Source organism: Melospiza melodia (genome assembly GCF_035770615.1).
Source record: "Melospiza melodia melodia isolate bMelMel2 chromosome 7 unlocalized genomic scaffold, bMelMel2.pri SUPER_7_unloc_4, whole genome shotgun sequence".
Lineage (NCBI taxonomy): Eukaryota > Metazoa > Chordata > Aves > Passeriformes > Passerellidae > Melospiza > Melospiza melodia.
Genome location: NW_026948500.1, coordinates 141,752 through 206,611, shown reverse-complemented (window position 1 = coordinate 206,611; position 64,860 = coordinate 141,752). Strand labels below are relative to the sequence as shown.

Below are 64,860 nucleotides of genomic sequence, written 5' to 3'. Positions count from 1 at the left end.
TGGGTCTGTGGGTGTCCCCGGGGGGTTTTGGGGGGATAATTTGGGGTCTGTGGGGATTTTTGGGGGTCTTTGGGTGTCCCCGGGGGGATTTTTGGGATTATTTGGGAATTTTTGGGGACCCTCGGGAGGGGCTCCTGTCACCTCTGGGGGCCTTGGGGGGACAGGGCCACCCCCGAGGGGACAATGGGACCCCTGGAAGGGGGGGACAGGGACCCCTGGAGGGGACAGGGCCACCCCCAGAGGGGACAGAGCCACCCCCAGAGGGGACAGAGCCACCACCAGAGGGGACAGAGCCACCTCCAGAAGGGACAGGGCCACCCCCAGAGGGGACAGAGCCACCTCCAGAGGGGACAGAGCCACCACCAGGGGGGACAGGGCCACCCCCAGAGGGGACAGGGACCCTTGGAGGGGACAACAGGACCCCAAGAGGGGACCTGAGGGGGACAGGGCCACCCCTGGGGGACAAAGTGACCCCCCAGAAGGACAGGGCAACCCCCGAGAGGGGACAGCGCCACCCCAGTGGGGACAAAGCCACCCCAGAGGGGACAAAGTGACCCCTGGAAGGGACAGGGCCACTCCCGGAGGGACAGGGCCACCCCCGGTTGGGACAAGGCCACCCCTGTGGGGACAAAGCGGCCCCCAGAGGGGACACAGGGCCACCCCTGTGGGGACAGAGTGGCCCCCTCAGGACACAGGGCCACCCCCGGGGTGACACCAGAGGGACATTTCCAGGCGGAGGTGACACCGCCCCACGCCCCACGCCAGGGACAGCGCCACCCCCGTGTCCCCAAGGCCACCCCCGTGTCCCCAAGGCCACCCAGGTGTCCCCCCCCCCCCCAGTGACGGGGCCATTCCCGAGCCCCCTCCTGGGGTCGGGGACACCCCGGGGACACCTTGGGGCCACCTTGAGGCCACTTCAAGGCCACCTCAGGGTCATCCTGGGGCCATCTCAAGGGCCACTTCGGGGTCACCTCAAGGCCACCCCGGGGTCACCTCAGGGGCCACTTCAAGGCCACCCCAGGGTCACTTCAGGGCACCCCAGGGGCCACTTTGGGGCCACCTTAAGGTCACCTCAGGGGCCACCTCAAGGCCACCCTGGGGTCACCTCAGGGTCACCCCGGGGCCACCTCAGGGGCCACCCCAGGGCTACCTCAAGGCCACTTTGGGGCCACCTTGGGGTCACTTTGGGGCCACTTCAGGGTCACCTCAGGGCCACCTAGAGGCCACTTTGGGGTCACCTCAGGGCCACCTCAGGGCTACCCTGGTGTCACCTCAGGACCACCTCAGGGTCACCCCGGGGCCACCTCGGGGTCAGCCCGGCCGGGCCGTGTCCCCGCGCGGCGCGGTGGCCGCGGCGGCCCTGATGTCCCCTCCCGTGTCTCTCTTGTCACAGCTGTCCGTCAGGTAGCGCGGCCCGGCCCCGCCAGTGGCACCGGACCCTCGGCCACCGGTGACACCCCAGGTGGGTCCTTGTCCCCTCCCTGTCACCCCCCGGGCCGCACAGGGGGACCCTTGGGGACACGGATCCCACATGTCCCCAAGGCCCTCCTGTGTCCCTAAGGGACATTGGGGACCCTTGGGGACATGGATCTGGAATGTCCCCAAGCGCTCTGCTGGCCCCAAGGGACACTGGGGACACTTCACGGGTGTCCCCATGTCCTTCCCATGTCCCCGTGTCCCTCCCATGTCCTTCAGGAACATTGGGGACATGGATCCAGGTGACCCAAGGGACATTGGGGACCCTTGGGGACATGGATCTGGAATGTCCCCATGTCCCTCCATGTCCCCATGTCCCTCAGGCTCATTGGGCACCAGTGGGGACATGGATCCAGGTGACCCAAGGGACATTGGGGACCACTGGGGACACAGATCCAAGTGTCCCCAAGACCCTTTTCTGTCCCCAGGGGACATTGGGGACACGGATCCAGGTGTCCCCATGTCCCTCCCATGTCCCCGTGTCCCTCCCATGTCCTTCAGGAACATTGGGGACATGGATCCAGGTGTCCCCAAGGGACATTGGGGACCACTGGGGACACAGATCTGAGATGTCCCCAAGACCCTTTTCTGTCCCCAGGGGACATTTGAGACCCTTGGGGACATGGATCTGGAATGTCCCCATGTCCCTCCATGTCCCCATGTCCCTCAGGCTCATTGGGGACCACTGGGGACACAGATCCAGGTGTCCCCAAGACCCTTTTCTGTCCCCAAGGGACACTGGGGACACAGATCTGGGTGTCCCCATGTCCCTCCCGTGTCCCCGTGTCCTTCATGGGCATTGGGGACTTTTTGGGGACACGGATCCAGGTGTCCCCAAGACCCTTTTCTGTCCCCAAGGGACATTTGAGACCCTTGGGGACATGGATCTGGAGTGTCCCCATGTCCCTCCATGTCCCCGTGTCCCTCCCATGTCCCTCAGGCTCATTGGGGACCAGTGGGGACACGGATCCAGGTGTCCCCAAGGGACGTTGGGGAGCACTGGGGACACAGATCCAGGTGTCCCCAAGACCCTTTTCTGTCCCCAAGGGACATTTGAGACCCTTGGGGACATGGATCTGGAGTGTCCCCATGTCCCTCATGGGCACTGGGGACTCCTTGGGGACACGGATCCAGGTGTCCCCAAGGGATGTTGGGGACCACCGGGGACACAGATCTGAGTGTCCCCATGTCCCTTCCACCTCCCTCAGGAACACTGGGGACACGGATCCAGATGTCCCCATGTCCCCATGGACCCCTTGGGGACACAGATCTGGGTGTCCCCATGTCCCTCCTGTGTCCCCGTGTCCTTCATGGGCATTGGGGACTTTTTGGGGACACGGATCCAGGTGTCCCCAAGGGACGTTGGGGACCACTGGGGACACGGATCCAGGTGTCCCCAAGACCCTTTTCTGTCCCCAAGGGACATTTGAGACCCTTGGGGACATGGATCTGGAGTGTCCCCATGTCCCTCCCATGTCCCTCATGGGCACTGGGGACTCCTTGGGGACACGGATCTGGGTGTCCCCATGTCTGTCCCGTGTCCCCATGTCCCTCATGGGCACTGGAGACTCCTTGGGGACACGGATCTGGGTGTCCCCATGTCCTTCCCGTGTCCCCATGTCCCTCAGCCACATTGGGGAGCACTGGGGACACGGATCCAGGTGTCCCCAAGACCCTTTTCTGTCCCCAAGGGACATTTGAGACCCTTGGGGACATGGATCTGGAGTGTCCCCATGTCCCTCATGGGCACTGGGGACTCCTTGGGGACACGGATCCAGGTGTCCCCAAGGGATGTTGGGGACCACCGGGGACACGGATCTGAGTGTCCCCATGTCCCTTCCGCCTCCCTCAGGAACACTGGGGACACAGATCCAGATGTCCCCATGTCCCCATGGACCCCTTGGGGACACAGATCTGGGTGTCCCCATGTCCCCATGGACCCCTTGGGGACACAGATCTGGGTGTCCCCATGTCCCCATGGACCCCTTGGGGACACAGATCTGGGTGTCCCCATGTCCCTCCTGTGTCCCCGTGTCCTTCATGGGCATTGGGGACTCTTTGGGGGCACGGATCCAGGTGTCCCCAAGGGACGTTGGGGACCAGTGGGGACACGGATCCAGGTGTCCCCAAACCCTTTTCTGTCCCCAAGGGACATTGGGGACACTTGGGGACATGGATCTGGAGTGTCCCCATGTCCCTCCCATGTCCCTCATGGGCAGTGGGGACTCCTTGGGGACACGGATCTGGGTGTCCCCATGTCCCTCCCGTGTCCCCATGTCCCTCATGGGCACTGGGGACTCCTTGGGGACACGGATCTGGGTGTCCCCATGTCCTTCCCGTGTCCCCATGTCCCTCAGCCACATTGGGGAGCACTGGGGACACGGATCCAGGTGTCCCCAAGACCCTTTTCTGTCCCCAAGGGACATTGGGGACACTTGGGGACATGGATCTGGAGTGTCCCCATGTCCCTCCCATGTCCCTCATGGGCACTGGGGACTCCTTGGGGACACGGATCCAGGTGTCCCCATGGACCCCTTGGGGACACGGATCCAGGTGTCCCCATGGACCCCTTGGGGACACGGATCTGGGTGTCCCCATGTCCCTCCTGTGTCCCCATGTCCCTCCCATGTCCCTGAAGGACATTGGGGACCCTTGGGGACACACATCCAGGTGTCCCCAAGACCCTTTTCTGTCCCCAAAGGACATTGGGACCCCTTGGGGACATTGATCCAGGTGTCCCCAAGATGCTCATTGTCCCCATGTCCCTCCCATGTCCTTCAGGGGCACTGGGGACACTTGGGGACATGGATCCAAGATGTCCCCGTGTCCCTCCTGTGTCCCCATGTCCTGCAGGGACACAAGGGACCCCTTGGGGACACAGATCAGGGTGTCCCCGTGTCCCTCCTGTGTCCCCATGTCCCTTGGGGACATGGATTCAGGTGTCCCCACATCCCTCCTGCTGTCCCCATGTCCCTCCTTGTGTCCCCATGTCCCCCGGGGACATGGACCGAGGTGTCCTGATGTCCCTCCTGGTGTCCTCCTGTCCCTGCCGTGTCCCTCGCGTGTCACCTGGGCACACGGATCCAGGTGTCCCCTTGTCCCTTCTGTGTCCCCATGTCCTTTAGAGACATGGGGAACCCCTTGGGGACACTGTCCCAGGTGTCCCCATGTCCTTCCTGGTGTCCCCTTGTCCTTCCTGGTGTCCCCATGTCCTTTGTGGACACTGGGGACCCTTTGGGGACGTCACCTCAGGTGTCCCCATGTCCTTCCTGGTGTCCCCATGTCCCTTAGGGACACTGAGGACCACTTGGGGACACTGAGGACCACTTGGGGACACCACACCAGGTGTCCCCATTTCCCTCCTGGTGTCCCCATGTCCCTTGTGGACACCGAGGACCCTTTGGGGACACCACACCAGGTGTCCCCATGTCCCTTAGGGACACTGGGGACCCCTTGGGGACACCACCCCCAGTGTCCTCATGTCCCTTCTGGTGTCCCCATGTCCCTCCAGGTGTCCCCATGTCCTTGAGGACACTGGGGACCCTTTGGGGCACTGGGGACCCTCTGGAGACACCACACCAGGTGTCCCCATTTCCCTCCTGGTGTCCCCATGTCCCTTGTGGACACCGAGGACCCTTTGGGGACACCACACCAGGTGTCCCCATGTCCCTTAGGGACACTGGGGACCCCTTGGGGACACCACCCCTAGTGTCCTCATGTCCCTTCTGGTGTCCCCATGTCCCTCCAGGTGTCCCCATGTCCTTGAGGACACTGGGGACCCTTTGGGGACACTGGGGACCCTTTGGGGACACCACCCCAGGTGTCCCCATGCCCCTCCAGGTGTCCCCATGTCCTTGAGGACACTGGGGACCCTTTGGGGACACTGGGGACCCTCTGGAGACACCACCCCAGGTGTCCCCATGTCCCTTAGGGACACTGGGCACCCCTTGGGGACACCACCCCAGGTGTCCCCATGTCCCTTCTGGTGTCCCCATGTCCCTTAGGGACACTGGGCACCCCTTGGGGACACCACCCCAGGTGTCCCCATGTCCCTTCTGGTGTCCCCATGTCCCCTGTGGACACTGGGGACCCTCTGGAGACACCACCCCAGGTGTCCCCATGTCCCCTCAGGTGCCACCACCGGCCCTGTCCCCACCCCCTGGAGGTGCCACCATTGTCCCCATTGGTGGGGGGTGGGGGGCGGGGTTTGGGGTGGGGTTGTCACCAAATGTCCCCCAGCGCTGGCGCCGCGTCACCGTCACCATCCTCGTGTCTTGTGTCTGTCCCCATCTCACCGGGGGGGAGGTGACACCCGTGTCCGTGTGCCATGTCCTGTCACCAGGGTGGGTGGGGACAGTTTGGGGGGGGGGGGTGGGGACAGTTCGGGGGGGTTGGGGACATTTTGGGGGGGGTTGGGGACATTTTGGGGGGGGTTGGGGACAATTTGGGGGGGGGGTTGGAGACATTTAAGGGGGTTGGGGACAGTTCAGAGGGGGCTGGGGACATTTCAGGGGGTTGGGGACAACTGAGGCAGCACTAGGACAATTTTGGGGGTGGGGGGACAATTTTGGGTAGGGGTGGGGACAATTTTGGGGGTCAATCTCCTCCATTTTGGGAAGGCGTGGGGACAAACCGAGGGCGTCCCGCCTTCAATTTTTGGGGTTAATTTTGGGGTGAAACTTTGAGGGTCGGGGTTGATTTGAGGGGTTCGGGGTTAAGTTTAAGGGTTCGGGGTTAATTTTAGTGTTAATTTTAGGGGTTCAGGGTTAATTTCAGGGGTTCAGGGTTAACTTTAGGGTTAATTTTAGGGGTTCAGGGTTAATTTTAGGGTTAATTTTAAGGGTTCAGGGTTAACTTTAGGGTTAATTTTAGGGGTTCAGCCTTAACTTTAGGGTTAATTTTAGGGGTTCAGGGTTAACTTTAGGGTTAATTTTAAGGGGTCAGGGTTAATTTTAGGGGGTCGGGGTTGATTTTAGGGTTAATTTGAGGGGTCAGGGTTAATTTTCGGGGTTCAGGGTTAATTTTAGGGCGTCCGGATTAATTTTGGGGTTAATTTTAGGGATTCAGGATTGATTTTACGGGTCCGGGGTTAATTTGAGAGGTTCAGGGTTAATTTGTGGGGTTCAGGATTAATTTTAGGGTTAATTTTAGGGAATTGAGGTTTATTTGAGGGGTTCGGGGTTAATTTTAAGGGGTCAGGGTTAATTTTAGGGTTAACTTGAGGGGTTCAGGGTTAATTTTCAGGGGTTCAGTGTTATCTTTAGGGGTTCAGTGTTATCTTTAGGGGTTCAGGGTTAACTTTAGAGAGTCAGGGGTAATTTTAGGGGTTCAGGGTTAATTTTCGGGGGTCAGGGTTAATTTTAGGGGGTCGGGGTTAACTTTAGGGGTTCAGGGTTAATTTTAGAGTTTAGGGTTATTTTTAGGAGATTGGGGTTAATTTTAAGGGGTCGGGGTTATTTTAGGGGGTCGGGGTTAATTTGAGGGGTTCAGAGTTAATTTTGGGGTTAATTTTAGGGGGTCAGGGTTATTTTGAGGGTTAGGGTTAATTTTAGGAGTTCAGGGTTAATTTTAGAGTTAATTTTAGGGGGTCAGGGTTAACTTTAGGGTTAATTTTAGGGGGTCAGGGTTAATTTTAAGGGGTTTGGGTTGATTTTAGGGGGTCAGGGTTAATTTGAGGGGTTCAGTGTTAATTTTAGGGTTAATTTTAGGGGGTCAGGGTTAATTTTAGGGTTAATTTTAGGGGGTCAGGGTTAACTTTAGGGTTAGTTTTAGGGGTTCAGGGTTAATTTGAGGGGTTCAGGGTTAATTTTAGGGTTAATTTTAGGGGTTCAGGGTTAACTTTAGGGGTTCAAAGTTAATTTTAGGGGTTCAGGGTAATTTTAGGGTTAATTTTAGGGGGTCAGGGTTAATTTTAGGGGTTCAGTGTTCATTTTAGGGGTTCAGGGTTAATTTTAGGGTTAACTTTAGGGGTTCAGGGTTAATTTTAGGGGTTCAGGGTTAATTTTAGGGTTGATTTTAAGGGTTCAGGGTTAATTTTAGGGGTTCAAGGTTAATTTTAGGGTGAATTTTAGGGGTTCAGGGTTAACTTTAGGGGTTCAGGGTTAATTTTAGGGTTGATTTTAGGGGTTCAGGGTTAATTTTAGGGGTTCAAGGTTAATTTTAGGGGTTCAGGGTTAATTCTAGGGGTTCAGGGTTAATTTTAGCGTTAATTTTAGGGGGTCAGGATTAACTTTAGGGGTTCAGGGTTAATTTGAGGGGGTCAGGGTTAATTTTAGGGGCTCAGAGTTAATTTTAGGGTTAACTTTAGGGGTTCAGGGTTAATTTTAGGGGTTCGGGTTAACTCCGGGGCGGGTCAGGGATGGTTTTTGGGTGGATTCGCGTTGATTTGGGGCCGCCCCGAGGGCCCCGCGCCGGTGCCGCAGGTGAGTGAGCCCCGCCCGGGGTGGGGCGGGGGACGCTCGGGGACACTCGGGGACACTGAGGGGACACTCGGGGGACACTGAGGGGACAATCAGGGGACACTCGGGGGACACTGAGGGCGGCGCTGGCCGGGGCGGGGGGGTGAATGAGCCCCCTCGGTGCCTTGCAGGAGAGGCAGCTTTCCGCCGTGGGTGCAGCAGACCCGGGTGTGATTTGGGGGGCCGGGGGGGTCCCCGGGCGGCCCCCGCCTCCGCCCCCGCCACCCCCGATCACGGCCAACGGCTGCGAGCGGCGCGGCCCCGCTGCTGAGCACTGACCCCCGCCCCGGGGGTCGCCGGGACCCCCCCCCTCGAACCAAACCGCACCCGCACCCCCCCTTGAGTCCCCCCGAAACCCCCCCAGCCCTGGGGGAGAAAAGGGGGAAAGGGGAGGGCGGGGGGGAGGGGGGAACACCCGGAGACCCCCGGGGTGAGGAGGAGGAGGAGGAGGAGGAGGAGGAGGAGGAGGAGGAGGCGAGGGGGGCTCGCGTTTGGGGGGGGGTCTCTGTCACGCGAGGAATTCGGGGGGGTTTGCGCGAGGAATTTTTCGGGGGGGGTCCTCGTGCAGCAGATCCTCGTGCAAAGGGCTCCTCGCGTGGGGAAACGGGGGGGGCGGGACAGGAATTGGGGGTCCCCGTGCGACAATTTGGGGTCCCCGTGTGAGAATTTTGGGGTCCCCGTGTGAGAATTTTGGGGTCCCCGTGTGAGAATTTTGGGGTCCTCGTTCCAGGAATTGGGGTCCCCGTGTGACAATTTGGGGTCCCCGTGTGAGAATTTTGGGGTCCCCTTGCGGATTTTGGGGTCCCCGTTCCAGGAATTGGGGTCCCCGTGTGACGATTTGGGGGTCCCCATGTCAGGAATTTGGGGTCCCCGTGCGAGAATTTTGGGGTCCCCGTTCCAGGAATTGGGGTCCCCGTGTGACAATTTGGGGGTCCCCATGTCAGGAATTTGGGGTCCCCGTGCGAGAATTTGGGGTCCCCTTGCGGATTTTGGGGTCCCCGTTCCAGGAATTGGGGTCCCCGTGTGACGATTTGGGGGTCCCCATGTCAGGAATTTGGGGTCCCCGTTCCAGGAATTGGGGTCTCCGTGTGACGATTTGGGGGTCCCCATGTCAGGAATTTGGGGTCCCCGTTTGAGAATTTGGGGTTCCCGTGTGAGAATTTGAGGTCCCCATGTCAGGAATTTGGGGTCCCCATGCAACAATCTGGGGTCCCCGTTCCAAGAATTGGGGTCTCCGTGTGGAATTTGGGGTCCCCGTTTGAGAATTTTGGGGTCCCCGTGCGACGATTTCGGGGTCCCCGTTCCAGGAATTTGGGGTCCCCATCTGAGAATTTTGGGGTCCCTGCGCGACAATTTCGGGGTCCCCGTTCCAGGAATTGGGGGTCCCCGTGTGAGAATTTGGGGTCCCCGTGTGAGAATTTGGGGTCCCCGAGCGAGAGTTTTGGGGTCCCCCTGCAAGGGCCCCTCGTGCCACCATCACCTCATGTCACCAAGAGGAATTTGGGGGTCCTCGTGTGCCAGAGCCCCCCGAGTGTCACCAGCTCCTCACCGAGGGCTCCGAGTGTCACCCTGAGGAATTTGGGGGGCTCCGAGTGCCACCAGCTCCTGGTGTCACCAAGAGCCCCCCGAGTGCCACCACGTCCTCGTGTCACCAAGAGGAATCTGGGGGGGGTCCTCGTGTGCCAGAGCCCCCCGAGTGTCACCAAGAGGAATTTGGGGGGCTCCGAGTGGCCACCAGCTCCTCTTGTCACCAAGAGCCCCCCGAGTGCCACCACGTCCTTCTGTCACCAAGAGGAACGGGGGGGGGGGGTCCTCGTGCAAGAGCCCCCCAAGAGTGCCACCAGCTCCTGGTGTCACCAAGAGCTCCTTGGGTGCCACCAGTTCCTCAAGTGCCACCAGCTGCTCGTGTCACCAAGAGCCCCTTGGGTGCCACCAGCTCTTCACGTCACCAAGAGCTCCTCAAGTGCCACCATGTCCTCGTGTCACCAAGAGCCCCCCGAGTGCCACCAGCTCCTCGTGTCACCAGGACCTCCTGCAGGAGAAATTGGGGGGGGGGGGTCTTTGTGCCACCAAGGAGCCCCCCGAGTGTCACCAGGCCTGGCCCAGCGGGTCCCCGGTGTCACCGGGGTCTCTCTGCCCTCGGGCACCCACCGGGACCCCCCCGAGCACCGGGACCCCCGAATTTCACCGTCCTCGTGCACCGGGACCCCCCCTCAGGACCCAGCAGGACCCTCGAGTTTCCCTTCCCCCATCAATCAGCGCCGCCACCGAGCACCGGACCCCCCCCTCGAGCATTGACCCCCACATTGTGCACCGGGACCACCGGAAACCCCCCCCGAATCACCGAGACCACCGGACCCCCCCTCAAACATCGCCAGCCTCGGGCACCGGAACCGCCGGAGACCCCCCCCTAAATCACCGAACACCGGGACCCCCCCTCCGTGCACCGGGACCACCAGAGACCCCCCCCCCGAATCACCGAGCACCGGAGACCCCCCCGAATCACCGTGCACCGCCCCCCCCTCGTGCACCAGCACCGGGACTGGACCCTCCTCGAGCACCGGGACCCCCCCCCGTGCATTGACCCCCCCTCACCGAGCACCGGGACTGGGACTGGACCCCCCCTTGAAACCCGGGACCCCCCCGGGCACCGGGACCCCCCGGGCAGCGCCACCCCCGAGCACCGGGACTGGGACCGGACCCCCCCTCGTTGTACCGACCCCTCCCCGAGCACCGGGCCCGGACCCCCCTTTGTGCCCCCCCCCACCCATCACGGGGGTTCCGCCCCCTCCCCTTTGACCCCCCCGGGAACAGCACCGGGACTGGGGGGGGCCCAGGAGCGGGACCGGGGGGCTCCGAGCGCTGGGGGGGCACAGGGGGGTCCCCAACACCGGGGGGTCCCTTGGGGCTCAATCCTGTGACCCCCCCCCCCCCGTTATCACCAGGGACCCCTCCCAATTTACCGGGACCCCCCCCCCCCCATTCACTGCCTCCCCCCTTCACCGACACCCCCAAAACGCTGGGACGCCCCCAGTCCATGAGACCCCCCCCCAGTGCGCCAGGACCCCCCCACTCACCGCCCCTGCACCATCCATGGGACCCCCACCTCACCGCCCCCCACTCACCAGGACCCCCCCAATCCATGGGACCCCCCCACACTCACCAGAACCCCCACACTCACCAGGACCCCCCAATCCATGGGACCCCCCCCACACTCACCAGACCCCTCCCCCCACTTCGGCACCCCCCGGGCCTCCCCCCCATTGGTTGAACCCCCCCCGAAACGACCCCAGCCCCTCCCCTCTCGGCCCCCCCGAGCCCCCGGCCCGCGTTGGGCCCCGCCGGGGCCGGGCTGGCTCCACCCCCCGGGGCCCCCCCGAGCCCCCCCGGGCCCCCCAGGACCCCCCGAGCCCCCCCGGTGGGGCCGGGCTGGCTCCACCCCCCGGGGCCGCCGCTGAGCGGAGCCTTTCAATAAACGCCGATCGGTCTTGTAGCCACGCCCACAGCAGGGCGGGGCCGCGCGGGGTGGCCAATGGGGAGCGGGTGAGCGGGAGGGTTAGATACGATTATGAATGGGAGCGTGGGAAAAGGGGCGCGGCTCCGGGAGCACCGGCCAATGGAGAGCGGAGGGGGCGTGGCCTGGGACTGGGCGGGAAGGGGCCGGCAAGGAGTGGGGGCGTGGAAAGGGGGCGGGGCCCCGGGGAGCGGCGGCCAATGGAGAGCGGAGGGTGCGTGGGCTGAGTTTGGGCGGGAAGGGGCCGGCAAGCAATGGGGGTGAAATTACCCCGAAATTACCCCCAAAAAAACCCAAATCCCCCCAAACTCCGGTCAAGGACCACGAAATACTCCAAAAATACCCCAAGATTGCCCCCCACCCAAAAAAAAAAAATCGAAACTCCAGTCAGGGACCATATAATGACCCCAAATCCCCCCGAAATTGACCCAAATCCAGTCAGGGAGGCTCAAATCCCTGTAGGACCGCCCAGATTTACTCGGGATGCCCAACATCCAGTCGGGACCCCCAAAATCTCCTCAGGACCCCTTAAAATCCCCCCCCAGATTCCTGCAGGGCCCCCTCCAGATCCCCTCAGGACCACCCAAAATCCCCCTCAAATCCTCTCACAACCCCAATTCTCCATAGCGACCCCCCAAAATCTCCACAAACCCCTCCAGGGCCCTCAATTCTCCCTCAGAAGGCCCCCAAATCCACTCCAAAGCCCCTCGGGAACCCCAGTTCTCCCTCAGGACCCCCCAAATCCCCTCATATCCCCTCAGCACCCCCAAACCCCCACACAAGCCCCCTAAACTCCTTCGGGAACCCCGGTTCTCCCTCAGTGACCCCAAAACCCCTCAGGATCCCCCACATCTCCTCATGACCCCTCACAGCCACTCAGGACCCCCCATTTCCCCACAGAACCCTCCAAAACCCCCCAAATCCCCTCAGATGCCTCCCAAATCTCCTCCTGACCCCTCACATCCACTCAGGACCTCCAGATCCCCTCAGGACCCCCCAGATCCCCTCAGGACTCCCAGTTTCTCCTCAGGAACCCAAATTCTCCCTCAGGACCCCCCAGTCCGCCTCAGAATCCCCCAGATCCCCTCAGGACCCCCGGTTTTCCCTCAGGAGCCCACAAACCACCTCATATCGCCCCAAATCCCCTCAGGACCCCCAAAATCTCCCTCAGGAACCCACAAACCCCCTCAAGACCCCCCAAATCCCCTCAGAACCTCTCACATCCCCTCAGGAATCCCCCAGTCCCTCTCAGATACCCCCAAATGCCCTCACGACCCCGGATTCTCCCTCCGGACCCTGCTCAAATCCTCTCAGGACCCCCCAAATCCCCTCACTTCCCCTCACAACCCCACCAAACCCCCTCAGGACCCCCCAGATCCCCTCACATCTCCTCAGCCCTCCCCATTCCCCTCATAATCCTCCCAACCCCCTCCTCACCGCCCCCCCCCCCCCCGCTCCCGGTGCTGACCGCGGTCGCTGTCGCCCATCCCGCGCTGCCGTGGGGGGGGGTCCGGGGCTCCCTCGGCGCCCCCAAATTCCCGCCCGGCCCCCGCGGCCTCAGCCCCGCTCCGCCTCCGCTGGGCCCCACCGGGACCACAATGCCCACAATGCAGCGCGGCTCTGACGACAGCGGCCGCCCCGGGCCGCCGCCTGGGGGGGACTTCTGACTACTGCCAGGCACAGCTTCTGATTGGTCCGCGCGGCTTTTGGCGCTTCTCGCCACAGGTCTCGCGAGAGAATCAGGACGCCAATTTGAGTGACGGCAACTCTGTGGGCTCCTAAATGCGGCCGGTAACGGCGGAGTCCGTCTGGAAATGGCGAGATGGAGCCTAAATCCCCTGGGGATGGAGCCTAAACCCCCTGGGATCGAGCTGAAGCAGCCACCCATGCATTGGAGCGGTACCACAAGGGGCGGGCGGTGACCTCGCCTGGCCCCGCCCCGGCCCTTTGGCGCTCCCCGCGCGATTGATCCGCCATTACCAGAGGCACCGCCAGCGGGGCCGGTTCTGTGCCTGGACCGGCGCCTGTCCCGGGACTCGTTCGCCACCCGAGTGTCCCCAAGGTGTCCCCAGTGACGATGGAGCTCCAAGAGGTGCGACAGGAAAGGGGAGAGGTGACACGGAGGGGATAGCGGGGACGGGGTGGGGCGGGGACCCGGCCGGTAGCGGGGGCGATGGGGCAGAAGGAACAGTGGGGCATGGGGAGGACACGGGAGGTGGCGGGAGGGGACAGGGGGGCGCAAAGGGGACAGGCGGGAGTGGCAGGAAGGGGGGAGGTGACAGAGGGGTGGAAGGGGGGTACAACAGGGGATGGTGAAAGGGGACAGTGGGGAACGGTGGGGGTGGCAAAGGGGGGACAAAGAGGGGACAAGGGGGTGACAAAGGGACAGAGGGGACAGCAGAGCCCTCCAGGGAGAGGACAAAGGGGACCCTGGGAGGGCACAGGGGCTACCGTAGGAGGCTGCAAGTGCCACCAGGTCCGTGACACCTCCCCTGTCCCCTGCCCAGCGGTTCCAGGCCCTGCTGCAGCCACGGGTCACCATGCCGTCCATCACGGGGCTGGACACCCTGTTCTACCTAGAGAAGGAGACGCTGTTGCGCAGATTAGAGAGAGAGTGGAAGTCGAGCTCCACCAGTGAGCTTCAGAAGCACCTGGTGTACATTGCTGCCACTTGGGGGCACCGCACTGCCGCCTTCGATGGTGATAACCTTGTCGCCTTCCTGAGCGTCTACAAGAGCAACCCATGGACCTGGCACAGGCGTACGACAATGGAACTGGAGGAACTGTTCATGTCTCGACTTCTGTACAGGTGGGTCCAGCTGGCCAGGAAGGCCATCAAGCTCTGCAAAGCCTGCAGGGAGACGGCCACTGAGGTGGCTGCCAGCGAGGCAACAAGGGCCACCATGGAGAGACAGCGGGTGGAGGCGGCCCTGGGGCTGCTGGAGCGCTTGGTGGCCGCGTGTGACGAAGCCACCGCGTTCCCCCGCAAGCTGCAGCGCCTGCTCAGGGACACCAAGACCACTTTTGGGGGTAAAAATAAGTCATCCCGCAAAGTGCGCAATGTCTTGGTGGCCAAGGTGGCCGTGGCCGAGCAGCTGTGGGGGGCTAGTGGCCACCTAGTCAAGGATTTCCTGGAGAGAGCGGTTGACAACATCATTGAGTTCTCTTTCACCATTTGTCCCGACAGCTCCCTTGCCTATGATGAGGCTGACTGGTGCCTAAGAGCCGTTGAGGACATCCCAAGGCCCCTCCGATCGCCGGAGCGTTCCCAGAGCAACCCCCAGGTGTCCCCAGTGAGCGGGGAGCCCCAAGAGGTGCGATGGGTGGGGGTGGGGACAGGGGGACAGAGGGGACACTGAGGGGGAGGAGGCCATTACTGGGGATGGAGGAAACACGGGGGTGGCAGGAGGGGACAGGAGGTTGCATGGGGGACAGGAGGGAGTGGCTGGAAGGGGGGAGGTGATAGAGAGGGGAAGGGACATGAGGGAGGAGGGTGCAGTGGGGAATGGGGGGGACACGGCAGGGAGGGGACACTGGGATGGTGGTGGTGGCAGAGGGGACAGCAGTGGGAGCAGGGGGGTGGCAGAGTGGACAGCAGGAGGGCAGGGGCTGGGAGAGGTTACGAGGGGAGGGGCAGGGGGTGGCAGAGGGAACAAGAGGCTGACTAAGGAATGGAGGGGACAAAGGGGATCCCTCAGTGGCAGGGGTCACCACAGGGAGCCGTAAGTGCCACCAGGTCCCTGACACCTCCCCTGTCCCCTCCCCAGCTGTCCCCGGCCCTGCTGCTGCCGCAGGTCACCATGGTGGCCATCCTGGGCAAGCAGGCGGACATCCTGCCCAGGCGGGACACAAAGCGGCTCAAGTCCCTAGAGTACCTGTACTCGAAGCTGGTGGACTTCTGCATGAAGCTGGGGGCCACCATGAAGTCCATTCAAGACCCATGGTGGCGCCGCAATGTCACCTCCAACGATAAAGCCCGTCCCGCCTCCCTGAGCATGGCTCTGGCTGCCTACCAGCACACCCCATGGACCAACTGGCGCCATGTGGTAGCGGAGGCCTGGCACTGGCTGGGGTCGCTGAATGGGCAATTGGAGAACAGCGCCGAGGTGGCCAGGGCAGCCCCCGAGCTCCTCAGCATCTGCAGGGAATTGGCCGCCGAGGCGGCCACTGAGGAGGCCACCGCCCGGGCCAGGGAGCAGCAGGCACGGGCTGCCCGTTATGGGGCAGCTCGGGAACGCATGGTGGCGCTGGGCAAGGATGAGAGGGCCAGGCGGAAAACCCGGGTGAAGAGAGAGGCCAAGGTGGCTGCCAGCAAGGCAAGAAGGGCCACCATGATGAGACAGCGGGTGGAGGCGGCCCTGGAGCTGCTGGAGCGCTTGGTGACCGTATCTAAGGAAGCCACCGCGTTGCCCCGCGAGCTGCAGCGCAGGGTTGGGGACATTGCGGATGCCCTGGAGAGCATGAACGACGAGCCCCCCAATGTCCCTGAGGACTTGGTGGCCAAGGTGGGCAAAGCCGAGTGGCTGTGGGAGGCCAATGCCCACCTGGCCAAGGGTCACCTGGTGGGGGCAATTGACAACATCACCAAGTTCTTGTCCAATGGTGGTCGTGCCAGCCCCAGTGTCAGTGAGGTGGCCGAGCAGTGCCGAAGAGCCACTGAAGGCATCCCAAGGCTCCTTCAACCCCCGGAGCATCCTCAGAGCATCCCTGAGATGTCCCCAGTGAGCACGGAGCCGCAAGAGGTGCGATGAGGGGTTTGTGGGGGTAGAGAGGGGGACGCGGGGCAGGGGAAGGGGCAATAGGGGATGGAGGGGACACGGGGGGTGGCAGGAGGGGACAGGGGATCTCAAAGGGGACAGGAGGGAGTGGCGGGAAGGGGGAGGTGACAGAGGAGTGGAGGGGAAATGGCGGGGGGGCAGTGGGGGATGGGGGGGACAGTGGAGAGGAGGGGACACGGGGGCTGGTGGGGAGCGGCAGACGGGACAGTGAGGGGTGGCAGAGAGGACAGCAGTGGCCGCAGAGGGGACAAAACGCCGACAAAGGGACAGAGGGGACAAAGGGGAACCCGGGAGGACACAGGGGCCACTCCAGGAGGCCACAAGTGCCACCACGTCCCTGACACCTCCCCTGTCTCTTCGCCAGCTGAACGTGGCCCTGCTGAAGCACAACACTGATGACTCCATCTGTCTCAACTCCGATCTTGCTGACGCTTCCACCTCCCTGTGCCCGGCCCCGGCCGCCTACGAGAACACCGCGTTGACCACCTGGGGTGAGAAGGGACCAGGTGACAGTGGTGGCCAGCGAGTGGCACAGGTCGGTGTCCACGTTGGAGGACAGCTGGACCCAGCTGACCAGAGGGGCCATCAAGCATAACAGTGTTCTCCCGTGCCGCCATTTCCGCACTGCTGTGGCAGCCAAGGTGACCAGGGCTGAGTGGCTGTGGGTGGCCAGCCGCCTCCTGGCCAGGGACCACTTGGTGGGGGCACTTGGGGACATCCACACCATCTTCAGGTGTGGTGACCCCAATGGCTCCATCGCCCGCGCGGTAGCTGAGCTGTGCCAAAGAGCTGCTGAGGACATCCCAAATCTGCTGCAGGGACAGTGATGTCCCCAATGTGACATCATCAGGGCAGTGACATCATCAGGGACATGGCTGTCCTTTTTTCTGCCTTGCCATGTAGGATTTGAAACAAATGTAGGGAATTTTCTGGGAATTTTCACTGAAATTGACCCAAATCCGGGGACACTCAGGGACATTCTGGGGACACTCAGGGACAGGGGTGAATGAGTCCCATCAAGATCTTCCAGCTTTTCACTGTGCCTGCAGCAGAGATGGGTTATAAATGACACTAACTGGCTTCTGCATTTCTGTATTGGCTTTTCCGCATTGTTATCAATCACCAGCAATTTGATTATGGAGGGACTTTGACAGCTGGCCTGCAAGCAAAGCTGAGTTAAGAGAAGAAGTAACAATTGATGGTTACTAAATGTATCCATAGCAAGGGAGATGACAAGGCCGTCAGCATGGAAACGGATTGGAAAAGATAGATGAAAATTTTTGTTAGCTAGACTATGTGCCTAAGTACATGTATACGTGCCTTATTAAATTTCTGTAAAACTTTTGCCACTTATATTGACACTAATTGCTTTGCATCAATTTATATCAAGCTTTGTTAAGAGTATATAAACTGGAGAACATGCAGAATAAAAAACTTTATCTTCTTGGACCCCGATTACATGTGTGTGACATACACATCCAACCTAATGGTGACATTTGATACTGATACTGATTATCGATGATTCCTTGTAGCTGCTGGTTGGTGCAATATAATCTGTCAGTTCCTGTGTGCACCGTACAGTCTATTAATTATTAATTAATACCATCTATAAAGACTAGACTGGGCTGATCTGTGCTCTGTGTCAGACACATCACTGACCCCATTGAGAGACGAGTGGTCAATAAATCCATCCCAATGTTCCTTGAGGGGAGCACAGCCAGGGAGCTGCTTCAAGGCGCTGTCACTGAGATATTTCCCTTTGAAAACCCTGGGTGGGAGGGAAACACACCCGAGCAGATGGCAAAATTAAAATGATATCAAAGCCTTGTGGAATGTGGGTTAAAACATGGGGTTTCTAAAGCTGTAAATTTGGCAAAGCTTCACCAAGTGAGGCAAAATGATGAATCACACACTGATTTTTTAAACAGGTGAAGAGAAACTGCCATCAAATATACGGATCTGGATCCTGAGTCAGTTGATGGCAAAGCACATCTGGTTTTGTTTACTGTGGGTCAGGCTTCAAATGATATAAGAAGAAAGACAAAGGGAGTTGAAGACATGGATAAACTGCTGGAGGTCGCCTGGAAAGTGTTTTGAGACGGGGGCCCAACTGAAAGAGTTAATCCCAACCTAGCAAGAAGGCAACTTGGGAAAAGTCACCCAAGAAAGCTTCCCCTGTGGAGAAGGCCCAGAGTGCATCCTGTAAGAAATGGGGACATTGGAAAAAGGACTGTCCAGTGCTGAAAGAAAAATCATCAGTCCCTGTCGTAGCATCGGTGCCCAGCGGGGAATAATGAGCATTGACTCCATGATTGCAGCAGGCTGATCAATCCCTTTGTTATACCATCCTTTACTACTAAGAACAACCCATGGCCCTTGCCAGACAGTCACAACACACACGTGGATCCAATTGGCCAATCAAGCCAAACAACAATCGCCAGTGGCCAATTGTTCTGGTTTGAAAGCAAAAGCTGTGAGAGACTCCAAGTCAGAAATACTATTTATTAGGAAAAGGGAGCAAACCCAAAATACATGAAATACAAAAGAAAAAGGTGTATAAATATATAATGTACATATTAATACATAATGTATATACGTATCTGAAAGATATATATATGTACAGAGATATAGATAAATCTAAAATACATAATGAAACTTTACACTCAGTTCTCACTTAAAATTAGTTCTTCTTGTGGTACACAAGGGGTTTTCCCATCCTTCTGCATTATCCACCCAGTGTAACCAGGTCCTTGAGCAAAAACCTTCCTGCTCCAATTTGGGTGCCAAAATTATGTACTAGTTTGAATGCAAAACCACTGAGTGACTCCAGGTCAAAAATACTATTGATTTGGAAAAGGGAAAAAATTCCCAAAATACATGAAATACAAAAGAAAAAGATATAGAAATGTATAATATACATAATAATGTATAGAAAAGATATATAGATGAAAATATATATAGATATAGATATATATAAAATAGAGAATGAGACTTTACAGACAATCCTAACTTAAATTTAGGTCTCCTTGTGGTAGATAAGGGGTTTCCCCGTCCTTCTGCATTACCCACCAAGCAGAATCAGGTCCTTGAGCAAAAACCTTGCTGCCCACGTTTGGCGCCAAAATTATGTTCTGGTTTGAAAGCAAAACCAGTGTGACACTCCAAGGCAGAGATGCAATTTATTAGGAAAAGGGAAAAAAACCCAAACCACATCCAATAGTGCAAAATGAAACCACTGACAGAGTCAGAACACAACCTGACACCCTGCTAGTTAGCGTGGTGGCAGCAGTCCAGATGAAATGGTCTTGTTGAAGTGGTGATCCCATAGAAAAGATCTGGCAGCTTTTGTCCTCTGGAAACCAGTGGGTAAGGGCTGCCTGCTCTGTCCCAAAGCCCAGATGATATCCAGGTGGGGATGCTGAGCTCCTCCCCCTTGGGCGGAGCATCTCCCAATGGGCTGATATCGTTCTGAGTCATGATTGGTCCTTGATTGCCCATCCAACAGAAATGGCTCCCGGAGGGAGTTATCTCTGCATCATGATTTCAGTTAGTCAACCCTCACTAAGATAGGGAGACTTTGCAACTGTCTCTGAAAAATTATTGAATAGAAGAGGTGGACGATTTTAGTTTAATTTTGGGAAACGTTGCCGCTGTTTTGATAATTACTGTTTTCCTTTCCTCCCAGCTTCACTTGCTCCCCTGCTCTGATTTTCTCCGAAAAGCAATATTGTGTTTACGTAGTAACAGTGGCAAATAAGTTGTCCTCAGCTGTCAAACAGGAAACTACAATTTGTGTGTGACCTGGAAGGATTTCACGGTAACGTCTTTATTGGTTTCGGATTGGAAGGTTGGGGAAGCTGGGAGCAATCTGTGAGATTTTAAACGGGAGCTGCTGCTCAGTGCATTGAATTGATGGGTTCATGTAGGGATAGAGTATCAGTAAATAAAGGTAATATAGAAAGTAATCTTACCCCCTAATGAGTTGCAGCTGAGCCAATTATTAGAGATTAGGAGCAGGCCTGACTTTAAGAGGCCACACCTGTAGCCAATAAGGAGAGTGTTATAAAAGGGTGGATTGGTTGGCTGAGGGAACTGCAGTCAGTTGGCTGCTGCGAGGACAAGGAAGAGTCAGTGCCTGGAGGAGCTGCCTACAGGAGACATCAAGCAGGTACAAAACCCAGGCAATATGGAACCCTTGCAGTGTAATGACAATAGAACCTTTGCGCTATAATGACAACAACTGGTGACCCCAACGTGATTCTGGAGAAGGATTCGGGATGAAAATATGACCCCGCGGATTCGGGAGAAAAAGGACTTCAATACTGAATTATATTACCCCGTGGATTCGGGACTAAACTATATGACCCCATAGACTGGGGAAACGGGACTCAACTGTATGAGCCTGCGGATTCAGGAAAAAGGACTCCACTATATGACCTCATGGATTCAGAAATGGAAAAAGGACTTAAGTATCAACCAATGTGATCCTGTGGTGATTCAGGAAAAAAGACTTAAACATTAAGCAACGTGATCCCATGGTGATCTGGGTAGAGAAAGCAACTGTCAGAACTGGAAAAAAAAAAATAGTTTCATTATTCAGTACAACGTGTTTATTGATCGGTAAAATATATCAATTGCAGCTATTAATGTTTGTTAAATAAGAGTATATAAGATTTTGAGGATAAGTACTTTGTAAATTGAGAAAAGCTGCAAATCTGAACCAACACTTGGAAACATATATATTTGTATTTGTCGCCTTCTGATGCAAGGCGAGGCGACCTGGTTCCGAGGAAACGGCACGGCGACCCAAACTCTCCAGGGTCACTTGGGCCAAGAACACACACAGACACCAGTATGGTGGACGGTTCAAGACCTTTATTGTCCCGCCTCATCGGGTTTTATACTGGGAAAGTTTTTTCTCTACATCAGGGGGTCTTACTTTACTGTAATTGGTTAGTAAGGAGTAGAAAGTTACTAATGTTAGGGGGGGACTACATTCTTGGGCGATCCTTTATCACTAGGCGTTAGGGGGAGAGGAATTCTTCTGCTTTCCGTGGCATCGCGAGATTTTCCGAGCGTCTGACCCTATCTACTACACATCCCCCCCCTTTTTTACAAATGAACGAAGTAGTCATATACATAGGTACTGAGATGAGGCATGGGGTTGTTGACAGAGAAAGGGGTTTGGTGAACCTGGGTAGAAAATCTTGTGACTGGCAGTGTTCCCTGGTCGAATTCACAGCAGCGAATTGCTGGCCTATGAACAGGATGTTGGCCCGTTCTAGGCGGGTCTGAATGAATGAGATCAGCTTGTTCAGCAGGCATGGTCCGAAGGTGACAGCTAAAAGCAGCATCGCCAATGGACCTGTTAGGGTAGAAATTAGGGTAGTCAGCCATGTTGATCGATTGAACCAGGACTCGAACCAACCCTGTTGGGCTTCCCTGTCTTTCTGTCTCTGGGCCAGTCTGTTTCGGAGTTCTGCCATGGAGTCTCTCACGACTCCCATGTGGTCTGCATAGAAGCAGCACTCCTCCTTCAAGGCGGCACACAGGCCCCCTTGCTGCATGAACAGGAGGTCCAGGCCTCGCCTGTTCTGCAAGACCACTTCTGAGAGTGAGGAGACTAACTTCTCTAGAAAGGAGATGGATTTCTCGATCCTCTGCAGGTCCTCGTCAATTGTTGCCTGCAGCTGTGACAGTCCTTGGTGCTGGGTCGCTAAGGCTGAGACTCCTGTGGCCGTTCCGGCTGCTCCTAGGCTGAGCAGCATTGCGATAGTTATACCTGTTACTATTTCTCTTTTGTGGATCCGGCTGGGTTCCTCAAACAGGTGGTACACTTCTTCACCTGCGTGGTACAGAACCCTAGGAACGATCAGAACTTGGACACAAAAGTCGTTAGAGTCATTGAATTTGGCAAGGAACACACAGGGACTCACTCCAGATCGCTGGCAAACCCACATCCCAGACACGGATGGGACTGCCCACTTATTGTTTTTCCTGTTGGGTTTGACGACTTCGGTGCAGACGTTGCCTTTCCGCCTAGCTAGGGTTACATTGCCAAAGCATCTGCCCTGGCCTGTGACCTGACTCAGGGTGATTCCTTTGCGGGGGGTGTCCCATCTACATTGGCTGGGTGCATCTGCTGTGGGGTAACTGAAGGGAGTGTTTAAAGTGAATCCTTCATAAAAGGGAGGTTCGACGTTGTAACAGAGCCAGCAGGATTTGGTTAGGTAAGGGTTGGATTCGTTCAGGGATAGGAAGGTAGCTTCTAACATACGAAGGATTGGATCTAAATCTGACTCGGCTAAAAGGTCGACCTGAAAGGACATGTATGTGGAGTGTGGGGAATTGGAGTCTACCTTTGGCTGTCCTGGAAACAGGTCGGTGATGCGGAGCACGAAGGATGGGGTGTTCGATGTGGTGATTTCTCTGAGCACCTTGTCACTACTAAGGTCTTGCATGACCCACCTGAATGGCCAATGGGGGTAGTGGTCTGGGCTGGCTTGCCCTCTGGCAACAAGCCCCAACAGCAAAATCACACAGAAACACCCTTGGTGCTTGGGTCTCACCCGTGCGGGTCTCTCGGGCGCTGCCTGGCGGCTTGGTGGTCTGTCAGTTTCCTCTGGAACCGGGATGTACGCGTCATGAGGACGTCCCACGAGCATGTCCTGTAAACAGAAACTCGCAACTCTCATCAGTCTCATTCTGCTCGCTATGGAGGTCCGGCTTAATTGACTTAAGTGGACGCCACCTAATTTGCCGTCCCTTTTGACAGCTGCATACCCTCTCCCCGTGAGCGTCAACCTCCAGCCCCGTTCTCATTCGCCTAGCTCGTTTCTAATTACCACCTGTGGGCCCCCTGCTCCTGTTTCTGCTCCCAGGCCTTCTGATCCTCCCTTTTTCATCTGCTCCAGTCACTCCAGCTGCCTCTGGCCCTCCTGGTACAGCTCCTCAGCCCTCAATGCCCGCTCCTCTGCATTCTGCTCCATCTGTTTCGCAATGCCCTGCCGGGCTCTCATCAGCTCCTGCTTCCTCTGGCGCTCCAGCTCTTCCTGGACCTCCATGCCCTTCTCTCGCTCCATTTCCATCATCTTGTTCAGGCGCTTCTCTTCCTCCGCCAGTTCCTCGAGGATCGTCTGCTTCTCCAGGACTTGCTTGTCCCAGATCATGTTGCACTTGGCATTGAGGAACAGCGCGTTCAGTTCCCGCACATTTTCCTCCTCCTCTTCGGGCTTCATCCTTGTCGCTCGCTGTGGCAGCTTCTGCTTCCCCTGCTGCAGCTCCTCATCCACGTCTCTCCCGCAGTCCCTCTCGTCCTCCAGCTCTGCCTTTCTCTGCTCCTCGATCTGGGCCTTTTTCAGGGCTTCCTGCAACGTCCAGACGCCTTTCGCTGCGGCGTCCGCTTTGTCGTTGTCAATCTGGAAGCAGAATTTGACTGGGTCGTGGCTGTTGATGCGAATGACTGACACGGTGCCCTGTCACGAGGAGAGTGCTTCTTCCAGCATTAGGGCTGCTGCTGATGTTGACACTCCTGGTCCCTTTTTTGTGTGAAGTGTTATAGCTACCAGCTGGGTGCTTTTCCACGCCTGGGACTGCCCTCCCACTCCGTTCACTGGAGGGACTTCTTTGAATTGCCAATGCCCGGGCCAATGTGCTTGGGGAAAAATCGTGCAGTCTGATCCCGTGTCCGCCCAGAACTGAAACCCTATGAAATGGGGATCCTGACTGCTGTAAAGGCGGCATGTCCCCCACACCATCAGGGGCTCCTTCCCTATTCTCATGGCCGAGACCACCCAGGGATCCCACTCTGGGGCGCCCCCTGCTGGTCCTGTGGCACTGGCGCGGCTTGTGGCGGTGGAGGGTGCGAAAGCATTACTGGTGGTGTTGTGCAGTTCTGGCATTGCGTTGTAGGTGGGGATGTAAAATTGACTGCTCCCTGTGGGGGCATGGGGTATGAGGGTCCCCTGCCCCACTGGGGGTTGCTGTAGCTGGGCCGCTGCACATTCCAGGTGGGAGGGGGCTGAACGCGGCCCGGCCACCCCCTCCCTCTGCTGTTTCCCTGAAGCTTGGATCTGCATTCCTTAGCTAAATGCTCCTTCTTCCCACATGCCCAGCACGGTCCCCTGAGTTCTCTTTGGCGTGGTGGAGCAGCTGCTGCTCGGCGCCTTGGTTGTGGGCAGTTTACTGCCAGGTGACCTGCCTGGCCACACTTAAGGCATGCCATCACATTGGTTATTGCGGTGTGAACTGCTGCTTGAATGGGAACAAGGTGTTCTTCCTTTGCCACGTGTCTGATCATGTCGGCTATGTTAGCTCCAGGTGGCAGTGATCTTAAGATGTCCTTGGTGGCTGAGTTGCATTGCTGGCGTAGGCAGTCTGCCAGCACAGGACCCTTCGCCTCCGAGGGTAATGAGGAGGAATCTAATGCTGCCTGAAGCCTGTCCACAAACTGAGTGAAGCTCTCACTTTCAATCTGTCTTATGGTGGACCACGAGGCAGGTTTTGCCACTACTTTGGAAGCAGAACGAATGGCTTCTCGGGCAGCCCGGGTGGTTGTCATAACTTCATGGGCCCTTAATCCCTCAGCCTGGGCCGGGGGGTGATCATAGTGGGGTCTCTGCCCATCAATCTCTGCATACTAGAGCCGTGTAGTGGATGGTCAGGTCCCGTTATCTGGGCTAGCTCCTTTGTGCATTGATCCTCCCACTCTTGTTTAAAAACAATCATTCCTGCCCCATCAAAAATCATCCTGCACGTCTGTTTGATGTCAAAGGGAAGCATGTCATCCCCCCCAAAAACCCCGTCTATGAGTGTGTTAACCATGCCAGAATTAATTCCCTTGTCTGCAATCGCTTTAATAATCGCCTGTACCTCTTTTGGATTCACTGGAGAATAGGTCCTTCTTTGGTTTCCGCGTGCCCCCCCCACACGGACAGGGAACACTAGCTTGGCTGAAGGGGTGTACTTGGCGCAGGCTATCTTTATTTTTCGCCAGTCTGTAAGCGGGGTCCGGTCTTTCTCCGATGACCCCTTCACCCGTGCGGGAGCGCTGTGACTGGAGACCTTATATGCTGCTGCTCTCCCTCTGTTATGGCTAGTATCCGAACCGGAGCTCCCCAACTCCCTCTTGGTCTCGTCCCGGCTCGGGTCTGAGTCGGAGTCGGATGTGGAATGGCCGAGCACTTCCGGGCTGCTCTGCCTTTTTCTCCTGCGGGGGGCGGACCATTCCCTCCCCCTGGGGTCTCCCCGCCTCCTGCTGTGGGAGGTCCTTGCCTTATACGGGCTTAATTTGAATAGAGCGCTCTGATTGGTCTCACCCTTCACCGCGGGGACCGCCCCCCCTCCCCGCTCTCCCGCGCATGCGATGTTAGGCGCGCTGACTCCATTTCCGCCCTTTGTCCCCTCTTCTCTTCCGCCCTGACCATGCGGTCGGTCGCCATTTTCGAGCCCATACGGCGGTGGAGAGATCGTATCGATCCGGGCGGTTTCTGACCGTCCCGCCGCTTCCCGCGCCTCCTCCGCCAGCCCCCCCCAAAAACACTGCGCCCGTTGCTCTGCACTGGGTCGGCGATTGGCAGGGGGGGGACGGGTAGAGGGGCCGCGGTTTTGTCGAGGGGCTCCGAGGGGGGGCTGGGATCTGGCGGGCCCCACGGGGAGGTTGGGGGGTCTCCCGGGGGTTCTGGGCTGGGATTCGGGGGGAGGTGGGACGCGCCTAGCCCTCGCACATCCCCGTCTGCAATCTGATCACTTTCCGGGGTGGTCTGTGTCGCTGCCCCCACCCCTAGCTGCGGAGTAGCTATTAAACAGCTTCTGGCAGCTTTCCAGGTTTCTTGCTCTTCTCGAGCTTTTTGCAGAGCCCGGATGACTCTGCCCCACGATTTTAGGGCTTTCCCCGAGCCTGAACACGTGGTATCCTCGGCCAGGGTTTTCGTACAATTATCCCACACCTCCATGTGTAAAATATCCACGGGGCTCTCTATAGCCCCCAGCTTAATCAATCTCGGCAATGCGAGAGTCGTATCTTTAAGCTTACAATCAATTCCCCATCGTGTGCACACTTCACTTACGACCTTTGCTATAGCTTCCATGATTCGAGGGCGTCCCCTCCGCTGTAATTGGACCCGCCGCTACAGCCGCTGTCCTCTCTCCAGGTGGATTCCCGTTCCCCGGGCACTGGTTCGATCCCGGGCTTTGGCACCACTTGTCGCCTTCTGATGCAAGGCGAGGCGACCTGGTTCCGAGGAAACGGCGACCCAAACTCTCCAGGGTCACTTGGGCCAAGAACACACACAGACACCAGTATGGTGGACGGTTCAAGACCTTTATTGTACCATCTCGTCGGGTTTTATACTGGGAAAGTTTTTTCTCTACGTCAGGGGGTCTTACTTTACTGTAATTGGTTAGTAAGGAGTAGAAAGTTACTAATGTTAGGGGGGACTACGTTCTTGGGTGATCCTTTATCACTAGGCGTTAGGGGGAGAGGAATTCTACTGCTTTCCGTGACATCGCGAGATTTTCCGAGCGCCTGACCCTATCTACTACATGTATTATAATATGTTGTCTCAACATTTGTATAACTATTAGTTCTGAATGAAATATATGAATGTGTCATAATGTTAATTTATTTGCACGTCCTTCTAGAAATGCTGCAACTCCATAATTAAAAGAAAAAGGGGGAATTGTAGGGGGCTAGAATATAAGTAAAGGTAATACAGAAAGTAATCTTATCCCCTAAAGAGTTGCAGCTGAGCCAATCCTTAGGGATTAGAAGTAGGCCTGATGTTAACAGGTCGCAGCTGTGGGCAATAAGAAGAGTGTTATAGAAGGGTGGATTGGTTGGCTGAGGGAACTGGAGTCAGTGGCTACTGCGAGGACAAGGAAGAGTCAGTGCCTGGAGGAGCTGCCTACAAGAGACATCAAGGAGGTACAAAACTCCAGTGATATGGAACCTTTGCAATATATTGACAATAGAACTCTTGCACTGTAATGACAACAGATTCATTAACAGGAGATCAGGAAAAACCATAAACCAATGTCCCTCCTGGTGCCAGCAAGCTCTTGGGGATGGGAATAGAATACATTCTATATTGGAACCTAGGACAGGGCCATTAATTAATAATTCTCTGCTGCTGATGGGTAATTAATTATTGATTACCTGCTGTTCATGGGCCATTATTCTAAATTCTCTGCTGTTAATGGGCCATACAGTATCACTGCATGGCTGATGGGATGACATCATCCCATTGGGAGATGCTCCGCCCAGGGGGAGGAGCCAAGCATTCCTACCTGGATGGAATCTGAGGTTGGAACACCACAGCAGCCTTTGCCACTGCAATTCCCAGAGGAGCAGCTTTCTTCTTACTTTTTTATTAACTTATTTAAAATTTTTGTCCTTTTTTTTCATTATTGTTATTTTGATTATTGACTTGATTTTTATTATTTTTATTCTTCTTTGCATCTTATTTTTATTTTGTTTTTGTTTTCTGTTTCTTTTTAACTTTTATAATTTTTTTATTTTTAATTTTATCTTATTTATATTTTATTTCTATATTTAGATTATTTATTATTTTAATTTTGGATTTTATTTTAATCTTAATTTTAGTTTTCTCTTTAATTTTTATTATTTTGTTTTTAATATTTTATATTTTATTTACTTTTATTCTTCATTTTATTTTTATCTTGTTATTATTTGCCTGAGAGCCTTTTAATTTCAAATTTATAACAATTGAGAGAGAGAGGGTTCACATTTCCCATTTCAGGGGTCTCCTGCCTTCCTCAGCACACACCTCTCTGTTCAAACCAAAACACACCAAAAGACCCCAAGATTCCACCAAAATACCATAACACACCACAAAATTACACCAAATCACCCCAAAAATAGCACCAAAATACGCTGAAATCCCATTGGACCCTCAAAGTACCCCCAAATCCCATCAGGGACCCTGAAATTGCACCAAAACACCACAAAATTACACTAAAATACCCCAAAATCCTGTCAGGGATCCCCAAAATCCCCCATATCTGTTCGTGGACCCCAGATTCCCACAAAATTGCCCCAAATCCAGTCAGGGACCCACAAAATCCACTCAGGGGCCCCCCAACATCCCCTCGGGATGCCCCAAACCCAGTCGGGAACCCCCAAGATACCTCTGAACCCCCTCAGGACCACCAAAATCCCTCAGGACGCCCCAAAATCCCCACCAGAAACTTCCTCAGAACACTGCCAAGTCCCCTCACCATGCCCAAACCCCCTCAGGACCCCCAGGTCTCCCTCAGTGTCCCCCCCAAAACTACTCAGGCACTCAAAAATCTCCTCAGAATCCATGCAGATTCCCTCATGACGCCCCCAGATCCCCTCAGGACCCGCCAATCCCCTCCCAACCCCCCAAAATTCCCCCCTAACCCCCTCAAGATCCCCCCAGATCCCCCCAAACCCCATCAGGACCCTCAATTCTCCCTCAGAACCTGCCAAAATCCACCCAAAAACCCTTCACGACGCACCCAGTTCTCCCTCAGGATCCCCCAAAGTCCCTCAGGACCCTCCAGATCCTCTCAGGATCCCCCAAATCCCCTCAGGATCCTCAATTCTCCCTCACGACCCCCCAAACCCCGTCAGGACCCCCCAGTCCCCTCAGGATCTTCAATTCTCCCTCTCACCCCCCAAAATCCCCTCACAACCTTTCCAATCCCCTGATGACTCCACATGCCCCCTCAGGACCCCCTGTCCCTCACAACCACCCAAGGTCCCCTCAGAACCCCCATTTCTCACTCAGGACCCCCCAGATCCCCTCAGGATTCCCCAAAACCTCTCATGACCCCTCACATCCCCTCAGGACGCCCCAAACCCCTCAGTTTCCCCTCAATACCCCCAAAGCCCCTCACATCCCCTCAGCCCCCTCACAAACCCCCTCCAAGCCCCCACAGTACTCCCCAGATCCCCTCAGGACCACCCGTTCTCCTTCAGGACCCCAATTCTCCCTCACGACATCCCCAGACCCCCTTAGGACCGCCCAAATCACATCAGATCCTCTCAAATCTCCTCAGGACGCCCAATTCTCCCTCACGACAACCCCAGACCCCCTTAGGACCGCTCAAATCACATCAGATCCTCTCAAATCCCCTCAGGACGCCCAGTTCTCCCTCAGGACTCACCAACACTCCCCGCAATCCTTTCATAACCCCTCCAACCCCCTCCTCACGCCCCCCACTTCCCGCTCCCGGTGCTGACCGCTGTCGCCCATCCCGCGCTGCCGGGGGCGGACCCGGGGCTCCCTCGGCGCCTCCAAATTCCCGCACCGCCCCCTCCCCCCGAGCCTCGGCCCCGCTCCGCCTCCGCTGGGCCCCACCGGGACCACAATGCCCACAATGCACCGCGGTTCTGCCGGAAGCGGCCACTTGACGCCGCCACGGGAGGGACTTCTGCCAGTACTTCTGCCAGGCACAGCATCTGATTGGTCCGCGCGGCTTTGGGCGCTTCTCGCCAGAGGTCTCGCGAGAGAAGCAGGACGCCAATTTGAGTGACGGCAACTCTGTGGGCTCCTAAATGCGGCCGGGAACGGCGGAATCCGCCTGGAAATGGCGAGATGGAGCCTAAATCCCCTGGGGATGGAGCCTAAACCCCCTGGGGATGGAGCCTAAACCCCCTGCGATCGAGCCGAAGCAGCCACCCATGCATTGGAGCGGTACCGGAAATGGCGGGCGGTGACGTCACCGCGCCGCCCCGCCCTTTTGGCGCTCCTCGCGCCACGGCTCCGCCGCCGCTGCGGGAGCCGCCAGCCGCGCCGCTTCTGTCCCGGGACTCGTTCGCCACCCGAGCGTCCCCAGGGTGTCCCCAGTGACGATGGAGGCCAAAGAGGTGCGACAGGAAAGGGGAGAGGTGACACGGGGGGTACCCGGCCGGTAGCGGGGACAGTGGGGGAGAAGGGACATAGTGGGGCATGGGGGGACACGGGGGGTGGCGATGGTGGCAAAGGGGACAGCGGTGGGAGCGGGGGGGTGGCAAAGTGGACAGCAAGAGGGCAGGGGCTGGGAGGGGCTACGAGGGGCTACGAGGGGAGGGGCAGGGGTGTCAGGGAGATCAAGAGGCTGAAAAAGAGATTTACGAGACAAAGGGGAGCCCTCGGGGACAGGGGGCCAGGCCAAGAGGCTGTAAGTGCCACCAGGTCCCTGACATCTCCCCTGTCCCCTCCCCAGCTGTCCCCAGCCCTGCTGCAGCCACAGGTCACCGTGGTGGCCACCCTGGGCGAGCTGCTGGACACCATGCCCAGGTGGGACGAGGTGCCACTCAAGTCCCTAGAGTACCTGTACTCCAAGCTGGTGGACTTCTGCAGGAAGCTCAGGGGCACCACGGAGTCCATTTATGACACCTGGTGGCACCGTGATGTCACCTCCAACAATAAAGCCCGTCCCACCTCCCTGAGTGGAGCTCTGGCCGCCTATGAGAACACCCCATGGACCTCCTGGGACTGCGTGAAAATGGTGGCCAGGCACTGGCTGGGGTCGGCGGATAAGTGCCTGGAGAACAGCACCGAGCTGGGCAGGAAGGCCACCGAGCTCCTCAACACCTGCAGGGATTTGGCCACTGAGGAAGCCACTGAGGAAGCCACCGCCACTGCCCGGGCCAGGGAGCAGCTGGGCCTGGCTGCCCGTTATTGGACAGCTCAGGAACGCATGGTGGAGCTGGGTCAGGCCCTGGGCAGGGAGGAGGAGGCCGAGGTGGTGGCTGAGCGTGAAGCCCAGGTGAGGAGAGAGGCCATGGTGGCTGCCAGCGAGGCAAGAAGGGCCACCATGGTGAGACAGCGGGTGGAGGTTTCCCTGGAGCTGGTGGAGCGCTTGGTGGCCGCGTGTGACGAAGCCACCGCCTTCCCCCGGGAGCTGAAGCGCAGGGTTGGGGACATCGTGGCTACCCTGGAGGGGACAAATGAGGTGTCCCCCGATGTCCCCAAGGACTTGGTGGCCAAGGTGGCCGTGGCCGAGCAGCTGTGGGAGGCCAATGCCCGCCTGGTCCACGATCACCTGGTGGGGCCAGTTGATGACATCACCAAGTGCTTGTTCACTGGTGGTCCCACCAGCCCCAGTGCCTGCGGGGTGGCCGAGCGGTGCCAAAGAGCCATCGAGGACATCCCAAGGCTCCTTCGACCTCCGGAGTGTCCCCGAATCTTCCCCAAGCTCTCCCCAGTGAGCATGGAGCCCCAAAAGGTGCCAGTGGGACGGGGAAAAGGGGGCAATGGGGGATGGGGGAGGGGGTGGCGGGAGAGGACGGAGTCACAAAGGGGATGGGGGGAGGGAACACGGAGGGGGAGGGGCAGTGGGGGAGGGAGGGACACGGGAGGGGAGGGACACAGGAGCTGGGGGGGTGGCAGAGGGAACAGCAGGGCGTGGCAGGGGCTTCAACTGTGGCGGCAGGGGGTGGCACAGTGGAGAGCAGCGGGATCACTGAGGTGGCAGAGGGGACAGCAGGGGAGTGGCAGAGGGGACAGCAGCGGGCTCAGGGGGTGCCGGAGGGGACAAGACACCGACAAAGGGACCGAGGGGACAAAGGGGAACCCGGGAGGACACAGGGGCCGCCACAGGAGGCCACAAGTGCCACCACGTCCCTGACACCTCCCCTGTCTCTTTACCAGCTGTCCTTGGCCCTGCTGAAGCACAACATTGCTAAGCCCTTCCAGCACTGCTGTTGCGACTCCGATCTTGCTGACGCTCCCACCTCCCTGTGCCCGGCCCTGGCCGCCTACGAGAACATCCCATGGACCACCTGGGGTGAGAAGGAACCAGGTGACAGTGGTGGCCAGCGAGTGGCACAGGTCGGTGTCCACGTTGGAGGACAGCTGGACCCAGCTGACCAGAGAGGCCATCAAGCTCCGGGACGCCTGCAGGGACATGGCCAACGGCAGGGGCATCACAATGGCCATGGAAGAAGTCTCAAGAAAGGGCATAGAAAAGGCCTTGGGGGAGGCCATAAGAGAAGGTGTCACAGATGTGGGACAGGATGTGGGAGGGGCTGTGGTGGCCAAGAGCCAGGCGAGGGGAGTCAAAACGATGAGACAGCAGGCGGAGGAGCCCCTGGGGCTGCTGAAGCACCTGGTGATTGCATATAGAAAAATCACAGTGTTCTCCCGGCAGCTGCAGCACATGGTTGGGGGGATCACAGACACCATGAGGGGGACAGGGGAGCCATGCCGCCATTTCCGCGCTGCTTTGGCAGCCAAGGTGACCAGGGCTGAGTGGCTGTGGGTGGCGAGCAGCCTCCTGGCCAGGGACCACTTGGTGGGGGCACTTGGGGACGTCCACACCATCTTCAGGTGTGGTGACCCCGATGGCTCCATCGCCCGAGCGGTGCCAAAAAGCTGCCCAGGACATCCCGAATTTGCTGCAGGGACAGTGATGTCACCAATGTGAGGTCATCAGGGCAGTGACATCATCGGGGACATGGCTGGCATCACCTGTTCTCTTCCCCCAGCTCGCCATCTAGGGTTTGAAACAAATATAGGGAATTTTCTGGGAATTTTGACTGAAATTGACCCAAAGCCTGATGGGAATTCCCAGGGTAATGTCACTGGGGACACTCAGGGACATTCTGGGGACGCTCAGGGACAGGGGTGAATGAGTCCCCTCAAGATCTTCCAGCTTTTCACTGTGCCTGCAGCAGAGATGGGTTATAAATGACACTAACTGGCTTCTGCATTCCTGTATTGGCTTTTCCGCATTGTTATCAATCACCAGCAATTTGATTATGGAGGGGCTTTGACAGCTGGCCTGCAAGCAAAGCTGAGTTAAGAGAAGAAGTAACAATTGATGGTTACTAAATGTATCCATAGCAAGGGAGATGACAAGGCCGTCAGCATGGAAACAGATTGGAAAAGATAGATGGAAATTTTTGTTAGCTACACTATGTGCCTAAGTACATGTGTATACGTGCCTTATTAAATTTCTGTAAAACTTTTGCCACTTATATTGACACTAATTGCTTTGCACCAATTAATATCAAGCTTTGTTAAGAGTATATAAACTGGAGAACATGCAGAATAAAAAACTTTATCTTCTTCGACCCCGATTACATGTGTGTGACATACACATCCAACCTAATGGTGACATTTGATACTGATATTGATTATCGATGATTCCTTGTAGCTGCTGGTTGGTGCAATATAATCTGTCAGTTCCTGTGTGCACCGTACAGCCTATTAATTATTAATTAATACCATCTATAAAGACTAGACTGGGCTGATCTGTGCTCTGTGTCAGACACATCACTGACCCCATTGAGAGACGAGTGGTCAATAAATCCATCCCAACGTTCCTTGAGGGGAGCACAGCCAGGGAGCTGCTTCAAGGCGCTGTCACTGAGATATTTCCCTTTGAAAACCCTGGGTGGGATGCAAATACACCCGAGCAGATGGCAAAATTAAAATGATATCAAAGCCTCGTGGAATGTGGGTTAAAACATGGGGTCTCTAAGGCTGTAAATTGGTCAAAGCTTCACCAAGTGAGGCAAAATGATGATGAATCACACACTGATTTTTTAAACAGGTGAAGAGAAACCGCCATCAAATATACTGATCTGGATCCTGAGTCAGTTGATGGCAAAGCACATCTGGTTTTGTTTTGTGTGGGTCAGGCTTCAAATGATATAAGAAGAAAAGACAAAGGGAGTTCAAGACATGGATAAACTGCTGGAGGTCGCCTGGAAGGTGTTTTGAGACAGGGGCCCAACTGAAAGAGTTAATCCCAGCCTAGCAAGAAGGCAACTCAGGAAAAGTGACCCAAGAAAGCTTCCCCTGTGGAGAAGGCCCAGAGTGCATCCTGTAAGAAATGGGAGCATTGGAAAAAGGACTGTCCAGTGCTGAAAGAAAAATCATCAGTCCCTCTCATAGCAGCGGTGCCCAGCGGGGAATAATGAGCATTGACTCCATGATTGCAGCAGGCTGATCAATCGCTTTGTTGTACCATCCTTTACTACTAAGAAAAACCCATGGCCCTTGCCAGACAGTCACAACACACACGTGGATCCAATTGGCCAATCAAGCCAAGCAACCATTGCCAGTGGCCAATTGTTCTGGTTTGAAAGGAAAACCAGTGAGAGACTCCAAGTCAGAAATTTTCATAGGGAAAATATATTTTCATGGGGGCACTGCCATTACGCCAGTGTCAAACCATGACAAATACTAAATAGTTATAAGAGTTCTATTCTAGATATATATAGATATTGTAGTAAATAGTTATAAAATACTAAATAGTTATAAGAGATCTATTCTAGATATGTTATAGATATAATAGTAATTAGTTCTATAATACTAAATAGTTCTAGTTATAAGTTATATTACAGCTATAATACTAAAATAGTTATAATAAGTATATTTTAGTTATATTACAGCTATAGTACTGAAATAGTTATTATAGTTCTAGCTATAATAGTAAATAGAGTTAGTTATGGTTCTATTGCAGTTATAATACTAAATAGTTACACTTATATGAGTTACATTATAGTTATATTATAGCTATAATACTAAATATAGTTTTAATAGTTATATTACAGTTATAATACTAAATAGATCTAGTTATAATAGTTATATTCTAGTTATATTGCAGCTATAATACTAAATAGTTATAATAGTTATTGTTCTGGTTTGAAAACAAAACCAGTGAGAGACTCCAAGTCAGAAATGCAATTAATTAGGAAAAAGGAAAAAAACCAAAATACGTGCAATACTCCAAAACGAAATCACTGACAGACTCAGAATTCCGCCTTTCCGCCGGAAGCGGCCGCCGACGCCGTTGGGCGGAAACTTCCGCCAGTACCTCTGCCAAGCGCGGCTTCTGATTGGTCCGCGCTGCATGACGGGACAGCTGTGCCGCCATCTTTGTTAAGGCAGTTCCGCCGGCCCCTCAGAGCGCTCGGCGTTCCCTCATAAATCAAGCCGGGAACGGCGGAATCGGCCTGGAAATGGCGGGATGGAGCCTAAATCGCCTGGGGCTGAATCAAAATCCCCTTTGGCGATTGAGCCAAAGCGCCCAAATCCTGGAGCTTGCCATGGACTGGGGCGGTCCTGGAAAGGGCGGGCGGTGACGCCACCTCCCCCCGCCCCCTTTGCGGCGCCTCCCGATCCCGCTCGGGGCCTTTCCGGCGCGCCGTTCCCGGGGCTCCTTCGCCACCGGAGCGTCCCCAAGGTGTCCCCAGGGTGTCCCCGGTGACCCCATGGAGCCCCCAGAGGTGCGACGGGAGGGGGCAGAGGGGACACAGGGGGGACAGAGGGGACAGTGGGGGATGGGGGGGACACGGAGGGGACAGTGGGGAGTGGCAGAGGGGACGAGGGGCTGACAAAGGGACAGACGGGCAGCAGAGCGCTCCAGGAAGGGGCAAAAAGGACCCCTCGGGGGCAGAGGGACACCGCAGGAGGCCGTAAGTGCCACCATGTCCTTGACACCTCCTCTGTCCCCTCCCCAGCTGTCCCCGGCCCTGCTGCAGCCACAGGTCACCGTGGTGGCCATCCTGGGAGAGCTGCTGGACACCCTGAGCAGGCAGGAGGAGATAATGCTGCTACCCGTGTCCCCATGGTCCCTGTACTGGGACGTGGAGTTCTTCACCAGGGAGCTCCAGGTCGTCCTGCACCGCTTTGATAACCCCTGGTGGCCCCAAGATGTCACCTGCGATGATGATAGCCCTTCCAAGCCCCTGAGGCAGGACTCAGCCACCCACAAGAGACCGCCATTGGTCTCCTTTTTCCATAAGCTATTTGAGCTCGGTAAGTACCTGTGGTCGGTGCCTGCACTTGTGAACGGCTGGGCCGAGCTGGCCAGGAAGGCCACCGAGCTCCGCAAGACCTGCAGGGTGATGGCCACCAAGGCGGCTGACAGAGCGGTCACCGCCACTGCCTGGGCCAGGGAGCTGCAGAACGAGGCTGCCCGTTATGGAACAGCTCAGGAAAACATGGGGGAGCTGGGTCAGGCCATGGGCAAGGAAGAGGGGTCCGAGGTGGTGGCCGGGCATGAAGCCCAGGTGAGGAGAGAGGCCAGGGAGGCCGCCAGCGAGGCAGCATGGGCCACCATGGTGAGACAGCAGGTGGAGGCAGCCCTGGGGCTGCTGGAGCGCTTGGTGGCCGCGTGTGACGAAGCCACCGCGTTCCCCCGGGAGCTGCGGCGCCTGCTCTCGGTCACCCTGAATGGCCCGAAGAGGACAAGTGAGGCATCCCCTGATGTTGCCGAGGACTTGGTGGCCAAGGTGGACATGGCTGAGAAGCTGTGGGAGGCCAACACCCGCCTGGCCAAGGATCATCTGCTGGGGGCAGTTGAAGACATCATAGAGTCCTATTTCATTCCTGGTCACTTTGGCTCCCGTGCCTGTGAGGTGGCCGAGCGGTGTCAAAGAGCCATGGAGGACATCCCAAGGCTCGTTCAACTGCCCTCGTTCAACGTGGAGCGTCCCCAGAGCTTCCCCACGGTGTCCCCAGTGAGCATGGAGCCCCAAGAGGTGCGATGTGGGGGACGGGGGTGGGGGAGAGAGGAAGATAGAGAGGATGGTGTGGGAGGGAGGGGCCACGGGGTGACTGGGGGGACACGGAGGGGGAGGGGACACAGGGACTGACAAGGGGTGGCAGCAGGGACAAGAGGCTGACAAAGTGATGGAGGGGACAAAGGGGACCCTTCAGGGGCAGGGGGCCATCACATGAGTCCACAAGTGCCACCAGGTCCCTGACACCTCCCCTGTCCCCTCCCCAGCTGTCTCCAGCCCTGCTGCAGCTGCCCGTCACTGTGGTGGCCACCCTGGGTGAGCTGCTGGACATCCTGCCCGGTTCAGATGAGATGCACCTGTTTGAGTCCCCAGGGTGCCTGTATTTGGACTTGGAGGATTTCACCAAGGAGCTCCAGTACACCCTGTACCGCATTGATGACAGCTGGAGGTGCCATGATGTCATCTCCGATTTTGATGACCATCTCACCTCCCTGAGCCAGACCCTGGCCGCCTACAAGAGCACCCCAGGGACCACCCGGAACCGTTTGGCAATGGCGGCCAGCAAGTGGCAGGGGTCGGTGTCTGTGCTTCTGGACAGGTGGGCCGAGCTGACCAGGAAAGCCACCAAGCTCCGCAACGCCTGCAGGGTGATGGTCAGCAAGGCGGCTGACAGGGCGGCCACCGGCACTGCCCAGGCAAGGGAGCTGCAGGACGAGGCTGCCCGTGATGGGACAGCTCAGGAAAACATGGTGGGGCTGGGTCAGGCCCTGGGCAGGGAGGAGGGGGCCGAGGTGCGGGCCGGGCATGAAGCCCAGGTGAGGAGAGAGGCCAGCGTGGCTGCCAGCGAGGCAAGAAGAGCCACCATGGAGAGACAGTGGCTGGAGGTGGCCCTGGGGCTGCTGGAGCATTTGGTGGCCGCGTGTGATGAAGCCACTGCGTTCCCCCGGGAGCTGCGGCGCCTGCTCAGGGACATTGAGGCTGTCCTGGAGGGGACAAATGAGGCATCCCGCAATGTCCTCAAGGGCTTGGTGGCCAAGGTGGCTGAGGCCGAGCGGCTGTGGGAGGCCAACGCCCGCCTGGCCAAGGATCACCTGGTGGGGGCAGTTGACAACATCATCAAGTTCTATTTCACTGGTGGTCTCCCCAGCCTCAGTGCCTGTGAGGTGGCCGAGCGGTGCCAAAGAGCCATCGAGGACATCCCAAGGCTCCTTCGACCCCCAGAACATCCCCAGAGTGTCCCAAATGTGTCTCCAGGGAGCATGGAGCCCCAAGAGGTGCGACGGGGGAGAGTGGGGCACAGAGGGGACATTGAGGGGGACATGGGGGCTGGCGGGAGGTGGCAGTGGGGACAAGAGGCTGACAAAGGGACGGAGCGGCAAAGGGGACCCCTTGAGGGGACCGAGGCCACCACAAGAGGCCACATATGCCACCAGGTCCCTGACACCTGCCCTGTCCCCTCCGCAGGTGTCTCCTCCGCAGCTGCAGGTGCTGGTGGCCGTGGTGGACATCCTGGGCAAGCTGGTGGCCACCCTGGCTGGGCCAGACAGGGACAAGTCCTCAGACTCCCTGCATGAGGACATGAGGAGATTCACCCGGGGCCTTCATGCAATCCTGAACCACGGCGGTGTCACCTCCCTGGGCCAGCCTGGTGTCCCCTCCCTGAGATGGGCCCTGGCCACCCTCGGGGCCACCTCTGGGACCACCTGGGCCAATGGGAGAGCCGCAGCCAAGGCGTGGCGGGAGTTGGTGGCCAGGCTCGTGGACAGCTGGGACTGGCTGGGCAGGGAAGCCACCAAGCTCCGTGAGAAGGTGGTCACAGAGCAGAGGCTGCTGATGGCCCTGGACAAGGAGATGGCCTGGGAAATGGCCACATATGATGCCCAGGTGGTGACAGCCACCAATGAGGCCATGGGAGAGGCTGTGGTGGCCACCAGGAGGGGACATTGGGCATTGGTGGCCCTGGGGCTGCTCAGGCGCTTGGTGGCCATGTGTGACAGAGCCACCTTGTTCTACTGGAACATGGAGTGGCGGCTCAGGGACATCAAGGCTACTCTGAAGGGGACAAACGAGGCATCCCATGATGTCCTCCAGGCCTTGATGGCCAAAGTGGCCACGTTTGAGTGGCTGTGGGAGGCCAGCACCCGCCTGGCCAAGGATCACCTGCTGGGGGCACTTGGGGACATTGACAACATCCTCTTGAGTCCCGGTGGTGGCCCTGGCAGCAGTGTGGTGACCGAGCGGTGCCAAAAAGCCATCGAGGACATCCCGAGGCTGCTGCAGGAAAGTTTCACATAGGGGCAGTGACATCATCAGAGACATCACTGCTGTCACCTGTGCCCTCCCCGTGCAGTGTTTGAGATAAATCTGGGGAATTTTCAGTGATACTGTCCCAAATCCTGCTGGGAATGACATCCCTGGGGACACTCTGGGACAGTCAGGGACACTCAGGGACATTCAGGGACAGGGGACAGGGGTGAATGAGTCCCCTCAAGAGCTTCCAGGTTTGCACTGTGCTTGCAACAGAGCCGGGTCGTTAATGACAATTTAATAATTGCCTTTTGCACATTGTATTGATCATCAGCAATTTGATATGGTCTTTGATACTGATATTGATTATCGGTGATACCTTGTAGCTGCTGGTTGGAGCAATAAAATCGATCAGTTCATGTGTGCACCGTACAGCTTATAAATTAATTCATTAATAATTAATATCGTCTCTATAAATCAGCCTGGTCTGATCTGAACTCTGTGTCAGACACATCACTGACCCCATTGAGAGACGAGTGATCAATAAATTCATCCCAACGTTCCTTGAGGCGAGCACAGCCAGGGAGCTGCTTCAAGGTGCTGTCACTGAGATATTTTCCCTTGGAAACCCTGGGTGGGATGGAAACACACCCGAGCAGATGGCAAAATTAAAATGATACCAAAGCCTCGTGGAATGTGGGTTAAAACATGGGGTCTCTAAAGCTGTAAATTGGTCAAAACTTCATCAAGTGAGGCAAAATGATGATGAATAAGCCACTGATTTCCTTTCTGGAGTCAGAAATTAAAAGTGCTCTTTTTTACCTTGGGAGAGCTGTGTGTCCACATCGTGTTATTTCCTGTGCTGTCGCGACATCTGGTGGCTGCTGTGTGTGGAACAGTCACGGGTGATGTCATATCGTTTTACTCCCCCTCCCTGTTTTGGCGTAGTGACTGTGAGCCGTTCGGCACTTTGCCTGCAGCTCTGGTGATAACGGCAAATCCTGTGGGTTTCGTGGAGGATTCTCTGGGTTTGGACCCCTGGAAGTGTCTCATGCAGCGGAAATGGATTTCCGTTTCCTGGAGTGATTTTGAAAGATAATTTCTGTGGGCCAGAGAGCAAGGAGTTTTTTCCAACCCTTCAGAGGCATTCTCTAGGGAGGCGTGGTCTCTTATGGAAGGCCAAGCGCTATTTGATGATTGCACAATAGACGTGGGATCACTGCTGGTGCAGTGGAAAAATTTTGATGCAATTTGGCAGAGTTCTGGGTTTTGTATCTCTTGGAGTTGCCAAGGGGACCATTCTGTCTCAGATGTGGATGAGGGGGTGTAAGAGCCTAAATGAGGGATGTGGGACTCCAGGAAGCTCTTCAAAATGCAGTTTATTACATCCAAGAGATTAGAGCAGTCCAGGGTCATGGCTGACAGAGCCTGTGCCTACAGCTGTCAGCTCCAGCTGCAGGCAGGCCTGGAGATGCAAATCACTCATTCAGGCTCTGACTAATGGTGCCCCACGTTGGGCGCCACCTTAAGAGCTGAAATGAGGGATGTGGAATTCCAGGCGTCTCCTCAAAATGCAGTTTATTACATCCAAGATATTACAGCAGTCCAGGGTCATGGGCGACCGAGCCTGTGCCTACATCGGTCAGCTCCAGCTGCAGGCAGGCCTGGAGACCCACACCCCTCATTCAGGCTCTTACTAATCCCTCTTACTAATGGTGCCCCACGTTGGGCGCCACTGTAAGAGTCAAATTGAAAGATGCAGGACTCCAAGCAGCTCTTCAAAATGCAGTTTATTACATCCAAGGTGTTACAGCAGTCCAGGGCATGGACGACGGAGCCTGTGCATACAGCTGTCAGCTCCAGCAGCTGGCAGGCCTGGAGACCCACATCCCTCATTCACGCTCGTACTAATGGTGCCCCACGTTGGGTGCCACTGTAAGAGCCTAAATGAGGGATGTGGGACTCCAGACAGCTCTTCAAAATGCAGTTTATTACATCCAAGGTGTTACAGCAGCCCAGGGTCATGGGTGACAGAGTCTGTGCCTGCAGGTGTCAGCTCCAGCTGCAGGCAGGCCTGGAGACCCACATCCCTCGTTCTGGCTCTTACCAATCCCTCTTACTAATGGTGCCTCACGTTGGGTGCCACTGTAAGAGTCAGATTGAAAGATGCACAACTCCAGGCAGCTCTTCAAAATGCAATGTATTACATCCAAGGTGTTACAGCAGTCCAGGGTCTGTGGGTGACAGAGCCTGTGCTGACTGCTGTCAACTCCAGCTGCAGGCAGGCCTGGAGACCCACATCCCTCATTCACGTTCTGACTGATTGTGCCACACTTTGGGCGCCACCGTAAGAGCCTAAATGAGGGATATGGGACTCCATGTGGATCTTCAATATGTGGTTTATTACATCCAAGGTGTTACAGCACTCCAGGGTCTTGGGTAACAGAGCCTGTGCCTACAGCTGTCAGCTCCAGCTGCAGACAGGCCTTGAGACCCTTTAATTTTGGTTACAATGCATTAGATATTTTCTTTGCTGAGCATCTTCATACAGCAGAATCAGTCTATACCCAAACTTTTATCTATAGCTTATCATAACTACTATAATTACCATATTCATGTTACTATTCTCCAGTCACTAAAAGTTAGTACATTACAGTTAAAGAAAAATTTGCTTTTGTGCTTTCTTGCAGTGGAAAATTCTGAGACCTTTTTTCTACTTGCAGTATCGGCAGGCCTGTTTGGCTGTGTAATCTTTCTGCTAGGTAAAAACATCTTCTTGTTTGGGGTGGTTTTATCCTTTGCTCTAAGCCATAAAAACCCCTTCTAACTAACACGCCCTTTGCCTCCTTGGTTATCCAGTAACACTGGCTCAGCAGTTCTTTTCTTCTGTATCAAAACTTGCTTCCATCTCCATTCCTTCTTCAGATTCTACATTCAAAAACCTTTCTGCCCAGCACACACACCTGTGAGACTTTCTTGTCAAACTTTCATCCTTCCCAACACAAGTGGGTTTCCCATCCCACCTTCCCATGTCTTCCCCATGGTCACACAGACAGAACCACAGGTCAGCCCGTGGGGTGCACCCTCTCTGTCGAGCTGGGGGACATTGGGTTCTGACTGTGGGGCCTGTGACTCACACGGGTGCTGCATTGATCTTCCTCACCTCCTCCTTCATCTCCCTCATCTCCTCTTTGAGTTCCTTGACCGTGGCAGAGACACAAGCCTGCATGGGGCCATTGATCATACTCTCATAATTTGTATGAAAAAAGCCAATAACATGGTTTTAAAATTTTAAAAGTTTAATAGTAATAAAAATGGTTATAAAAATAGTAATATAATTTGAGTAATAAAATTTGGACAACTGGTATTAGTAGAACACAAGAAAATAAATACAAAGGGTTATAGACAGTCTGGGTACCTTTTGCTGGGAAAAATAAGCCCAAAAAGGGCACATGTTGACAGAGGATTAACCCTTAAAAGCAATAGCCTGTTGCATATTCATTCACCTCATACATGACGCATAAATTCCACTCAAACAAAGGATTCTGCCTGGTCAGTGTCAACTTCTTCCTCTGAATCCTGACTTCAGGGCTGAGTGAGGCAGGAAGAAGTTGGTTTCTTCTGATAATGGAGCAATAAATTCTTTTTCTCTGCAAGATTTCGGTGTCCTAAGGCTGTTATCTCAGTGGGAGTGCCTTATTCGTCCCTTTTCAAAAAAGTATCTTACTTAGCATAGTTTCTATTTAAACATTGTGTTATAACCTAAAACTAAATTTAGCACACTATTTAAGAAAATTAATACAGCATCACGTTCTAACATAACACATATAATATCCATTTTAATATTTGCCAAAAACCAATCATAAAATACTAATTTTTTCACAATTTCTAAGCTTGTTGGTGACAGAGCTCACTGCCGCTCAGTTGGTATCAGCATCAGTCATTGCAATGAGGGTGGTGTATTGAGATGGCCCCAGATTTGCCGGACTCCACAACATTTGCCCTGTGCACTAGACCTTGTTGAGGTCATTTCCATGCTGTCCGTCCCTCCCAAAGAGTCCCTCCAATTCTGCCACTTCTCTCAGCTGTTGGATCCCTTCCTCAAGGGTTCGCTATCATTTTAATTTTGCCCTCTGCTCGGGTGTATTTGCTTCCCACCCAGGGTTTTCAAGGGGAAATATCTCAGTGACAGCGCCTTGAAGCAGCTCCCTGGCTCTGCTCCCCTCAAGGAACGTTGGAATGTATTTATTGACCACTCGTCTCTCGATGGGGTCAAATGATGTGTCTGACACAGAGTTCAGAACAGACCAGTCTGCTTTATATAGAGAATATTAATTAATTAATTAATTAACTAATAGGCTGTACGGTGCAGACATGAACTGATAGATTATACTGAACCAACCTGCAGCTGCAAGGAATCATCGATAATCAATATCAGTACCAAATACCGTATCAAACTGCTGGTGATCAATAATCATGTGTGAAAGGCAATACAAAAGGGCAAAAGGCAATGCAGAATTGCAGAAGCCAATCATAACCTGCAATTTATGATGTGGCTCTGCTGCACAGTGGAAAGCTGGAAGCTCTTGAGGGGATTCATTCACCCCTGTCCCCTTTCCCTGAGTGTCCCCAGTGACATCACTCCAGGAATTCCCTGCAGCATTTGGGACAGTATCATTGAAAATTCCCAGAAAATTCCCCAGATTAATCTCAAATACTGCACAGGGAGGGCACAGGTGACAGTAGCCATGTCCCCAATGATGTCACTGCCGTGATGACATTGCAGTAGCAATGTCACTGTCCTGCAGCAGCCTTGGGATCTCCTCGATGGCTTTTTGGCACCGCTCGGCCACCGCACGGCTGCCAGGGCCATCGGGGCCACCACGGCCATCATAGGGACTCAAGAGGAGGTCGTGGATGTCCCCAAGTGTCCCCAGCAGGTGATGCTTGAACAGGCAGGCGCTGGCCTCCCATAGCTGCTCAGACTTGGCCACCGCAGCCACCAAGGCCTCGGGCACATCAGGGGATGCGTCCTTTGTCCCCTTCAGGGCAGCTTCAATGGCCTTGAGCTGGCACTGCATGTAACTGATAAACTCACTGCCTCTGTCACACGCATCCACCAAGCGCTGCAGCAGCTCCAGGGCCACCTCTGCCCAATGTCTCTTCCTGGTGTTTGCCCTTGCCCGCCTGGTGGCCACCACGGCCTCTCCTATGGCCTTCTTGGTGGCAGCCACCACCTGGGCACCATGTGCAGCCCCTGCTGAGGCCTCCTCATCCCTGTCCATGGCCACCATCAGCTGCTGGGCTGTGGCTGCCGTGTTGTACCCAGCTCTCCCCCTGCAGGTGGCCTTGTCCTGCTGGTCCCTGGCCCAGGCGAGGGCCGTGTCCTCGCAGGCATCACGGAGCTTGGTGATATCCTCGATCAGTTGTTTCCATCTCTCCTCACGTGCAGCCACCAACTCCCGCCAGGCGCTGCTCGTGGCTCTCACATCGGCCCAGGTGGCCCTAGGGGTGGCCCCGAGGGTGGCCAGGGCCTGGCCCAGGGAGGGGACACCAGGGTCACTCATGGAGGTGTCACGAGGATCTTCCAGACCCTTACGGAGGCTCCAGGTGAAGATCCTCAGGGCCGTATGCAGGGACTTTGGGGGCACACAGCGCCGCACGCCCCGGCGTGGCCTGGTCACAGTGGCCGCCACCTCACCCAGGGTGGCCACCACAGACACCAGAGCCTCCAGCCGCTGGGGAGGGGACAGCTGGGGAGGGGACAGAGGAGATGTCAGGGACTTGGTGGCATTTCTGGCCCTCTTTCAGTGGTGCCTGTGCCCTCCTGGTGTCCCCTCCCTGGAGGGCTCTGCTGTTCCCTGTCCCAGTGCCATGCCCTCCTCCCCTCTTCTACCCCTACCACCCTCCCCACTGTCCCCTCAGCCACCCACTACCAGCACAGTTGTAGCCCCTGCCATCCCCCGCTGTCCCTTCTGCCACAGACTCCCAGCCCCTGTGTCTCCTCTCCCCCCATCATCCCCTCCCCCCACTGCCCCATTGTCCCCCTTTCCCCTCCATGCCTCTGTCAACTCCTCCCTTCCTGCCACTCCCTCTGGTTCCCTTTGTGACCTCCTGTCCCCTCCTGCCACCCATCATATCCCCTCCATCCCCCATTGCCTCCTCCCCTCCTCGGTGTCCTCTCTGTCCCCATCTCTCTCGCCACCCATGACACCCATGATTGGGAACTCCATGCTCAGAGGGGACACCCTGTGGATGATCTGGGGACTCTCCAGGGGTCGAAGGAGCCTTGGGATGTCCTCGGTGGCTCTTTGGCACCGCTCGGCCACCCCACAGGCACTGGTGCTGGTGGGACCACCAGTGAACAAGAACTTGATGGCATCTGGAACTGCCCCTTGCAGGTGATCCTTGGCCAGGCGGGCGTTGGCCTCCCACAGCCGCTCGGCCTCGGCCACCTGGGCCACCAAGTCCTCAGGGATATCAAAGTATCCCTCATTTGTCCACTTCAGGGCAGCCTTGATGTCCCCAACCCTGCACTGCAGCTGCTGAGTGAATGTGGTTGCTTCGTCACACGCGGCCACCAAGCGCTCCAGCAGCCTCAGGGCCACCTCCAGCCGCTGTCTCACCATGGTGGCCCTTGTTGCCTCGCTGGCAGCCACCCTGGCCTCTCTCCTCACCTTGGCTCCATGCCCGGCCACCACCTCGACCCCCTCCTCCCTGCCCAGGGCCTGACCCAGCTCCACCATGTTTTCCTGAGCTGTGCCATAACGGGCAGCATCGTCCTGCAGCTCCCAGGCCCGGGCAGTGTTGGTGGCAAACTTGTCAGTCAGCTCAGTGACCGTCACCCTGCAGGCATTGTGGAGGTTGGTGGCTGTCCTTGCCAGCTTGGCCCAGCTGTTCACAAGCACAGACACCGACTGCTGCCACTTTCCGGCTGCCATTGTCACATCATCCCAGCTGGTCCATGGGGTGCTGTCATAGGCAGCCAGGGCCTGGCTCAGGGATGTGAGAGGGTCACCATCAATGGAAGTGACATTGCAGTGCCACCAGGTGCCCTCAACACAGTACAGGGCGACCCAGAGGCTCTCAGTGAAATCCACCAGGTCCCAGTACAGGCTCACTGCAGATCTGAGCAGCAGCATCTCCTTGTCCAGCCTCGGCAGGGTGTCCAGCAGCTCACCCAGGATGGCCACCACGGTGACCTGTGGCTGCAGCAGGCCCAGGGACAGCTGAGGAGGGGACAGGGGAGGTGTCAGTGACCTGGTGGCACTTACAGCCTCCTGGGGTTGCCCCCTGTCCCTGGGACAACCCCTCTGTCCCCTCTATCCCTTTGTCAGCCTCTTGTTCCCTCACCCCCTGCCCCTCCCCTCATAGCCCATTGTGCCCCCTCTCCTGTCCCCTCTCCCACCCCCCAACACCCACCATGTCTGCCCCATCCCCCACTGCCCCCTTCCCCCAATTTTCCCCTCCACCTCTCTGTCACCTCCCCACTTCCTACCACTCCCTCCTGTCCCTCCCATCCCTCACAGCCCCTTTCACCACCTCCCATTTCCCCCTGCCCCCGAGTGTCCCCTCTGTCCCCCTCTCCCCCACCCTATCCCCGCATCGCACCTCTTGGAGCTCCATTCTCACTGGGGGCACCTTGGGGACACTCTGGGGACACTCTGGGACTTGAAGGAGCCTTGGGATGTCCTCAGTGGCTCTTTGGCACCGCTCAGCCACCCCACAGATTCTGGTGGGACCAGCATTGAAATAGAAGTCGATGATGTCCTGAAGTGTCCCCACCAGGTGATCCTTGGCCAGGCGGGCGTTGGCCTCCCACAACCGCTCAGCCACGGCCACCTTGGTCACCAAGTCCTCAGGGACATTGGGGGACCCTTCATTTGTCCCCTTCACGGCAGCCTCGATGTCCCCAGCCCTGCGCTGCAGCTCCCGGGGGAACGCGGTGGCTTCGTCACACGCGGCCACCAAGCGCTGCAGCAGCCCCAGGGCCACCTCCACCCACTCTCTCTCCATGGTGGCCCTTGTTGCCTCACTGGCAGGTACAATTGCCTGTTCCCTCACCTGGGCTTCCTGCCCGGCCATCACCTCGGCCCCCTCCTCCCTGCCCAGGGCCTCACCCGGCTCCCCCCTGTATTCCTGAGGTGTCCCATTATGGGCAGCCTCGTCCTGCTGCTCCCTGGACCGGGAGGTGCGGGAGGCCTCCCTGTCGGCCAAATTCCTGCAGGTGTTGCAGAGCTCAGTGGCCTTCCTGGCCAGATCAGCCCAGCTGTCCACAACCTCAGACATCAACCGCTGCCACTCCCTGGCCACCATTGTCACATGGCTCCAGGTGGTCCCTGGAGTGCTCTTGCAGGTGTCCAGTGCCCGGCTCAGGGAGGTGACAGGACAATCATCATTGGAGGTGAGAGGATCATGGCCATTAGAGGTGACATTTTGGCGCCACCAGGTGTCATCAATATGGTACAGGGTGACCCGGAGCTCATTGGTGAATTCCTCCAGGACCCAGTAAAGGCACCCTGGGGACATGAACACCAGCATCTCCTCATCCATCCTCGGCAGGGTGTCCAGTAGCTCTCCCAGGATGGCCACCACGGTTACCTGTGGCTGCAGCAGGGCCGGGGACAGCTGGGGAGAGGACAGGGGAGGTGTCAGGGATCTGGTGACATTTGTGGCTTTCTGGGGTGGCTTCCCGCCCTTGAGGGGTGCCCTTTGACCCCTCCATCCCTTTGTCAGCCTCTTGTTCCCTCTGTCACACCCTGCCCCTCCCCTCATAGCCCCTCTCACCCCCTGCCCCTCTGCTGTCCCCTCTGCCGCCCCTGTCCCCTCTGCCACACCCACCACCCCCCGTGTCCTCCCTATACCCCATTACCCCCTCCCCACCCACTGTTCCCTCTGTTCCGTTCCCCCCCCACCATCGCACCTCTTGGGGCTCCATGCTCACTGGGGACACCTTTGGGACACCTCGGAGATGCTCTCGGGGTCGAAGGAGCCTTGGGATGTCCTCTGTGGCTCTTTGGCACCGCTCGGCCACCCCACAGCCACTGAGGCTGACAGGTTCACCATTGATATAGAACCTGTACATGTAGTGAAGTGTCCCCTCAAGGTGATCCTTGGCCAGGCGGGCGTTGGCCTCCCAAAGCCGCTCAGCCACGGCCACCTTGGCCACCAATTGCTCGGGGACATCTGGGGATGTTTCATTTTTCTCCTTCAGGGCAGCCTTGATCTCCCCAACCCTGCACTGCAGCTGCTGAGTGAATGTGGTTGCTTCGTCACACGCGGCCACCAAGCGCTCCAGCAGCCCCAGGGTGGCCTTCAGCCGCTGTCTCCTTCTGCTGGCCCTAGTGGCCAGGCTGGCAGCCACCCTGGCCTCTCTCCTGACCCAGGCTTCATGTCTGGCCACCACCTCAGCCCTCTCCTCCCTGCCCAGGGCCTGACCCAGCTCCTCCATGTTTTCCTGAGCTGTCCCATAACGGGCAGCCTCATCCTGCAGCTCCCTGGCCCGGGCAGTGTTGGTGGCCACCTTGTCAGTCAGCTCAGTGACCGTCACCCTGCAGGCATTGCGGAGCTTGGTGGCCTTCCTGGCCAGCTCGGCCCAGTTGTCAACATGCCAATCCACCGACTCCTGCCACTTCTTGGCCGCCATTCTCACATGGAGCCAGGTGGTCCATGGGGTGCTCCTGTAGGCCGCCAGGGCCCGGCTCAGAGACGTGGGAGGCTCATCCTCAGATTTACCATTGCGGTAGTACCAGGCCTCATCAATGCCATAGGGGGTGCAGTCGAACTCCTCGGTGAACCCCAGCAGTTCACTGTACAGGCACATTGGGGACTCGAGCAGCATCATCATCTCCTCGTCCCACCTGGGCAGGGTGGCCAGCAGCTCACCCAGGGTGGCCACCACGGTGACCTGTGGCTGCAACAGGGCTGGGGAGAGCTGGGGAGGGGACAGGGGAGGTGTCAGAGACCTGGTGGCACTTACGGCCTCCTGGAGTGGTCCCTGGCACCGAGGGCTCCCTTTTGTTCCCTCCATCCCTTTGTCAGTCAGTTCCTCTCTCTGCCACTCCCTGTCTCTCCCCTCATAGGCCCTCCCACCCCTTGCACCCACTGCTGTCCCATCTGCCACCACCGCTAGTCCCCGTGTCCCCTCCCCACCGTTTCCCCCCCATTCCCCACTGCACCCTCCTCCCCCTTCCCCCTCCACCTCTCTGTCACATCCTCTCTTCCGGCCACTCCCTCCTGTCCCCTCTGCAACCTCCTGGCCCCTCCCACCACCCCTGTGTCCTCTCCAACCCCCATTGGCCCCTCCCCCCTGCTGTCCCCTCTGTCCTCATCTCTCTCCTCCACCTCCCCCCACCCTGTCACACCTCTTCAAGCTCCATGCTCACTGGGGACAACGTGGGGAGGTTCTGGGGACACTCCATGGGTTGAAGGAGCCTTGGGATGTCCTCGATGGCTCTGTGGCACCGCTCGGCCACCTCACAGGCACTGGGGCTGGCGCGACCACCAGTGAAGAAGTACTTGATGATGTTGTCAACTGCCCCCTGCAGGTGATCCTTGACCAGGCGGGCGTTGGCCTCCCACAGACACTCAGCCACAGCCACCTTGGCCACCAAGTCCTCGTAGACATTGGCGGATGCCTCATTTGTCCCCTCCAGGGCAGCGACAATGTCCCCAACCCTGCGCTGCAGCTCCCGTGGGAATGCGGTGGCTTCGTCACACGCGGCCACCAAGCGCTCCAGCAGCCCCAGGGCCGCCTCCAGCCGCTGTCTCACCATGGTGGCCCTTGTTGCCTCGCTGGCAGCCACCCAGACCTCTATCTTCTCCTCGACTTTATAGCTGTGCTCCTCCTCGAGCCCCTCCTCCCTGCCCAGGGCCTGACCCAGCTCCACAATGTTTTCCTGAGGTGTCCCACCATAGGCAGCCCTGCGCTGCTGTTCTCTGGCCCGGGTGACCCTGTCAGCTGCCTCAGCAGCCGCCTCTATGCAGGCGTTGCGGAGCTTGGTGGCTGCCCTGGACAGCCGGGCCCAGCTGTTCATGAGCGCAGCCACCAACACCTGCCACTGGCTGGCTGCCATTGTAACACCGTTCTGAGGGGTCCATGGGGTGCCCTTGTAGGTGGTCAGGGCCTGGCTCAGGGAGATGACAGGGTTATCATCATCGGAGGTGACATTGTGGCGCCACCAGGTGTCATCAATGCAGTACAGGGTGACCCGGAGGTCCTTGGTGAAGTTCATCAGGTCCCAGTACAGCTCCACTGCCGACACAAGCTTCATCTCGTCCCGCCTAGGCAGGGTGTCCAGCAGCCCACCGAGGATGGCCACCACGGTGACCTGCGGCTGCAGCAGGGCTGGGGACAGCTGGGAAGGGGACAGGGGAGGTGTCAGGGCCCTGTTGGCACTTGTGGCTTCCTGGGCTGGCGACCTGACCCCCAGCGGTCCCCTTTGTCTCCTCCATCCCTTTGTCAGCCTCTTATTCCCTCTGCCACCCCCTGCCCCTCCCCTCCCCCACTGCCCCTTTCACCACCCCCCATGCCTCCGGCCTCCGAGTGTCCCCTCTGTCCCCCTCTCGCCCCCACACCCCTCTCAACGCACCTCTTGGTGCTCCATGCTCATTGCGGAGACCATGGGGATGCTCTGGGCATGTTCTGGAGGTTGAAGGAGCCTTGGGATGTCCTCGGTGGCTCTTTGGCACCACTCGGCCTCCCCACAGACACTGGGGCTGGCGGGATCACCATTGAAATAGGACTTGATGATGTCCTGAACTGCCCCCAGCAGGTGATCCTTGGCCAGGCGGGCGTTGGCCTCCCACAGCCGCTCAGCCTCGGCCACCTTGGCCACCAAGTCCTCGGGGACATCAGGGAATGCTTCATTTGTCCCCTCCATTGAAGCCTTGGTCTCCCTGAGCCGCCACTGCAGCTCCCGGGGGAAGATGGCGGCTTCATCACACGCGGCCACCAAGCGCTCCAGCAGCCCCAGGGCCGCCTCCAGCCGCTGTCTCACCATGGTGGCCCTTGTTGCCTCGCTGGCAGCCACCCTGGCCTCTCTCCTCACCTGGGCTTCACGCTCGGCCACCACCTCGGCCCCCTCCTCCCTGCCCAGGGCCTGACCCAGCTCCACCATGTTTTCCTGAGCTGTCCCATCACGGGCAGCCTCGTCCTGCAGCTCCCTGGCCCGGGCAGTGGCGGTGGCAACCTTTTCAGCCACCACAGCAGCCACCTCTCTGCTGATGTCGGGGATATAGGTGATTTTCCTGGCCAGCTGGGCCCACCTGTCCACAAGCACATTCACCGACCGGTGCCACTTCCTGGCTGCCATTGTCACAAGGGTCAAGGTGGTCCCTGGGGTGCTCTTGTAGATGGCCAGGGCCTGGCTCAGGGAGGTGACAGGGTCATCATCCTCGGAGGTGACATTGCAGCGCCACCAGGTGCCTTCAATGCAGTACAGGGTGACCCGGAGGTTCCTGGTAAACTCCTCCAGGTCCCGGTACAGGCGCCCTGCGGACATGGGCAGGATCTCCTCGTCCCGCCTGGGCAGGGTGTCCAGCAGCTCGCCCAGGGTGGCCACGACAGTGACCTGTGGCTGCAGCAGGGCTGGGGACAGCTGGGGAGTGGACAGGGGAGGTGTCAGGGACCTGGTGGAACTTAGGCCTTCCTGGGCTGGCCCCATGGCTCTGAGGTGTCCCCTCTGTTCCCTCCAGTCGGTCAGCCTCTTGTTCCCTCTGCCACCGCCTCCCCCTCCCCTTGTAGCTCCTCACACACCCTTCCCCCCCTTCCCCCCCGCCACCCCCACCCAACCCCTGTGTCTGCTGCCCATTGTGTACAACCCACCCCCCAGTGTCCCCTATGTCACCTCGCCCCTTCCTGCCACCCCCTCCTTTCTCCTTTGCCACCCTCTGTCCCACTTTCCCCCCTCCATCACACCTCTTGGAGCTCCATGTTCACTGGGGACACCATGGGGACACCTTGGGGATGCTCCAGGGGTTGAACGAGCCTTGGGATGTCCTCGATGGCTCTTTGGCACCACTCGGCCACCCCACAGGCACTGGGGCTGGTGGGACCACCAGTGATCAAGAACTTCATGACGTCTGGAAGTGTTCTCACCAAGTGAGCCATGGCTTGGCGGGCACTGACCTCCCACAGCCGCTTGGCCACAGCCGACTTGGCCATCAAGGCCTCGGAGACTTGGGAGGATTCCTTCTTTCTACCCTCCAGGATGTCCTCCATGTCCCTGGGCAGGCGTGACAGCTCCTCGGGGAACACGGTGGCTTCATCACACGCAGCCACCAAGCGCTCCAGCAGCCCCAGGGCCACCTCCACCCGCTGTCTCTCCATGGTGGCCCTTGTTGCCTCTCTGGTGGCCACCATGGCCTCTCTCCTCACCTGGGCTTCATGCCCAGCCACCACCTCGGCCCCCTCCTCCCTGCCCAGGGCCTGACCCAGCTCCACCATGTTTTCCTGAGCTGGCCCATAACGGGCAGCCATAGCCTGCCAGTCCCTGGCCTTGGCAGTAGCAGTGGCCACCATGTTGGCCACCTCAGAGGCCACCTCCTTGCAGGTGTCACGAAGCTTGGTGGCTTTCTTGGCCAGCTCGGCCCAGCTGTCCTTGAGCGCTCCCAGTGACATGTACCAGTGGATGAACGGCCAGAGCACACGGTCCTTGGGGGGAGCCCCTGGGGTGCTCTCATAGGCAGCCAGGGCCTGGCTCAGGGAGGTGAGAGGGTTTTTATCATTGTTGGTGACATTCCAGCACCGCCAGGTGCCATCAGTTTTGTACAGGGTGGCACGGAGTTTCCTGGTGAATTCCTCCAGGTCCCGGCGCAGGCTCACTGCAGAGCCCAGCAGCATCTCGTTCTCCCTGGGCAGGGTGGCCAGCAGCTCACCCAGGATGGCCACAGCGCTGTCCTGTGGCTGCAGTAGGGCCGGGGACAGCTGGGGAGGGGACAGGGGAGGTGTCAGGGACATGGTGGCACTTGTGGCCTCCTGGGCTGGCCCCTGTGCCCTCCTGAGCTCCCCTTTGTCCCCTCCCTGTCCCTTTGTTGTCCCCTCTGTCCCTTTGTCACCCCCCCGACCCCTCCGCTCCGCCCTGCCACCTCCTGTTGTCCCCACCTTCTCCTCTGTTTCACCCTCCCCCTTCCTCCTATGCCCTCCTGTCCCCTTTGCGACCCCCTGCCCCTCCCACCACCCCCGTGTCCCCTCTGTCCCCCATTGTCTCCCTTCACCCTCCCCCGTGTCCCCTCTGTCACCCCCGTGTCCCCTCTCTCTCGCCCCCTCACCACTCCAGGATTGTCGCACCTCGAGGGGCTCCATGGCAGCTGGGGACACTCCAGTGACACTCCAGGGACACTCGGGGGACACTCCAGGGACACTTCAGGGACACTCCGGGTGACAAACACGCCTGTGTGAAGGTTGGGGACACGCAGGAACGGGGCGCAGCCGCATAGAGGAAACAGGAAGAGGTGACGTAAAATGCCCTTCCCCCACCGTGGGACCAGGACAAGGTCCCCAATGTTCCCCCCAATGTCCCCAACAGGACCCCAATGTTCTCTGAGGGTCCGCAACAAGGCTCAAGTGTCCCCTGATGTCCTGCTGGGGACACTGGGGACACACCAGTGTCCTGTTGGGAACACTGTGGGTACATCAGGGACACCATGGTGACCCAAAATGGGACAGGGGACATCAGGATGGCCCCAGTTTCCCCAGGGGAAGGACACGGTGTGTCCTCAATGGAAGGACATGGGGTTGTCCCCAAGGTCCTCAACAGGACCCCAGTGTGTCCCTGGGATCCCCAACCCGACATCAGGGGGACACTTGGGCCTTGTGGGGGACATTTGGCCAGAACCAGGGCCATGTGGGGACACTCAGGGGACATCAGAGTCTCATTGGGGACATTGGGGGGACATTGGGGACCCTGCCCTGGCCCCACGGGTTGGGGGAGGCAAGGGGGACAGTGACGTCACCTCTTCCTGCTTTCTCCATCTGGCCGTGCCACGTTCCCATGCGTCCCCAGCTGTCACCTGGGTGTGTTTGTCACCTGGAGTGTCCCCAGAGTGTCCCCAGAGTGTCCTCAGTGTCCCCAGTGGCCATGGAGCCCCTCAGGGTGTGACAATACCGGCGTGGGGGAACATGGGGGTGACAGAGGGGACAGGAGGGCGTGGCAGGAAGGGGGAAGGTGACAGAGGAGTGGAGGGGACTGAGGGTGGCAGAGGGGACAGCGGGATGGTGGCAGGGGGTGGCAGAGGGGATGAGGGGGTGACAAAGGGACAGAGGGGACAGCAGAGCCCTCCAGGAAGGGGACAAAGGGGACACTGGGAGGGAACAGGGGCCACCCCAAGAGACTGTAAGTGCCACCAGGTCCCTGACACCTCCCCTGTCCCCTACCCAGGTGTCCCTTCCCAGCTGCTGTGGGCTCTGGTGGCTCTGGTGGCCACCCTGGGCAAGGTGGCTGCCACCATGTCCGGGCCCCAGAGGGACGAGCAGCACCGTGTGTCCCCAGAGTGTCCCCACAGTCCCTGAGGAGCTTTGCCTGGAGCCTCCATAACGCCCTGAACCACTGTGCTGTCACCTCCCTGGGCCACTGCGATGTCCCCTCCCTCGGCCAGTCCCTGGCCACCCTCGGGTCCACCCCGGGGTCACCTAGGCCAAGGTGGGAGCCTCAGCCTGGGCCTGGTGGGAGTCGGTGGTGCCTGCTTGGAGAGAGTTGGTACCTGCTGGCCTGGGGGGCCTCTGAGGTGTGCAAGGCCAGGGAGGATGAGGCCACCACCGAGGCCACCACCAAGGCCACCACTGCAGCCACTGCTCTGGCTGGGGACCTGCAGGATGAGGCCACCTGCAGGGAGACAGCTGGGGGCAACTTGGTGACCACGGCCCAGCAGCCACCAGTGGCCATGTAGTGGGAGGAGGTGGTGTCGGCAGGGGCTGTGCAGCATCGGCTCAGGGACATGAGACTGCCCTGGAGGGGACAAAAGAGGCATCCACCAATGTCTGCTAGGCCTTGGTGGCCGTGGTGGCCAAATTTGAGTGGCTGTGGGAGGCCAGCACCTGCCTGTTCAAGCATCACCTTCTGGGGACGCTTGGGGACATCGACGACCTCCTCTTGAGTCCCTGTGGTGGCAGCGGAGCCCCAATGGCCCTGGCAGCCGCGCAATGGCCGAGCGGTGCCAAAAAGCCATCGAGGACATCCCAAGGGTGCTGTGGAGTCAGTGATGTCACTGCTGTGATGTCATCATGGCAGCAACATCATTGGGGACATCTCTGCTGTCACGTGTGCCCTCTCCCCTCCACAGATGGGATTTGAGACAAATCTGGGGAATTTTCTGGGAATTTTCATTGATACATGTTGAGGGTTTTTTGCAGATTGAGGAGTTCTTGCAGGACAATGGCCACATTCAGCCCATGCACAATCCAGCCTGCTTGTACTGATGGGCAATGGACACGTTCACAAACAATGAATAATGGACATGTTCAGAAATGGGGTCGGAATATCCTTGAAAGAGATACAAGAAGAAGAGTCACCAGGACTCAGCAGGTTTGTCAGCGAGCTTGGGAAAGTAAGAAAATAGTGAGCCATGGGTGGGCCAGACAATCACAGCAAGACGTGTGAAAAATTAGGTGATCCCATCAGCATTCTAATTTAGACGTGTGAACAGCTAGGATTAACCAATCATGTATTAGATAGAGAACCATGGACAGTAGAGATTTATTATAAATATAGTCTTTTTAGGGATAATAAATTTGGCTCACTGGATCATATTGGTCATGGTGTGATGTCCCTGAACCTCCACACCCTGCATTTCTGGTGGAGAACGCGGGCAGGCCCAATGTCGCAGCACTAAAGGGACTCGAGGTCGGCAATTTGGCTGCTGTGCAGAGGATGGGAGCCAGCCCTCGAGGAGCGGAGCAGCCGGTGGAAAGAATCCTCACTGCCCCGGGGAGAAGGAAAGGTTACTGGAGCTCCAATCGTAGACAACTTGAATCTCACCCTGATCAAGGCCAGGGAGGAGATGGGGTCTGAACATGAAAGGGAAGGTGTTCAGAAACTCCTCCAACATATCCTCTCTAAGAGAGAACAAAAGTATGATGCTTCCAATTTGAAGGGACTGTTGCACTGGGCTTGGGACCATAATCTCATAGCAGGAGCACAGGTTGCTTTTGAGATTTTGACATGAGAAGCTGTGGGGCGGATGTTGTGGGACTGTATTGCATCTGGCGGGAGTGAGGCAAAAGAGGCGTCTAAATATTCCACTTTGTGGAAAATCATCATTGAGGTGTTGCGAGCCTCAAAGGCAGAGAGGAAAGCTGCTGCAGCCCTTTCCTCTGAGTCAGAACAGCCTCAGGCATTTACAGCAACTTCAGTCCAGCAACTGTTTTCTACCACCTTAGATATTCCCTCACACAGCCCACAGCCCCTCAGCTCAGAATCGAGCATTGCCCCGACTGCTCCTCCAGCTCAGAGCGAGAAAGAGGAAGCTGCTGCCTCTTCGGGGGGGTTGGGCTGTCAGACAAAGGTCAGCTGTACTCAGAATGAAAAATTTGTAGATAACAGTAACTTAGAAACTAAACATGCTGGAAGTGAAAAGGAGATCTTATTATAAATAATGCTTCTCTCAAAAAGGATTTAAAATCTTTAGTGGAAAACTTGCAAAAGTTGGAAGTTCAACAAAACAATTCAGTTGTCCCCAAAAGAGACTATTCTTTTGAGAAAATGGACTTGCCAATGATAGTAGGTTCATACAGACAACCAGGAGAGCGGTTACCACCCTCCCAGTTTGTCTCTGAGCCAGGATTCCAGCCGGTTAAACAAAACCCTCCCTCCCACCCTGTAAAAAATGTTTAATTAGAGTTGGAATGTGACCCTGACAGAGAAGCAGCTCAGAAACGAAAGTGGAAGGAATTTATTACAGAAGCTGTTGTGGAAGGGACTTTTCTCTCACATGATGTAGAGGCTTTTCCTGTAGTGACTAATGCTGCGAGTAGAGTGTGGGAACCTTTCGACTGGAAGATTTTAGAAAGGTTAAGAGCTGTAATTTCACAATTTGGTTTAAAATCCCAACTTGCACAGTCATTTCTGCACTATATTTTTACATCTAACACATTAATTCAGGCTGATGTGTATACCCTAGAAATACTTATAATGCCACCCCATCAGCAGGTGATGTTTCATAAAAGCTGGGAGGAAAAGTGTGCTCAGGAAGCAGCAAGACCTGGAGTGCAGGGTGATCCTCTGCACGGTTTAACAGCACAACAGTTCTTTGGCAAAGAGCCCTGGGCTGCTGCCACTGCCCAGGCTGGGAGCATTGATCAAATCTTGCAGATGAGCCAACAACCAGCACATAATGCCATCCTTGCACTTCCAGATGGGTTACGCACTAAATCTTTTACACAGATTCACCCAGGAATGAATGAGGACTTTGATAAATTTGTAGACAGATTGCATGAAGATATCTATGCTCATCCTGATTTGGATTCAGACAAAAAGGTAAAATTGTTCAATCTGTTTGTTTTTGACAATGCTAATGATAAAACTCGGCAGATTTTGGGAACATTAAGGAAGGGAGCTGATGTTACAGAAAAGCTGGAACTTATGGCTACAACTACAGAGACACAAAAAGCAGCCCGTGTAGCTGCTACAGGATGTGGTAAACCACTGCTTTCTACACTGCAAAAGAGAGCATCCACATGACACGAGTCATTTTGCCTTTTCTGTTCCATTTGTCATTAGGGCAGAACCCTACAAAAAGTATGAATGTGTTTGTTTGCCCCAAAACATTAAAAACTCCCCTATAATGTGCCAAATTTATGTCGCTTGAGTTTAGAACCTCTTTGGCAGCAATTCCCTGTGTATATTGTCTATCACTACATGGATGATATATTAGTGGCTGGAAAACAATTAGACTGTGTAACTGTTCTAAAAACCATGCCAGTTTTGCTAGAAGAAAGAAGTTTGAAAATTGCTCCTGATAAGGTGCAATCCTCTGCTCCTTGGAAATATCTCAGATTGAGGCAGATTGATCAGTCTGTAGTGAAACCACAGAAACTCACCATTACCACTGAGGTTAAAACTGTACATGATGTCCAGAAGTGAGTGGGGAATATTCAGTGGATTAGAACTATTTGTGGGGTAAGTAATAAAAAACTTGAACCATTAATACAGTTATTAGGTACTTCAACTCAGGTAGATGAATGTTGGACCCTGGATAAAAAACAACAGCAGGCCTTGGATGACATTGCCACAAAGGTTGCTACGTCACATGCACAACCTCTGATCGAGAATTTTCCATTTCAATTGGTGATCATCAATCAGAGCAAGGAGGGTGACAATTATGACAAGCATCCTTTCGCCTTGATTTGTCAGTGGGTTAAAACTCGGGCTAATCCTTTAGTTATTTTGGAATGGGTATTTTTACCTGTAAAACAATCTAGAACTGTTCCCACTCGACTGGAACTTTTTGCTTATTTGATTATGAAGGGCAGAGGGAGAATATTGGAAATCTGGGGACATGAACCATGTGCAATTTTGGTACCATTGCTTAACTGTTGTCTTGAATGGGGAATTAGGCATTCTGTTTCTTTACAGATAGCTTGGGCTGGATATGATGGTAAAGTTCACAATACTTATCCACGGCACCGGGTGTTATCATCTTTATTGGAGCATCAGCATCTGGAGGACAGACCCTGGAGATCTGACTGTCCCGTGTCTGGGCAGACAGCATTTACAGATGCAGGGAAAAGGTCAAAAAGGGCTGCCTGCACTTGGCAGCAAGACTAAGTTTAGAAAAAGCATGTCATTTTTGGAGAGGTAAAAGATATGTTGCAGACAATAGAATTGAAAGCTGTGTTTTGGGCTTTTGAAAATTGGAATAATGAAGCCATTAACATTGTTTCTGATTCGCTTTATGTAGTTGGCTCTGTTAAACACCTGGAAAGAGCAGTACTTCAGGAGGTGAATAATGAACATTTGTATTCCCTTTAAAGCTGACTGCTTAAAAAGCTAAATCAACGATGGCAGGAATACTTTATCGCTCATGTTCGTAGTCATCAAGCACTCCCTGGTCTGTCTGAAGGTAACACTCGAGCTGATCGGTTGGTAGCCACTGTCTGGCTGATGCCAAACTCTGATAAATTTGAGCAAGCAAAAACTTCCCATGAATTTCTTCACCAACCTGCAAAAATATTAATTAAAGAATTTGGTATTCCCCTTACTGAGACTTCTGGTATTGTGCGATCCTGTCCTGATTGTCAGTGAGATGGGATTGGTTTAGGCACTGGTGTTAACCCTAGGGGTGCTCAACCCTTGCAATTATGGCAAATGAATGTAACCCCTGTAGCATAATTTGGTCAGAAAATGTTTGTACATGATTGCATTGATACCTGTTCTTGTGTTATATGGGCTACTGCCTTAACAGGTGAGACAGCACGTCATGTAGAGAAACATTTGTACAATTGCTTTGCCATATTAGGTATCCCCTTAGCAATAAAGACTGACAATGCTCCTGCTTCCTGTTCCTCAAGATTCAAATGTTTCTGTAATTTATCAGGTATTCGACATGACACTGGTATTCCTCACAATCCTACTGGTCAGGCAATTTTTGAGCGTGCCCATCAGACATTCAAGGGCATCCTGCAAAAACAAAAGGGGGGAACTACAGGGTTATCCCGAGGAAAAAAAGCTAATGCCATTTTTGTGCTTAATTACCTTAGAAAAATGGGAGCTAGGGAAGATCCACCTATTCTTGTGCATCAAGCCCTCACACATAATCCAAGGGAGGAATTGCCTGACGGCACTCAGGTCATATTCAAAAATCCAGAAACAGAGGTATGGGAAGGAGCAGCTACAGTCAGATTAAGAGGAAGAGTTTATGTGTGTTTACTTACAGATAAAGGCATTCATTGGATTCCAGCCAAGTGTGTGAAGCCCTATCTGAAACCATCATCGTCAACCCATGTTGTGCCCAGAGGCGGAGAATCGGCGAAGGCACCGATTCCAGACAGCCCTGAATCTGATTCTTCAACACCTGACAGCTGAACAACAGTGGGAATATCTGCCAAGTTTGCTGGAGTATGCTGAGGGAGTGCTGGCAACTCCGCACAGGCTTAATACACATGGGTTAGATATAGACAGACTTCTTTTACCTTCACTTCCATCACAAGTTGTAAATCAGATAGAAAATCCTTCTTTTCTGCTTGGTTGTGCATGTAAGCCATGGCTTAAGGTTCATTTTATAAAGTGTAAGTTAAAAACTTGGCGACAAGTTCGTCAAGAACATAATTTAGCAGTGGTTTGAGGGAAAAAGCAAAAAAATTATGCCTATTAACCTAATATGCAATAACTGCTTTCACATACTAAACACTATTACCCTGAGAGTAGCATTAGCTAAATTATTAGGGCGTAACTCAGGAGGATATCAGAGTTTTCTCCAGGATGTATCTTTGATAGAAGTATATGAGCAAACATTGCTACTGTGGGTGCAGTATAACCTTGCTTTTATTGCTGTAGTAAACCAAATTGTACTAGAGAGCAAGATAACAGCAACTGACTGTGGAGTAGTGTCGATTTCTGTTTCTCTTTGCTGATTTATGACTGGAGATAGCTCAGGGATGCCACTTGCTCGGTTTCTCGGCTGTTTAGGTGGCCTGGAAAGGCCCAGGGTGGCCTTGGACAGCCTGGCGCTTCAAAGGACGAGGAGAGACTTCTGATCTTTTCTCAGTCTCGGTGTTTATTAATTGTTTATCTAAAAGATTTTCTCTCGGCCCAACAGAGGTCTGCACAGCAAGCCAGCCATGAGCACACTGAGAGCCCCCGGGGCGGTCACTTATCTTTATACCCGAAGTTATGTGTACAATATTTATAATTTTCCCCCAATACCTTCTACCCTTATTAACAGGTGCACTTCTAGTAAAGACCAATCCCAAAGTGCCACCATCACCACAGAAGATGGAGGCCAAGAAGAAGAAGAAGAAGGACAGGACACGCCCCAATTCCTCCATCTTATTTCTTTAGACCCCCCTGTACAGAAATCCTAAACCCTGTGTTTTACACTCTAATTAACTTATCCCTCCACCATTCACCCCAGTGAAATCCTCCCAGTCCTCATACAGGTGTCGTCTCCTGTGTAGGATCAAAGTCCAGCCACCAGACACTTCTGGCAACATTCCAGGATTCCCGAGCCCCCCAAGGGTGTTCTCGGCTACTCTGCACCTCTGTCCTGAGGTGCTGAGATCCCACAGAGTAGGAATAGCAATGCCACAAATCCATCACTTTAGAGATTCTGAGTGGGATCAGGTTAAAGCAATTTGGGCAAAGCGCAGGCGTGATGGACAACAAGGGCAGCAATGGCAGCAGTCTGGCAAATATTGACAACATTGCTCAGTGCAGGGATTAGGGAAACGCAGGGAGTATACAATATAGAGCAGCGAGCTAACACGTGGGTTACATGGGATAACAGAACAGGGCAAGAACCTTTCTGCTTATCACCAGCTACACCTTCGGATCCATTTCGCACCTGTTTGATTGGAATTCCCTTAGACTCAATGGAAGAATTTGGAAATTGGACCAGAGCTGAAATTTATGGCGACTTAAGTAAGGCCTGGTCAAATTGGTGCACTAATCAAGATGGGGTGATCACAGAAATTGGTGTGAAAAATAAAAAAACCTTAGAAGTCCTTTAGGAGCTCAGGCATTTATGATTGCTCAAGGTTTAAATACTACATGTCAGGAACCACAAGAACTGGATATTTTGGGTTCAGTGCCAGGAAATTATTATTTGTTCTTTGAGTACTACAAGGGTAAAGAACTGATTAGGGAGAAGTCAGGAAAACCAAGAGATGATAACACTTGGATGTCTCCTATTTCTTCACGGTATTGCAGTACCACAGCATAAAAGTACAGAGAGACAAAAAACAGCCCATGTAGCTGCTGCAGTACAGGATGCAGTAAAACCACTGCTTTCTGAACTGCAAAAGAGTCAAAGGAAAGAACATTAAGTGCTTTGGATGTAGTAAACTCAGGAATGTGTTTGTAGCCCAGCGGTGGAACCAGATCTGGAGAACAATGGGTTAAGTTAGGGGTGAGTTCTTTGGCCAACTGCTAAAATCCTTTTATAGCCCTTATTAAACATTTACAGTTTTCAAAGAGTGAGCTTTGTTTCTCACACCCGGCTGTGGTTTGGGGGCCCCCGCTGCTGAGCACTGACCCCGCCCCGGGTGTCGCTGGAACCCCCAAAAACCGCAGCCGCCACCAGCCCTTGTTGGGGGTTGGGTTTTTCTGTTCTTTCCTTGTTTCTTGTGCATTTTTTTTTCCATGGAGTTGCTGAGAGGCGCTGATGGCTGAGTGCTTGAGAAGGCGGGCAGGTGGAACTCCTCTGGTTTTTGGGAGTTTCTCTGGGAGGGGGGCACAGAGATAGCGGGAGAATGGGGGGCAGGGGTTGGGGGCAGCCTCTCTCTGTCGCTCTTTGGCATCGGAGGAGGGTGGCCAGGCTGTCACTGCAGAGAGAATTCACGGGCACCGCTGGAGCTCAGCCCTGAGGGACCAATCACCCTCTGCTCGTGTGCCCTGGGAATCCTCAAATTTGTTTGCCCTGAGAATCCAGAACTTCGTGTGCCCTGGGAATCCTGAAATCCGTGTGCCCCAGGAATCCTGAATTTCGTGTGCTAACAGTACATGCTTAACTATCTATCAACTATATACAACGCTTTCTAACCTATTTTTCACAATTTCCCCCTCTAACTATTTGATCAGGCTTCCAGCCTGCATCAACCTTTTAAAGTTCAACTTCTACTTGTCTCAGTTTCTCGCACTGTTCAAGCACATCTCTGGCATTCTGATCACTCTGCTCTTTCATTAGCGTGACTTTTTCACCATTTTCCCTTCCCCATTTCCTTGCAGCATGATGCTGCTCTGGACAATGCTGGTCACTATCCGGACTAGACATGGAATTGCACCAAATTTCACAGGAGCACAGACACAGACACAAGCACGAGCTCTGTGTCTCTCTCCTGGGACAGGGGAAGAGCTGCCCGCTGCTTCTCAGCGTTCTTCTCCCCTTCTCTCTTGCCAAAGCCTTCACTTCCCTTCTCTGTCCCAAGCTCTCACCTCCCTCACGCGGCCACACGGCTTCCCCTGCCCCGCTCAGCCCGCAGCTGAGCAGGAGAGCTCTGACTGCTCTCGCAGAGCAGAACTGAAAGAGCTTCCCCTGAGAGTTCTCTGCTTTTAACCCCCTGTGCTCTCAGAAGCGGGTCCATATCCTCAGCAGCCACACCAAATGCCAATCTCAACATTTATTAGTTTAACCAAAAAACTCTTAGAAACCTCACTCCCTTTTCAAAGCAAAACAATCCCAGAAATTAGAATCTTGATTTGTTATAGGTTTCCAATAATTGTATAAGGTTTCTATTGCCCAGAATGGGTCAACATGATCTCCTGAGCATTCAAACATTTTTTCTTTTTCACTGTATACACATTGACATTCAGTTTTCTCTATTGGCCAATATGAATGGAGCGTTTCTGGGATCCACCTGGTGTGTGTGTGTCATTTGCTGCCAGAAATCTTTTACATGGAGTTTCTCCTACTTCTATAGGATACATTTTCCCTTTTCTTGATCATCACTCTTCCCCTGTTATGGTTGATTTTATCTTCCACTCTCCTTCCCCTCTTTTGGGTACTACCATATTTTTCTTGATATAATCCATTTAAAAACATCTTCGGGACCTAAACTGATACTGTCAGTTTGTCCCATGGCCAAATTTTACTTAAGTGTGTCCCCCCACTCACCCAGCATTTGGTCTAATTGAATTATTTTGTAATGTTTTTCTCCATATCAATAAAAAGATTCTTTCCAAATATTTGTCCCTCTCTATCCCTGTGTCTTTTCAGTTGCACTTCTTTCTCTTTGAATGCATCCTCTAAGTTGGTTTCACTTTCTTTTTCCAAACACACCCATCTTTCTTTCACAGGGCACTCTCCTGACATCTTCTGGCTGGGGATTGCAATGTTTTTAGCCAGCTGTGAAAAATGCATATTTTATGATTGGCTTTTTGCAAATATCAAAATGAATATTATGTGTTATGTTTGAAATATATGCTCTATTTATTTTTTAAAGTAGTGTGTTAAATATAGTTCTAAGTCAAAATATAATGTTTAAATAGAACTATGCATGTGGGATATTTTTTAAAGAAAGGAATAAGATTCTCACGCAAGATACCAGCCAAGGGACATTGAAATCTTTCAAAGAGAATTTATTGCTCCATTATCAGAAGAAACCAACTTCTTCTCGCCTTGCTCAGCCATGTAGTCAGGATTCAGAGGAAGAAATTGGCACTGACCAGACAGAATCCTTTGTTTGAATGGAATTTATGCATCATGTATGAGATGTATGAATATGCAACAGGCTATTGTTTTTAAGGGTTATTCCTCTGCTAACATGTGTCCTTTTTCCAGCTTGTGCTGCCCAGAAAGAGGAACCCGGCCTATCTGCAAGTCTTTATTTTTATTGTCTTCAATTGTCCTAATCCCAGTTGTTCAAATTTTATTACTCTAATTGTATTACTAATTTAAAACTTTTTTATTACTATTAAACTTTTAAAATTTTAAAACCATGTTATTGGCTTTTTTCATACAAATTATGAGAGTATGATCAATGGCCCCATGCAGGCTCGTGTCTCTGCCATGGTCAAGGAACTCAAAGAGGATATGAGGGAGATGAAGGAGGAGGTGAGGAAGATAAGTGCAGCACCCGTGCGAGTCACAGGCCCCACAGTCAGAGCCCAACGTCCCCCAGCTCGACAGAGAGGGTGCACCCCACGGGCTGACCTGTGGTTCTGTCTGTGTGACCATGGGGAAGACATGGGAAGGTGGGATGGGAAACCCACTTGTGTTGGGAAGGATGAAAGTTTGACAAGAAAGTCTCACAGGTGTGTGTGCTGGGCAGAGAGATTTTTGAATGTG

At 55.4% G+C, this 64,860-nt stretch overlaps 3 protein-coding genes across 4 annotated transcripts; all 3 read left to right on the top strand.

Moving 5' to 3' along the window:
* The first annotated feature begins 13,139 nt into the window (after positions 1–13,139).
* On the top strand, positions 13,140–17,681 carry LOC134432950 (uncharacterized). Of its 2 annotated transcripts, none has more exons than XM_063181813.1 (5): positions 13,140–13,561; positions 13,956–14,257; positions 14,636–14,762; positions 15,216–16,190; positions 16,591–17,681. In XM_063181813.1, exons 1-5 carry the CDS (start codon positions 13,526–13,528, stop codon positions 16,819–16,821), a joined length of 1,671 nt encoding a protein of 556 aa, XP_063037883.1. In that variant the 5' UTR covers positions 13,140–13,525; the 3' UTR covers positions 16,822–17,681. The 2 variants fall into 2 exon arrangements, with proteins under 2 accessions (XP_063037883.1, XP_063037884.1); XM_063181814.1 differs by having other exon boundaries at positions 13,141–13,540.
* Positions 17,682–29,955: 12,274 nt separating this feature from the next.
* LOC134432949 (uncharacterized) lies at positions 29,956–33,273 on the top strand. Its single transcript, XM_063181811.1, has 3 exons — positions 29,956–30,081; positions 30,420–31,424; positions 31,850–33,273. The coding sequence occupies exons 1-3, from the start codon at positions 30,067–30,069 to the stop codon at positions 32,321–32,323; spliced, it is 1,494 nt and encodes a 497-aa protein (XP_063037881.1). The 5' UTR covers positions 29,956–30,066; the 3' UTR covers positions 32,324–33,273.
* A 1,812-nt stretch (positions 33,274–35,085) lies between these two features.
* Positions 35,086–39,354, top strand: LOC134432951 (uncharacterized). The gene is made up of 4 exons (XM_063181815.1): positions 35,086–35,436; positions 35,671–36,693; positions 36,942–37,949; positions 38,140–39,354. The coding sequence occupies exons 1-4, from the start codon at positions 35,422–35,424 to the stop codon at positions 38,968–38,970; spliced, it is 2,877 nt and encodes a 958-aa protein (XP_063037885.1). The 5' UTR covers positions 35,086–35,421; the 3' UTR covers positions 38,971–39,354.
* Positions 39,355–64,860: the final 25,506 nt, after the last annotated feature.

Bases quoted from the DNA above. Each gene is read 5' to 3' on its own strand.
- LOC134432951 (XM_063181815.1), top strand. The intron at 36,694-36,941 runs GTGCGATGTGGG...TCCCCTCCCCAG, and splicing joins TGAGCATGGAGCCCCAAGAG to CTGTCTCCAGCCCTGCTGCA. The intron at 37,950-38,139 runs GTGCGACGGGGG...TCCCCTCCGCAG, and splicing joins GGAGCATGGAGCCCCAAGAG to GTGTCTCCTCCGCAGCTGCA.
- LOC134432949 (XM_063181811.1), top strand. The intron at 31,425-31,849 runs GTGCCAGTGGGA...TCTCTTTACCAG, and splicing joins TGAGCATGGAGCCCCAAAAG to CTGTCCTTGGCCCTGCTGAA.
- LOC134432950 (XM_063181813.1), top strand. From the start codon at position 13,526: ATGGAGCTCCAAGAGGTGCGACAGGAAAGGGGAGAG. The intron at 14,258-14,635 runs GTGGGTCCAGCT...TTGTCCCGACAG, and splicing joins ATGTCTCGACTTCTGTACAG to CTCCCTTGCCTATGATGAGG. The intron at 16,191-16,590 runs GTGCGATGAGGG...TCTCTTCGCCAG, and splicing joins TGAGCACGGAGCCGCAAGAG to CTGAACGTGGCCCTGCTGAA.